Source organism: Erigeron canadensis, chromosome 2, assembly GCF_010389155.1.
Source record: "Erigeron canadensis isolate Cc75 chromosome 2, C_canadensis_v1, whole genome shotgun sequence".
Taxonomy (NCBI): Eukaryota; Viridiplantae; Streptophyta; class Magnoliopsida; order Asterales; family Asteraceae; genus Erigeron; species Erigeron canadensis.
The window spans coordinates 17,296,303-17,368,391 of NC_057762.1; the positions used below are offsets into that span (position 1 = coordinate 17,296,303).

The 72,089-nt window shown below is 37.0% G+C and overlaps 2 protein-coding genes across 3 annotated transcripts; one reads left to right on the top strand and one right to left on the bottom strand.

The window, feature by feature from the left end:
• Positions 1-26,343: 26,343 nt before the first annotated feature.
• On the bottom strand, positions 26,344-31,978 carry LOC122587792. The gene is made up of 3 exons (XM_043759958.1): positions 31,850-31,978; positions 26,395-28,330; positions 26,344-26,351 (listed from the first exon to the last, which is right to left on the bottom strand). Exons 1-3 carry the CDS (start codon positions 31,976-31,978, stop codon positions 26,344-26,346), a joined length of 2,073 nt encoding a protein of 690 aa, XP_043615893.1.
• A 1,041-nt stretch (positions 31,979-33,019) lies between these two features.
• Positions 33,020-54,916, top strand: LOC122588432 (switch 2). Of its 2 annotated transcripts, none has more exons than XM_043760542.1 (8): positions 33,020-33,356; positions 34,261-34,367; positions 35,820-36,747; positions 36,990-37,237; positions 37,811-37,937; positions 48,682-48,957; positions 49,642-49,915; positions 54,285-54,916. In XM_043760542.1, the coding sequence occupies exons 1-8, from the start codon at positions 33,081-33,083 to the stop codon at positions 54,596-54,598; spliced, it is 2,550 nt and encodes an 849-aa protein (XP_043616477.1). In that variant the 5' UTR covers positions 33,020-33,080; the 3' UTR covers positions 54,599-54,916. The 2 variants fall into 2 exon arrangements, with proteins under 2 accessions (XP_043616477.1, XP_043616478.1); XM_043760543.1 differs by having other exon boundaries at positions 33,125-33,356; positions 34,284-34,367.
• The last annotated feature ends 17,173 nt before the right edge of the window (positions 54,917-72,089 follow it).

Consider the following 72,089-nt stretch of genomic DNA (forward strand, 5'->3'; position numbering starts at 1 on the left):
GAACTCCGTCTCTCCTAAGACGACGAGTTCTATTCCTTGGCCTGGTGGGATTGGGTGGAATTTCAACAATATTCTCAGCATGCTGCTGAAGATCTGGGGCTATCTGGGAAATAGGTTGCACCCTTTCAGCAATAACAGCTTCAGAAATTTCCTCATTGTTATGAGGCTCACCAGCAACCTCCTCATCTGGTGATGATGCATTTGCCTCTTCTTAATTTCTAAATTGATATAACATCACCGATGGAATGTCGACCTCAATAGGAGATGAGGTCAACTGGTTGAGGTCCCTCAGATATTCACATAAAGAAAAATGAGTTGTATTTATAGAATACTCATTTTTCAAAGCCCTTCTGAATATGATGGACAGAAATCGAATAAATGGAATGAAGGCTTTCTTTCTCTTGACCTTCAATCTGTCCACCAGATCATTAAAGAAGATCTGGGCAAAGTCCACCCTGTACCCATGCCACAAGCAGTAAGCAATCTGGAGTTGTGTCTGGTTTATCTGATCTAAACCTCCACAACTGCCACCCAAACACTCAACAAGGTGAGTGAAGAAATATCTCCATGAATCTTTCAGCCTGCTCATATATACAGTGGCCTTCCTGAGCAGCTGACCATTCTCATCCACTATTTCCGTGTGCCCCATCAACCTACACACTTCCCTGGTGTTGACACCAGAGGAAATCTCAGCAGGCATTTCATTCTCATCAAAATAATTTATCCTCAGGGCATCTCTGAGGGAATCAACAGTAATTGTGAAGCTTTTGGTGCCTTGTTTTAATGTGTAGTGGATGGATTCATCGCTTCCCACATACACTGCAGTATACCAGAATTCACACAGATAATCGTGATATATTTTGCCCGGATTTAGGGTTAGGGCACCATAGAGTGGACTGCTCAAGAAGAAGGTGTTCAACCTTCCAATAATTGAAGTTGCAGAATGATTGGTTGAGAGTTTGGCCATCCAGTTATTCATGTTTATGTGGATGACATTGGCAGAAAGAGATATATGATTTGCCTTCTTGACATTTTCAGCAGGAGTATAATTTGCGGCTAGAAGATTTTTAGGAGATGGTTTAGGAGCCATTTGAGATATATGAAAATGAAAAGAATTGAAAATGAAAGTGAAGGAATTTAAGATTGATAACAGAAATTTAATAAGAGAGATGATGATGATTGGAGGGTAAATGAAGAAGGAAATAAATGAAGGAAATTGAAGATATGGGAGTAAATGATTTTCGAGATGAAACTAAAAGTGAAGGTAAATGTGGGTATTTATAGAGAAAAGAGAAAATGGAATTCAAAACGGTACTTTTGAAAAATTTCAAAACAATTTTGATCTGTTTTGTCATCCGCATTTAATGTTTCTCATCACACATAAATGTATGACGGTTGACAGCCCACAAAAATTACCAACTTGCACTTTTGGTCTTCCCAAGGGAACAAAACCATCATTTAAATTGAAAAAAGTCATGCCACGTAAGGTGAACAGTAACTGTCCAGATGAAAATTTTGTAAGGTTGGCATGCACTAGCCTCAAGTATTAAAAAAATGATTTGACACATAAAGACTCATTTTAATGCATCTGGAGGTTGACTGAACACTCCAGTTTCACTAGTGGATTAGGCTAGTAGAATATGCATTAATGGTACACTGGAGAGACACTCCAGTAAGTACCCAGATTTGACCATTCTGGTAATCCTCAAACACGCACATCAACTAATATAAACAAATGAGAGGGACACATTTACAAAGAAACTGAAGTCACTTCAAACATGCACATCAACTTATCCAGTATTAATGAGAGGGACACATTTACAAGGTACTAGAAACATTTTTCAGAAAAATTTGTCCAGTGAGAAAATAAATTAATAAATTCCCCTTGAAACTTAGATAAAAAAAAAATGCGGTCTGAGTCTTTCCCCCTGGAATGGTGATCCATAAATCTATCAGTGCAAAGATAGTATCACAAAGGTGTTCGATAGCTTTACTGCCAGTGTCACAAAGGCGTTCATAACAAGGTTCCAGATTAAGGGTTCAACATTCCCAACTCACTGACAAGATTTTGAAAAGTTTTCTCATCCAAAGATTTTGTAAATATATCAGCAAGTTGTTTGTTAGTGGGAATAAAGTGGATTTCAACATCATTTTTCATTACATGATCGCGAATAAAATGATACCTGACATCAATGTGTTTCGTCTTGGAGTGCATGACTGGATTGTTTGAGATAGCAATGGCACTGGTATTGTCACAAAAGATAGGAGTCTTTGAATATTTAATACCATAATCAAGCAACTGGTGTTTCATCCAGAGTATCTGAGCACAACAACTGGATGCAGACACATATTCTGCTTCAGCAATGGATAAAGAAACTGAAGTTTGCTTCTAACTGGTCCAGCTCACCAGTTTGCCACAAAGGAAATAACATCCACAAGTAGTGGATTTCCCGTCTATCTTACAACCTGCATGATCTGAATCTGAATAACCCATTAAATCTAAGTCTGAGCCTTTGGGATACCAAAGACCCAAACTGGGAGTACCCTTAAGGTACTTCAAAATGCGCTTTACAGCTGCCAGATGATATTCTTTTAGGTTAGACTGATATCTGGCACAAAGACATGTTGCAAACATTATATCTGGTCTACTGGCAGTTAAATACATTAGTGAACCAATCATGCCTCTATAGGCAGTGGTGTTCACTGGCTTCCCATCAGGATCTGAATTTATTGTTAAAGGTGCAGAAATTGGAGTTGATTTTGAAGGTAAAAATACCATCACTGGTTTGTTTAATCTGGAGTCCAAGAAAAAATGTTAATTCACCCATTAAACTCATTTCAAATTTTGAAGACATGATTTTTGAAAATTTCTTGCACAAAGATTCACCAGTAGAACCAAAAATAATATCATCAACATAAACTTGTACCAACAGAAGATTACCTCTTTCACGAAGAATAAATAAGGTATTGTCAATTGCACCTCTTTTGAAACCGTTTTCTAATAAGTGTGTGGTCAGAGTATCATACCAGGCTTGAGGGGCTTGTCTGAGGCCATACAGTGCCTTGTCCAGACGATATACCCAATGTGGATGCTTTACATCAATGATGCCTGGAGGTTGCTTGACATAAACTTCTTCTTCTAATTCTCCATTCAAAAATGCACTCTTTACGTCCATCTGGTAGACCTTGAACTTATGATGAGCAGCAAAGGCTAAAAACATTCTGATGGCTTCTAACCTTGCTACTGGTGCAAATGATTCTTCAAAGTCAAGGTCTGTCTGGACGTACACTTGTGCCACCAATCTGGCCTTATTTCTGATCACATGACCATCTTCATCAACCTTATTCCTGAAGACCCATCTGGTTCCAATTGGTTTTTTCTTGCCAACTGGAGGAGGAACCAGATTCCAAACTTTTTTTCGTTCGAACTGGTGAAGCTCTTCTTGCATAGCTATCACCCAGCTTGGGTCATTCATTGCCTCATCAATCTTCTTCGGTTCAATCAGTGATAAGAAGCTGACATATAAACATTGTTCACTGGAGGCACTTCTGGTCTGAACCCCTCTACTGGAGTTACCTATAATCTGGTTGATTGGGTGAGCTCTTGTCCATTTAGAGTATTGACCAAGATTGTTTCTTACAACAATATCAGTGCAAGAATTCAATTGATTTTTCTGGAATGGAATCTTGCCAGACAACTTCAACATCTTCATCAGAATCTGTAAGATCACGATTTGCATCATGAAATTCTTCATTTAAAGGCATTTCTTGGATTACTGGCTCAAAATCAATTGAATCTGATACTGGAGGAGTAGTACGAACATCTGATCCAATAACAAGTTCAGAGGGTAGTTTGAAACTTATTGAAGGATAGAATGAAGTATTACAGGGAGGTTTTTCAATTTGCACTGGTTCCAAGTCAGGATGACTGGAAACATCTTCAGATGAATCTTTATTGTAGTTGATAAGATTAGATTCACCAAAGATAATTGTTCTTTCTGGGGGAGAATTAAGGGTTGGCTTTTTGTTGATTGCTTCATTTGAATCATCAAATGTGACATGAATTGACTCATGGACCTTTTCCAGTCTTTTGTTATAGACTCTGAAGGCTTTGCGAATGGCTGAATATCCTAAGAAATATCCTTCATCAGCTTTGGCATCAAATTTGCCTAACTGACTGGAGTCGTTCAGAATGTATACTGGACATCCAAAAACGTGAAAATAATCAATATTTGGTTTTCTATTTCTTAATATTGCATAGGATGTCTTCTTGTGTCTCTTCACATATACTGAGCGATTTTGAGTGTGACAAGCAGTTGCAATTGCTTCAGCCCAGTACATTTTAGGAAGACCAGATTCAGCAAGCATACTCCTGGCAGCTTCTATCAGCATTCTGTTCTTTTTTTCTACAACTCCATTCTGCTCTGGAGTGTGTGCTGATGAGAAATTCTGGGAGATGCTAGTGTCAGTGCAGAATTTCTCCAGAGTTGCATTCTGGAATTCTATTCCATTATCACTTCTTAACTGACACACTTTTCGCTTGTATTTGAGTTCAATTTGCTTGATAAGAGCGATGACTTCAGCAGCAGTTTCATTCTTTGACTTAAGAAATATTACCCAACAATATCTGGAGTATTCATCAACAACTACCAGGGTATATTTCTTATCAGCATGAGTTTGAACATTCACTGGACCAAAGAGGTCCATATGAAGCATATGAAAAGGTTCAGATATGCTAAAATTCTGTTTTGTCTTGAAACTGGTGCGTTTCTGCTTCCCCATCTCACATCCTGGACATGGCCTTTCCTTTATAAAGGAGACAGAAGGTATCCCATCTGCAAGTTGTTTTCTGGACAACTTGTTGATATTTTTGAAATTTAAATGGGATAACCTTTTATGCCATAGCCAGTTTGTGTCTTCATCAGCCTTGGTATAGAAACACTGCTCTGAAGGAGAGCTTTCCATATCATCACGTACACATTCCCTTTTCAGGGAGCAATCAATACTACCTTCCAATCCTTATTAAATACGATGCCTTGAGAGATGTTAAATAACACCTGGTAGCCATCATCACACAACTGGCTCACACTTATGAGGTTATATTTCAACCCATTTACATAAGCCACTCGTCTGAATTTGACTTGACCATTATTCAGAACACCGTATCCCTCAGTCTTTCCAGAACCATCATTTCCAAAACTTCGAACTCCTCTAGCAAGGTCTTACATCTGGTCATTGTCCTGCCAGCAGATACCAAATGTATTTCTTTCGATCGCCCTGCACATCCACCAGATTATTAGTTTAAAGGTTTGCGAACCCATCGTCGATGGGTTCTCTGGATCCACAAGAATGGATCCCAGCTGGTATCTGGTTGATTTCACTTTCAAAAATAGTGGGTTTCTCAGTAAACACCACTGGAACTGGATAACATGTTTTTCTTTTTATAAAAGATTTTCCAGTTCTTCTTTTTCTTGGACCAGTTGTTCAGTAACCAAAACTTGTGCTTTGAAAGCGAATTCAATATCTTGCAATTCTTTTAACTTAGATTGTAAGTTTGTCATTTCGGAAAAATCTGTTTCAAAACTATTTGACATTTCTGAACGAACAGTATTTGACATTTCTGAACGAACAGTTTCCACAAACATTAAATCAGAATTTAAATCTTCAGCAATGTCCAATTTTAATTCAGGATCAGTTTCTTTGTCATAATCTATTACCTTTTTAATGACAATGTCCACCCATCTTCCAGATGTGACATCTTCTTTCACCAGATGCTCTTCATCAGCTAGAGCCATATAACAACATTCTCTTTCCTCTTCATCATCAACTGATGAGTCATCAGAGGGAACCCATTCTTCTTTAGCCACCATGCATTTATTATTATCTTTTTCTGCAGACATGAGAGCAATTTGAGCCTTAAGCTTTTTGTATTTTAATTTGTAGCTATCATCAGGCTTGTTATAAGAAGATGATGGACCCGATTGTGAGACAAACTGATTGGACTTGCACTCTTTCATGAAATGACCTTTTCTGCAACACTTAAAGCATGTCAGATTGGTCTTGTCAGTGGAAGAACTGGGTGCAGTGTGTCAAGTGGGTCTGTTAGCTCTGGCTTTGAAACGGTTAAACGTTTTAGCCATCATAGCCATCAGATCATCACTATCAGTTTCATCATAATCTGGAGAGATATTATCATGACTCCAGAATCCATTAATTCAAACATCATCTTCTTCATCGAAAATACATTCTCGGAAGACATTAATGCTGCACATGGTGGTTCAGTATGACTAACCACAAGGGAACTACTGGAAGCATGATTAATAGCATCTTTTTCTGCCTCAATTCTCTGGGCTTGATTCTCTTCAGTGAATCTGAAGGCTCCATACAAAGATGACAGAGTATGAGAATGCAAGGTTTTACCTTGTCTCAAGACCACGATCATATGAGACCATTTTGAAGGGAGAATATCACAAAAATTTTCAAGAAGTATGTCCTTTTCTTTTTCTACCCCAAGCCCTCTCAACTGATTTATGATGGACATAAATCTGGTGTAGGTACCAGTTAATGATTCATTGGGTAGGGCAAAAAATGACTCATACTTCTTATTCAAAGCCACTTTCCTGGTAACAATAGTATCATCACCACCTTCATACTGGATAACTAGTTCATCCCACATGCTTTTGGCACTGGGATAAAGCACTAGTGTGGGAATAAGAGCTTCAGGAACGGCCCCGAGGATCATGACTTTTAAGGTATTGTCAATATTGTCCAGTCTCCTTTCCTCTTCAGACCAGTGTTCCTCTCTCTTTTCCCTCCCAGATCTTGCTCTAGTGGATCAAGAAGTGGATTGAGAGTACTTCTAGGAATATAGGGTCCTTCATTTAAAATTTTAAGCATATTCCTCTCAATACCAGTAACATGTAATAACATCCTAGCTTTCCACATGCCATATTCATCACCATTCCCACTTAATTTGGGAACAGGAGTGTTTGAATAGTGCACATGCACGTGTGGAGAAGCAGGAATAGGAGGTGGTGGTGGATTATTGTTAGCATGGTCATTAGTTTGTTGAAATTCATTTATGGGAGGAGGTCCAGCGTTTAAAGGGTTTCCTTGTGTATTCTCTGGGTTGGCCATCGAGAAAATGCAAATCTAGGAAAGTATGTTAGCCTTCTGCTCTGATACCAATTGTGAAGTCCCTCACTCGATGGTTTAACCCACAAGTGTAGAATAACAAGTCAAGTAATCACTAGATAAGACTAGTATGAAACTTCAAGTAAGCACTAGATTGGACTAGTATTACGATAAATATAAATGCAAGAATATATATGACGTAATACGTACTTAAGCAATATAAAGATAAGCAAGTAAGTAAATGGTGAGACACAATGTAATTTTCAAGTGTATTTTATTTATTGATTTTAAATAAAATACAAGGTTGTTGCGGAACAAGATATTACAAAGTAAGTATCTAAACAACCTATGAATTACAAGTGATCTATTTTTGCTAAATAAACTCTTTGATCGAAATACTTAAAGTTGTGAAGTATAACTGTTTAGATCGAGAGTATTTGAGCAAAGGCACCACATTGCAAAAGTATGTTATTTGGACGAGGAAGTGACTTGGTATTTATAGGCAAAAAGAATAAATATAATATTCTTTTTGCCGTACAAATATGGTTACATGCATTTAAGGAAATTACTTTAATTCCTTAAATGCATTGATTAAAGTACAATAATAAAGTCACATGATACTGACTTATCTTCTAATTAACTAACCACCTTTACATGCGTGTAAGGCTTTTAACAAAAGACAAATGGATTGTCCGGTTAAAGGCATGTAAAGGCATAAAGTCAATTCCTCGTAATCAGTGTTCAGACTTGTAAGGTCTAGAACACTGACAAGGACTCCAGACAGGAGATCTGGTAAGTCTTCCAGTGAGCTCCGCTATTTGTCAGACTTCTTTCTTCAGACTTCAGTCTTCGACTTCAGTGAGAATGTTCTTCAGTAGAAAGATCTTGACTGGAGTGAAGTCTAGTGAACGAATCTGGTGGAATCCAGATTCCTGTACAAGTAAGTTGTTCACTGGTCTTCACATAATTTATGGACAAATCTTCAGAGAGCTCCAGTAATCACGTCTGGAGCGAGTCCAGTAAATCTGGACCTAACAAGCTTAATTGAAGGTTTAATGGTGGAATTAGGGTTATGTGTGTGTTTGAGTGTGTGAGGGTGATGGGAGGTGGAAGATGAAGTTAGAGAGAGAAAATAAGTTTAGAGAGAAGGATGTATGGAATTATGACTAAGGCTTCTTACAATTTGTGTTATGGAGGGGTATTTATACAAATCTTCTAATTAACACTAATACCCCTTCCATAGATAGAAATATTACAATTTAACACCATTTATATTTCTAACAATCTCCCCCTTGGTGTTAAATTGTAAATGTTGCATCGTCTTTAGTCTATAAATAAACATGATGAGCCCATTTGTTGAAAAATCTTCAATGTTGATTGAACTATGAAGCTTTCTCATTGTCTTCAACGTCTTGTATCAACCTTGACTTTGAATCTTCTCAACAAACATATATTCTTGACGATGACTTTCTAAAGTTTGATCTCCTCTTGCAACTTTGAATACTTTGTAGCATTTGAGCATTCACAACTTGAACTTTTTAATGTTGATTTCAACTTGATGTTGCTTGGAGAAGTAACTTGAATCTTTGAGTAGCATGCGGAAGCTTGGTTTAGATTTTGAATTCTTTGACTTCTTTTGAATTGTGGAAGCTTGGTTATCTTGAATTCTCTTGGCATTTCGGAAGCTAGTTATCTTGAATTCTCTTGGAATTGCGGAAGCTTGGTTTTACCTTTGAAACTTCATTTCTTGGTCTAACTTGTCTCTGAATCAACAATCATCTTGGAGCATTTGATCCTTTGATCAACTTATTCTAGCTCCCCCTCAAACAAACATTACTTTCTTGGAGCATTTCTATCAAATAAACGAATTATCTTCCAATTTCTTGCTCCCCACCTAACAAGCAATCATTTCGGAGCATATTTAACAATTCATGTGTAATAACACGATTTCTGCTCTGTATTCGATCTCAACAATGGCGGATGTAAGTGTGTGTGTTCTTGGTGTGTTTAGTGTGTGTATTGAGAGAGAGTATGTGTGTGTGTGTGTTTTTAGACGGACTGAGGTGTAAGGAAAATTATGAGGGGTTGTTATTGAAATAGTTATATGTACATGTATATATATGATGCCTAAGGAATGAGGAGTATTTATACTATAAGTCCTTACACATGCTAAACTTTATATTTAGCTCCTCATCCTTAGTTATCATATATCTATGATTTAACAACAAGTAAGTCCACAATCTTAATTACAACTTATCTTGTCTTATAGGAATGAAGTAGATGAGCCCGGTGGTGAAGACAATTGGTATGATGAAAGAAGACTTCAAAGCTTTCTCATTGTCTTTGGAGAGCTTGAATCAAACTTGGTCTTGGACTTCTTGAAGTTAAAACATAAGGTAATTCTCAATGTTCTTAATTGAACAGAGAATAAAGTGTGTCTTGAATCTTTGAAAATTGTTGAACCAAGAATCAAAGTTGTGTTTTGAAAATGCGGAAGGTATAAACTTGGCGTTTGTTCTTCAATCTTCGATTCTTGAGTGAAAATTGTTTTCTAGGAATAAAGTATCAAAAACTTGTACTCTCCCCCTTGATGTATGCATAGGAACATTCTTGAACAAGTGTAAATGAACAGCTTGAAGATCTTGAATGAAATCTGTTGATGAAGACTCTTTTGATGCTTTACTTCTTGGTCTTGAATCTTCCAATCAATTTTCAACTTTTCGTAGCTTTGATCTTTGTTATATTTAACTTGAACACTTTGGAGAGTAAATATTTGAATGAAATTTGGATAAATCTCTTATGAAATGATCATGCTCCCCCTCAATTCATGAGTATAAACATTTTGGAGCATCTTTGAACGTTTGTTCCATCTTGAGATAATATCCTCTCATTATTGGTCTCATTCTTATCTTTTTCTTTTTCAAGTCAAGAACTCAGTCAACTAAATGATTTAATCCAGTGAAAATCTGAACTCAATTGACTGAAATTCCATTAATTAATTGCAAGTTTTTCCATTAATCCCATACATCCTTAACTCCAAATATTCTCTCTTATCTTCATCCCTAACCTCCATACACTCACTACAGCCTTCCCACTATCTCCATGTTTGCACAAATCAAGCTCAAAATTTTTCTCTCAATCAATCATAATCTTTTTTCTTTCCCTCATAATGACAAAGTTGGGAACCAATGTCATTATGCAAACATTGATTGATTAAATACTAAAAAAAATATCACAAGTTAAAACGAGATTTGCATGGAGAAATATCAAGCATCAACTCATCAACCCAAACCATTAGCCCAACCCAAAGAATCCTAACGGTAACTAAAATGTAAGGTTGAAGTTGTTGGTACAAACGTTATAGAATGGTGTTGGTGGTTTTAGTGTTTGTGAGAAGAGAAATGGAAAAACCGGATAAGAATGATCCGTTAACATGTTCAAAAATCAAAAGGATTAATGAAATGACCGATAGAAATGTATAACATTTTTCGGATTTCCTATGTATCATTGAAATATGCACAAAGCAATGTTCTAACATAGTTCGGTCTTGCAGCTTTTCAACCACGAGATTGCTTCAAAGAATATAAATCATGGTTAGTGTCACCAAGGCGTTCGATAACCATAATCTATTATCCTTAAAGACTTGTAGGTAATAACCGAGGTCACTGATAGACTTCTCGTTCACTCGATAATCACATAAATGCAATTATGAGACCTACGTTCAATGTTGGAAAAGATGTTAGCATTAGTAGGATTTCCATTTGATCATCGTGGAATATCAATTAAGATATCACTACAAATGTTCCGACTATATCACATAGATAAGAAATAATATCACAAAGATATGACTCGAATGTGTCTTAAGAAAATGAAAATGATCAAATGAATGATCAAGTACGATAGCTCTAAACACAACGTGATCAAATGAAGTCGGGAACTGGAGTAGAATGTCTCCCTTTTTTAATATCAACACCTTCCAAATGAAGAGTCAATAGAAATGTGAAAATCTCCGTGAGAAATGAAACAAGTACTCCCTCCGTCCCAATTTAAATGTCCTATTTTGACTTGTCAAGTCTTTCTTTCATAACTTTGACTGTAAATAATTTTGTTTATGTTATATATTACTTGATGAAAATCATATCAATGTAAAATACATTTAAAACCCTATCCAATCATATATATTATATCAAATATTATATAACACAAACAAAAATATTGACGTTCAAAGTTAAGCACGAAAGACCCAAAATGTCAAACTATGACATTTAAATTGGGACGGAGGGAGTATTTGTTAAGAAACACTTGAGTGGTTTGGTAAAGATGTGCATCGCTTCACTAGGTCCATGAAGTCTTTATCAAGATATCATCAAATGACATCTGATAGAAATGTGTTTTACCCGGCGATTTGAGAAATTTAGGGAAGGGTATCAGTTCTTTTAACCCTTTTCTCACAACATATCACCATAACCTCTCACTTTTCGACTTTACTCCCTCCATCCTATTTGCACGAAACCATCATCACTAACAACAGAAGTGAATACTCCGAGGTTAGAACTCATCGGTGATGATGAAGTTCATGGAGTGAATGAATCGCTCATGTGCAAACTAATCACCGAACTTCAATTGATGAGAAGTCATTTGAAAATCATCAAACATGTGTATGAAAAGATTTGAAAACACATTTGAAGTTTTGAAAGTTTTGAAATCACAGACTCCCCCTTAATCTATGCAAAGATATATCAAAATGTTTTTCATAGAAAGGTAGAGCAAAAATTGGGTTTTGTGAGATCAAAAAAAACTTTGTTGTGATATATACAGAAAAATTTGAGAGTCTAACGTGAACAAGATTTTAAGAAACACAAAGTTTTTGCTTCAACAACATTGTTTATAGTAAGAATACTAGGGAGTACACAAAGGCGTTCGATCCTTCGCATCTTACATCAACAAGTTGGATGCAAAATAAAACATTTAATCACATTTATCTCAATCAATTGTTCAAGATGAGACAACTAGGGAGTACACAAAGGCGTTCAATCCTTTGTTTCTCATATCAACAATTGAGAGTTTTGGTAAAAAGATTTGTTTAACAATGGAGAGTAACAAAATCTTTTGATGGGAAAAATAGGGTTTTCAAAAGAAATCATGAAAGCATCTTTTGGAAATAAATAAAACAATGAAGCACGGGTTATACACAGAATATGTATAAGCCACTTTGAAATAAATAAATCTTTGAAGCACGGATTACATACATAGGATATGTAAACCTCTTTTTAAAAAAATCTTTGTTATTTTTCAAAATTTTATATTTTTGTATTTGATTTTTGTCTGTTCAAATTTTGTATTTTGTTATTTAAGAATGTATCAAGAACAAAATAAGTTCAGGTTCAAGATTTAACATGCCAAGCTTGGAGATAAGAAAATTAAACCTCTTTTCGTCCAATGGTTTGGTGAACAAATCTGCAAGCTGATAGTCAGTGCCCACAAAGTAGAGCTCGATGTCACCTTTCTCAATATGATCTTTGAGAAATGATATCTCACATCAATATGCTTTGATCGAGAACTGACTTGACTGCAATAGCAATGGCACTTTGAGAATCACAATAGATAGGGATATGATCATATATCAGACCATAATCAGTTAGTTGCGTCTTCATCCATAACACTTGAGCACAACAACTAGCCGCAGCCACATATTCAGCTTCAGTTGTTGATAGTGACACACAATTCTGTTTCTTGGAAGACCAACTCACAATTTTATCACCTAAATATTGTAAAGTACCGGAAGTGCTCTTGCGATCAAGCTTACAACCTGCATGATCTGCATCTGAATAGGCAGTTAGATTGAATCCAGTATCCCTTGGATACTAGTGACCTAAATTAGGTGTACTCTTCAGATAACGAAATATTCGTTTCACAGCTTGAAAATGTAAATCTGTTGGAGCAGCTTGATACCTAGCACACATACTTGTTGCAAACATTATATCTGGGCGAGATGCTGTAAGATACAACAACGAACCAATCATACTTCTATATCACTTTTGGTCAAATGGTTTCCCATTTTTATCAGCATTAATATTTGTTCGAGCAGCCATTGGGGTAGAAATTGAAGAACATGTAGTCATATCAAACTTTTTCAACATATCATTAATGTATTTACCTTGTGATATAAAAATACCATTTGGTAATTATTTGATTTGAAGACCCAAAAAGTAGTTCATTTCCCCAATCATGCTCATTTCAAAATGATTAACAATAGAGATGAAAAGTTTCGGCAAAATGTTTGACTGGTTAACCCAAAGATAATGTCATCAACATATATTTGAACAAGAAGAACATGTTTACCTTGTTTACGAATGAATAGGGTAGGGTCTATTGTGCCTTTGGTAAATCCACTTCTAATCAAGAAAGTAGTTAAGGAATCATACCATGCGCGGGGTGCTTGCTTAAGACCGTAGAGAGCCTTGTCTAACCTGTAGACATGGTTTAGCCTTTTAGAATCAACAAAACTTTCTGGTTGTTCAACGTAAACTTCTTCTTTGAGTTCACCATTCAAGAAAGCTGTCTTCACATCCATTTGAAACACAGTGAAGTTTCGGAAAGCGGCATAAGCTAAGAAAATCCGAATGGCTTCCATTCTTGCAACTGGAGCAAAAGTTTCGTCGAAGTCAACACCAGGTTGTTGGCAATAACCCTTCGCAATTAATCGAGCCTTGTTCCTTACTACCACTCCATTCTCATCCTTCTTGTTCTTGAAAATCCACTTTGTGCCAATAGGTTCATCTTTTCTTGGATTTGGAACTAATCTCCATACTTTCAGTCTTTCAAACTGAGCGAGTTCGTCTTGCATAGCTTTAACCTATTCTGGATCTCGAAGAGCTTCAGAAACAGTTTTGGGTTCAATGTTGCTAAGAGAAAGTGCAACAAGACACTCGTTTACTGAAGTACGAGTAGATACTCCGGCTGGTGGATCTCCAATAATTTGATCAGTAGGATGATTTTTCAGCATACGTGACCATTTGCGATCATGAGGAAGAGGATCTTGTTGTTGAACATCTACATCATCATCATTAAAACCTGAATTTTGTTGAGAGATGGAATCATAGCTTGGTAGAACAGCTTCCTCATAGGATTGATTATCGAAGTCAAGTGGCACATACACATTTGGAGAGTTTATCGGATTGGTAGTCTGAGTAAACTGGGTAGGTTGTTCTTGAACATTCACTTGAGGAGAAATATTAGGAGAGAGTGGTGAAGAAGAATCATTAGAAGAGGATGAAGAACTACTACTAGAAGATGTAGCACCTTGCTCAGAAGAACTTGATGATGATTCATGATTGTTGTCAGGAACTGAATTATTTGTCTGAATTGGTTCAACGATGACTCGAGGTTCTTCATCATGAATCGGTTTAGAATTGTAGAATTCTTCAAAAAGAATATCTAATTCATCACTTGTTGGAGTTGGAAACTTCTTGAATTTAGATGCTAAAGTAGAAGTCCTTGATGAAGTACTTGAAGCACTTGGATCATTACTTGTTGGTATCAAACTTTCTCGTTCAAAGATCATGCCCGACATCTCATCAAACCAAACATTCATTGTTTCTTGAATTGTATTGGTTCGGCGATTGTAGATTTGATATGCAATTGATGTCAAGGAATAACCAACAAAGTAACCTTCATCACCTTTCTTCTCGAACTTTCCAGGATTCTCCCGATCATTCAAAGTATAACAAACACACCCAAAGATATGAAAATAGTTGATGTTGGGTTTGCGTTTGTTAACAACCTCATAAGGAGTCTTCTCGAAATGCTGATTAACAATGGACCGATTCTGAGTGTGACAAGCAGTGTCAATAGCTTCAGCCCACATATTGGAAGGCAACTTGGAATAAGCAAGCATTGTTCTTGCAGCTTCCACTAGTGTTCGATTTCTCCTTTCAACGACACCGTTTTGTTGTGGGGTACGAACTGCAGAGAATTGGTGAGTAATGCCCTTGGATTTACAAAACTCATCAAATACGGCATTCTTGAACTCGGTACTGTTATCCGAACGGATGTAACGGACTGGAAGTTGAAGATTTACTTGAGTAGAAGTGATGAAATCGATCAAAATCTGAGTTGTTTCATCTTTGGAGGCAAGAAACTTGACCCAAGTATATCTTGAATAATCATCAACAATAACCAAGATGTATTTCTTCCCATTTCGACTTTTTACTTTCATCGGCCCACAAAGATCCATGTGAAGCAAATGAAGAGGTGCTAATGAATTTGGAGATTTCTTCGGTTTATGAGAAGCTCGTTTAATCTTCCCAACAGCACAAGAAGGACAAACATGTTCACTCTCATACTTATAGTCCGGCAAGCCTTCAACAAGATGCTTGTTGACCAAAGTATTGATGGTTGGAAAATTTAGGTGAGAAAGCCTTCTATACCACAACCAAGAATTCTTTGATGTAGCTTTCGAAATGAGACAAATATTGTCGGTTGGTTGGTTATCATCAAGATTGACGGTAAAAAGGTTATCATCGCGGTCGCCACACAGAATGTCAACTCCATCTAGAGTTTGGATTTTGCAAAGAGATTGTCGAAAAAGAACTTGGAGATTGTTGTCACAAAATTGTCCAACACTGAACAAGTTATGACTTAATCCTTCAACATAATGAACTTTCTTGATGACAATTCCATTACGTTCAATGTCTCCATAACCTAAGATAGGAGCGAAATTGTTGTTCCCAAATCGAACAGTTCCCATGAATCGTTCGATAAAGTTCTTGAGCAATGCTTTATTGCCAGTCATGTGTTTTGAACACCCGGAATCGAGTATCCAAACACAGATGGTTATTTCCTGCAATCAAAGAAATTTAAACGACTTTAGGTACCCACTTGAAGACGGGTCCTTTGTGGTTAGTTAACATAGGCAGGGTATATAACTTAGGAATTGCGTTCAAACATTCTTTAGAATCAACATGAGCATTAACAAGCACATTATCAATAAACACTTTTGAATAAAAAGTACGAACATTCACACATGAATTAAAAGTAACATGTCTACCAGCATTCAAACCATACACACGAGAACAAGAATTAACATTGTTTACAACATCACAAGGCCTAGCCTTGGCACCATTAACATTGTTTTTCACTGAGGACTTAGAAGATAAATTGTTTGACTTAATAGAAACATGCTTCTTCTTATTACCAGCTTTTCTCCTTTGTCTTTTCTTCTTTTTCTCAACATTAGTGAACTTAGGTACTAACAACTTAGCTACCCATTTAGTATCACTATTTATGCTCTTTCCACCTGTTGAATTGACACTAAGAAGATTAGAACGAGGGTATTGAAGCACTTTTATCTTTTAGACTCTTTTGGAGGTGCGGAAACTTCTTGTTTCTTAGGTTTATCATGAGAAAACCAGCCATATCTATCCCTATACCTAGTTGCACCATTAGAAGTATCCCTAGTCAGCAAAACTGATCTAGACTTAGACACTTTAGGTAATGAACTAGATTGAGAGTTAGACGAAGAAACATTTGGATTGATTTTCAAAAGTTTCACTTTGTTGTACTTGATTTTGGGAATGGTCTCAACTTGTTTGGTTTTGACATGCTTATCCGGGGTAGAACACTTTGTTTCTAACTTAATGGTTTTTCTGACGGTCTTTGGTTCAGTCTTGACAAGTTTGGAAATAACTCGTTTCTTTGAATAATATGAAGTTGGAACTTTAGAAAATGGTTTTTGAGATTCTTCTTTTGTTTCAACCTTGATTTTGGTAGATTCAATCTTTTTCTCAGTTTCAGAATCAAAAACATATTCTCCCTCCATGAATTTATCAAAATCATCTTTTGTGAAAAGTTTCACTGGAGAAAGTTTTGAAAAATCAGGAATCTTAGTTTCCAACTTCACATCATGGGTAGTCTCAGGAATTTGGTAGACTTGAACTGACACATCTTTGGTCTCACAAGAAATTTTAGTAGAAGTATCAACACCTATACTAGCACTAAGCTTAGGGTGAATAACTAACTCATCAAGAGTATCACAAGTGAAAAACTTATAGAAGTACCATATCAAAACTAAACTATGTGCAAGTTCGTCATTAGATAAAATCAGATTGCACATAATCATCAGCTATAATAGTAGCCGCATTTTGACATGAACATTCAAGAGAATCAGTCAAGGTCTGAGTGGAGGAATTTGTATATGAAACACAAGTAGTCTTGGTAGAATGGTCTACTGAAGCACTTAGGTTAGTTTGAGTAGAAACATTCACACAAACTTTCTTGGTATCTACAACAATCAATTTATCCTTTGAACTTTGATTTTGAGACTTGAGATGATCAATGACTTTTTGTTGAGAATCCACCTTTTGTTGTAAACCTTCTATTTATTTTTCCAAAATAGTGGATGGACATACATTTTAGTAGGTTTAGGTGAATTACCAATGGATTCTTGGTTTTGAAAATTCGATTCAATTTCTTCCAATTTAAAAATTGAAGACTCTTTTGTTTTGTAAGAAGCATTTAGAGCATCGTAATTAACCAAAAATTCATCTTTAGGTTTCTCAACTTCATCGGTCTCAAATTCGTTATCCAATAGACGAATAAATTGTTGTACCATACCCAGTCGAAGAAATTTTTCATCATACAAAGGTTCTATTTCATCCTTGGCTTTTTGCAATGGTGTTATATTCTCAAATCCCAACCCGAGAAGAAGATCATCTTTTGCAATTTTTGACTTGTTAAAATAGGCAGTGAAATCCAAGAGAGGGTTTTGTTCAACTTTATATAACTTCTCTTGATAGAAAAGTATATTCTTTTTAAATTCCTCAACTTGTTTTTCAAGATTTCCAATCTCAACGCCTTTTAGAAAACAAGTATGATTTAAGTCAGAAATCTTCCTTTCGAGTTCAACGTTGTTTGGTTTAGCTTCTTGAAGCTTCTTATTGAGAATATCAACATCCATTTGTCTAGCATTTGCCCGAAGCCATTCATTGGTCTTTTGAATTTCAAGATCTTGATTGGCTTTTTCAAGATCTTGAATGGTCTTTTCAAGATTAAGACATTTTTCTAATAACTTAGAATCAGGAGAGGCATTCAGCTCACATTCTTTAACCAACATCCTTTTTTTATATGATTGAAAGTCTTGTTTAATAGTATCATGATTAAAAAGTAATTTTGAATATTCTTCAAGAAGTTTTGAAAATTCACTTTTGAATAATGAAATACTATTTTGCAAATTTTTGTTTTTGTTGGCTAAAGTCTTAATATGAGTTGTCAAGTTAGATAGAGCTAAATTAAGTGACTCTTTATCTCTAACTAATGAAAGAGTAGAGTTAAGATTTACCTCATCATCAGGGTACTCATCATCAGTGCTTTCAGCCTCAAAAGCTTTATTCTTGGCCAACCTCACCATAAAGCAAACATTAGCAGAAAGATCTTCATCTTCATCATCTAAGAGTAATAGCCATTTGTCATCTTCAGCAAGTAATGCATGACCAGCTTCCACTTGCTTGGCTAATAACATCTTCTCCTTGTAGTACTCATAGTTCCGCTTACAAGGTTGTTTGCAATCAATAGCAAAATGACCAGGAATACCCAATTGTAGCACTTTTTGTCGGATGCTTTACCCTTCTCAACAACTTGTTTCTCATAGCCTTCTTTCTTTTCAACAATCTTTGATCCAGTTGAATCTCCTTGTTCATAATTCTTGTAATGATAGTGTCCCTTCTTAGGAAATGCACTTGTTGAAGAAGTGCGGAGATTGTTATTTGTAGGCCTTGCTTTGTAGAACTTTTCCTTGAAATGCTTAGTTACTGCGGCAAGAGCTTGATATAGTTCATCTGAGACACCTTCTCTTGTAGCCATCATATCATCTCCCTCCTCATCAGATGAAGAAACAACCACCATTTGCCTTTTAAGAGCTTCAGAAACCTTCTTTTCAACAATCAATGCCAAAGGATCAGAAGATACAACTTCTGGCATTTTGTTTGATAAAGCTTTGTTTAGAACTTGATGTTCATTGAGTTTGAAGGATTCATGAAGATTATGGATGGTGAACTTGGCTAGATTTTGATGTTGCTTAATCTGTGTTCCATAATCTTCCCATTCAGGACCAAGAGCTTTGATGAATTTGATGTTTAACTCAATCTCTGATTTCTTGACATTGTTCTTCCTGAGTTCATTTATGACATTGCAGAATCTACAGTAGACAGCCTCTAGAGATTCATTTGGCAATTTGCTGAAGTTGTCAAACTCAGTCAACACATTTGTCAATCTTATTGTTGAAGTCAGGTCAGATCCTTCCATTTGTCTTGCCACCTCATCCCATATCTCCTTGGTTGTATCATAAGAATCAACAGAACCATAGATGTCATCTGGTAGTGCTTTGTATAAGCATGATCTAGCTCTGTTATCTGCAGCTGTTCGATCTTTTTGTTCAGCATTCAAAAGATCAAGAGTGAGAATTACACCGGTAGTGGGATGGCGATGAACTGCAAGTCCATTAAGAATGGAATCTTTAAGTAGGTGACCATTCGGTTGACATTCCACATAGTCCATGAATCTTTTCTTCCATAGTCTATAAGAACCACGGTAGAGAACTGGAGGTCTTGTATCGGAACCCAATGCCAATGCTTCACAAGAAGCCATTTGAAAGAGATTTGTTTTGAAACTTGAAATGAGAGTTTGAAAAAAAATCAGGAAGTGAAACGATCTTGATGAAGATCGTTCTAGGTGAAGATTGTTTTTGGAAGATGGTTTTAGATTTGAGAATAAAAGCAAGATGATTGAATGGAAGATCGTCTTGGAAGAAATTCAGTGGAATTAGTCTAAGTATGAAATGAAATTGAAATTGAGATATGTTTTTGGATTTTTGAAAATGAGAATTGAAATTGAATTAAAGGAATTGAAAATGAAAAATTGAGAAATGAAAGACTTGGAAATGAAACGATCTTGTTTAAGATCGTTTTAGAAATTTTGAAGGAAAATGAGACGGTCTTGAGATGAAGATCGTCTTGGGTTACTGAGAAATTTTCTAAGTAATTTTTGAAAAATTTGACAGAGTTTCAGTATGATTTTGGAAGGAATGAATTTGAGCAAAACCAATTACGAATGATCAATTACCCAGGAAGTGTGTGATTCCCAATCACAACAACTTCAATTAAACAACCAAAACACACCAACTTTTAACAGACACTGAGACAATCTTGAGCAAGATCGTCCTAGAGTCAGGTAACTGAGACGATCTTGGCAAGATCGTCTTAGTTTTCTGCCTTAATTTTCAAAGTAAACCACTTTGAATTGACCAAAACCGATCCTTTCGGATTAGTTAGCCACAATCAATACTTCACACCACAACCACTTGCTAGAACGATCTTGTGAAGATCGTTCTACAAGCTACGACACACAAAGTATGAACGAATGAAAATTCAAGCACTGAGACGATCTGCAAAAGATCGTCCTAGTGAGAATCGTCCTGAGATCATCTTCTTCAACACATCAGTTTTCAAAAACTCCATTGATGACTTTTAAAACTTCAATAACTGTCAAATTACTTGGAGTTAGTACGTGAAATTGCTTGCAAAACGTTTGTTGTCACGTCCGCAACAAATCCTTAAACAAAATTCAGCTAAAAACACAACAGAATCTAAATCCGAAATTTGAGCGCCAAAATCTAAAAATTCAATCTCAAGTTCTAGATTGAATTGAAACTTGAAACTTAACAGGATTATGTTTTAAGCTATAAGAAATCTAAATTTGAACAAAAAATTGATGATTTTATGTGATTTAAAACGATGAAAAATGATGAAACAGGGGACGGTATGAAAAATAGTTTTTGAATTTGATTTTTTGATGAAATTGAGATCAAAAACAGTTATGGATCGATATCAAAGTGATGTTTCTCTCTGATACCACATGTAATAACACGATTTTTGCTCTGTATTCGATCTCAACAATGGCGGATGTAAGTGTGTGTGTGTGTTCTTGGTGTGTTTAGTGTGTGTATTGAGAGAGAGTATGTGTGTGTGTGTTTTTAGACGGACTGAGGTGTAAGGAAAATTATGAGGGGTTGCTATTGAAATAGTTATATGTACATGTATATATATGATGCCTAAGGAATGAGGAGTATTTATACTATAAGTCCTTACACATGCTAAACTTTATATTTAGCTCCTCATCCTTAGTTATCATATATCTATGATTTAACAACAAGTAAGTCCACAATCTTAATTACAATTTATCACTATTTTTGGATTTCTAACATCATGAGTTTACTCTTGCTCCCCCTGAAATGAACGATCTCTTCAAAGTATGAACGAACTTAACTATCTAAGTAACAACCATTCAATCTCAAACTCTTCTTATCAACAAACAATGGTCATTTATCCAACAAATCTTTCCATAATCGACCAAAAACTTTCAATAACTAAAATCTTGAATATTTTTGATCTAGAATCAATCCCTTAACTTTCTCAAAACAATCTCTCAACTTAGCACAATAATTATTCACTCTCTTCACCTAAACTAACGATCCTTTGAACATCCAAAACAACAATCATCCTCGAACAAATTCTACCAATCAAATTCTACCTATGTCCATGAACTCTATCTATCAATTATATAATCATTTGTCCCCCTTATGATGAAAATGAAAAACGGTTTCATCATATAATAATGATTGATAGCATAAACGGTAGATGACAACAAACAACAATCACACAGCTTATCCCAACCCAATTCCCAATTCCCAATGGACCTATTGGTGAACTAGAATGTGAGGTTGCGTTGTTGGAAAAAGAATTTTATATGGTGTTGGTGTTCTTTGTGTTTGTGTGAAAAGAAATGAAATCCGGATAAAAAAGATCCGTTGACACAACAAAAAAATCCAAAGGATTAATGGTGTGGCCTAAAATACGATTACTATTTTTCGGACTTCCCATTATCATTGAGAAATGCACAAAGCGTATCTCTAAATGGTTCGGTCTATGGCTTTTCAACCGATAGATTGCTTTAAAGAATGTAATTCATGGTCAGCGTCACAAAGGCGTTCGATAACCATATCTTACTATCCTCAAAGACTTTTGGGTAAATAAATCCAAGGTCACATAGACTTCTCGTTTACTCAATAAATTCATAAAATGAAAATATGAGACTTACGTTCAACATTGGAAAAGATGGTAACATTGGTAGGATTTCCATTCGATCATCGTGGAATATCAAAAAAAATATGATATCACTACGAATGTTCCGGCAATATCACAAAGATATGCAATGTCACAAAGACATATAAAGACTCTATGTGTCCTAGTCAAATGAAAGATATATCAAGTACGCTCTAGACTCGATAGTGATTAAATGAAGTCGGGGGCTGGAGCAAAGTGTCTCCCTTTTACAATATCAACGTCTTCCAAATGAAGAGTCGATAGAAAAGTGATAATCTTCATGAGAATAAAACAAGCATTTGTTAAGAAATACTTGAGTGGTTAAGAAAAGATGTGCATTGCTTCACTGGGTCCATGAGGTCTTCTTCAATATCGAGAAATCAACAAGTGAAATCCGATAGAAATGTGTTGACCCGGCTTTTTAAGAATTTTGGGGAGGGCTTTCATTTCTTTTAGCCCTTTCTCACATCATTTCACCGTAACCTCTCACTTTTCGACTACTCCCTCATGTCCTATTTGCACAAATATCATCACACTCATATACCCTTACAATCTAGAATTGAGAATTTAACTCCATGGTTAGATCTCATCGGCGATGACAAGATCATGGAGTTTATATGAGTGGCCTAGACTCTCGTGTGCAAATCTAACACCGAACTTCAATAGAGATGATCGAAAATGGTTTAAAAATCATCCAAAGTGTTTAATAATATGACAAAAGAGTTTGAACACTTAGAAGTTTTGGTTTTAGAAACAAACTCCTCGTAAATATATGCATGATTTGAACAAATTGTTTTGCATATAAAGGGTGAGTAAAATGATTGTAAGTTGCTCACAAACATTAAAAATGAGACTACGAAGACAGTACACAAAGGCGTTCGATGCCTAGCATCTCATCCCAATATTTTGTGAGAAACTCAAAGACAACGTAAATAAAACTGATGAAAAGAGAAAATCTTTTTGGATTTTTCAAAAATAAAAAAAACTTGTTGGATTTTTCAAAAAGTTAAAAAAATGAAAATATTTTTTGTATTTTCTAAAATTAAAGAAATTACAAAAACGGTTTTAGCACGGGTTATACACTGATATGTGCATAAGCCACTTTTCATCAAATCACTTCAAAATTACCTTTGGAACCCATTTGAGAATAGGTCCAATGGTTTTTAATTTGTTAAAAGACCAAATGTAAGTCTGATCGATTTGATGAATAGAAGTTGCATTCCACGATGAACTAAAACCCGGTGTTTTAGTTGAAAAGATTTTACACGGAAGAAATGGTGAAAAATCATTTGATTTCTTTGAGAAACGTGCAATCTTGAGAGATTGAGTTGAAAAATGATTTTTCGAACCAAAATCATTCACTTTTTGCACAACTGCTTTCACAGGTTTTGGTGCAAGATCAAAAAGTTCCGAAAAAGAATATTTGAATGATTTTGACTCAGTTGACTGATGTTTTAAAATAGGTTTCCATGTTGATTTTGTCAACTGAGATTTTGCTTTAGAAAGATGTTCACAATTGTCCTCGAATGACAGAAAAGACACTAAAGTAGATGTTCCATCAAAATTTGGTTTCTTAGCGTACTGCTTACCTTTTTGTAAGGAGTAATTAGTAATATGAGAGACTTTTCTTTGAAAAGGTTTTGAAGACTTACCCGTGTAAACCCTCTTTGGAACATCAACTTTAGTTTTGGATGGAAAAGATTTTGGAAAACTTTTGGACACCTCACTTTTGTCACATACAAAAACAGGATCCGTCTGAGTTGAGATATCAATGGTCTTAACAACATCACATTTAGTTTGTATAGGGGAATTCACAACCTCGCATAGAGGACAATCAGGTTGAGTGGAAACTTCAACAACTTCTTTAGGTGGGTTAGAAGAAACGGGACAAGGATTTTGAATTTGAAAAGATTTGGTTTGTGTTTGCAATTTAATCTCAAGGTCAAAAATTTTCTTTGTTAAAGATTTTTCGTTTGACTGAAGTTGCAAACACTTGTCTTCAAGACACTTGATTTGAGCACAAAAATTTGTTCTTTCTTCTTCGACTTTGCTCTAAAAAATGATGGACTTATTGCACTCATGGTTAAGCTCAGAAATCTTTTGTTGCAAAACAAGTTCTTTTGACTGATTGTCTAAAACAACTTTATTGAGCTCTTGAAGAGAATTGTCCAACTCATTTGTTAACTTGGAAATCTTTGAGTGCAAATGATCATTTTCTTTCTGAAGACTTTCCATGTTGGACAAAATGAGATCATTTACAGATTTGAGCTCTTTGTTTTCAGATTTGAGTTGATCAATTTCAAGTTGAAAAATTTTGTGTTCTCTCACAAAAGTTTTAAATGTATTCGCATCGACTTTCTTTTCCTCAAAACAAACCACTGCACATGGATACGAATTGATACACCAACAAATGTGATTATCATGACGACGTATTTCTTCCCAACTAGGCTCTTCACCCATTAAAAAATCTAACAACTAGTTAACAAACTCGTCTGTTATGTTAATATCCATTTTGAATCAAGACTTGTTATATCCCAACAAAAGAACAACCCAACTAAAGAACCTAAAAAGTTTAGCCCAACAAAAACAATGACAAGTCCAACAAACAAAATCAGTTTAAGCCCAAAAACAAAACAAAAAAGATCAATCCAAATTCAAATTTTGGCCCAAACAACCTTTTAGTCCAAATTAAAATTTACACCACCTACAAATGATACTAAAGAAAAAAAACGGACACAAAAAAATAAAATATAAACGAGTACATCACGTGAACAATGATTTTGACAATTCAATTTTTTTGAATGTATCATGCGTAGAAGCCAACTTATGCGCATTAAAAGTTTGACCACTCACAACTAGACAGCTCACATGCACGCGTACAAGTCTATCCTGACAAAACAATTTTGATATTGAAAATGTTGACTAAAAAAATTCAATTCGTGTGAATGAATATTAAAAAAGAAAAGGCTAGCACGCGGCACAATCACACACTCTTATATTGAAATGTGTATACAGCTGGATGTCAATATTTATAAGTCCAATACACATGATAACGTTATTCACTTCCCAAAAAACAACCCTTTTTAAAAACAAACACTTATTGAAGAAGTCCCACTGCATATATTAAGGGGAGAATACAAGTTCATGATACTTCATTTTAAGCCGTTGAATTTCACTTAAAAATTGAAGATTGAAGAATCAAAGACAAGTTCATACCTTCCACACTTCAAAAGACAACTCTGATTCATGATTCAACAATCTTCAAAGATTCAAGACACACACACATTTTATTCTCTGTTCAAAAAAGGAACATTGAGAATCAACACATGATTTAACTTCAAGAAGTCCAAGACCAAGAATGAAACAAGTTCTCCAAAGACAATGAGAAAGCTTTGAAGACTAGATTCATCACACCAATTGTCTGCTCCACCGGGCTCATCAAATTCATTCCTACAAGACAACATAACACGTACTTCATTTATTACAATATATCACTAAGGCGGAGAATGTTAGAAATTCAAAAATAGTGATAAATTGTAATTTAAATTAGTGGACTTACTTGTAGTTAGGTCATAGGTGAATGATTACTAAGGTTGAGGGGCTAATTGTGATAATTAGCATATTTGTGTATTTAGGTATAAATACTCTCATACCTTAGATAATCATAACCTTTTCCCATTCCATTTACACATTTAATCAAATCGGACTTTCAACACACACACTTTCTCTCTCAACTCACACACTTACACCAAGAACACACACACTACACACACTACACAAATCTACCATTGTTAAGCTCGAATTCAGGCGAGAAATCGTGTTATGACACTTCCTAGGATGATGTTGCAGCCTGGGAGGACGTCCACCACACAAAATTTTTGCATGGAGTTCAATCCTTCCACATATACTGGCATTTTAATTTCTCCCACAGTATATTTGGTTTCTCCACTGAAGCCAATTAATGGAGATATTTTGCCAATAATGTTGTCTTCAGAATTGTCCATTCTTCTTAGTGTCTCCAACTTGATTATATTCACAGAGCTTCCATTATCTATTAAAATCCTGCGATCATAGTAGTTAGCAATAAAGAGAGTAATGACCAAACCATCATGATGAGGTTCTATAACGTCATCAAAGTCATCATCTTCAAAGGAAATAGTATCTGAGTATGAGATAGAAGCCTTCTTCACACTCTTTTCTCTTTTTTCTGCTTTGTTTTGCTTTGCAAATCTTTTGGCTGCTGAATAGCTGCTTCCACAGACTTCTGATCCACCAGAAATGGTGTTGATTACTTTGGCATTTGCTGGTGGAGAATCTGCCTTTTGGGTAGGTTTTGGCTTGGTGAGATCCATGCCTTCGATATCTTTAGCTTTCTTTCTACCCATTAATTCTGTCAAATACCCTTTGGATAAGAGTATACATATTTCTCTTCTTAGCATTTTACAATCTTCAGTGACGTGACCAAAGTCTTCATGATAGGCACACCATTGGCTGGTATCCGTTTTCTTGAAATAGCCATCATTATTTTTCTTTTGTGGCCACCTAACCTTGTCTCCAAGGTTTCTCAATGCCATTATTAAGCCAGGTATGCCGACAGTGAAACGATATGTTGATAATGCAGGGTACTCAGTCCCTTCTTCTTCTTCAACAGCATTGATTTGGTTATGAACATGTCTTATATATGGCTTGTGCCTTTGTTTGAAGACTGGAGTTTCAGTCTTACGATTCAGTCGATCATAAGACAAGGCTTCCAATTTTGCTGTTGTCAATTCGTTTTCTTCGAGTCTGATGAACCTTGCTGCTCTTGCTTTTGCTTCATCCAAGTTTCTGTATGGCGTCATTATGAGATCTTTTTGGAACTTGGATCCCTGATGGAGACCTCTCTGCAAAGCTTGGATAGCTGTTAACATATCTAATTTAGGAATATTAAGAGATTCTTTAGTAAATCTAGTCATAAAGTCTCTAAGTGATTCATGCTGTTTTTGAGTAATTTTATATAAGTCATCAGTTAATTTTTCAAAAGTTCTACTACATGAAAATTGACTATAAAATAAATTAGTTAAATCAGCAAAAGACTTTATGGATCGAGGAGGCAAACTCTGCAGCCATTTTAAGGCTGAGCCAGATAATGTGGAACCAAAGCTTCTGCATAAGCAAGCTTCCTTCAGGTTGTGGGGAATGGGCACAGTCTCCATTTTCTCCAAATACAATGCGATGTGTTCTTGTGGATCAACAGTTCCATCATATGGCTTCATATTTGGCATTTGGAACTTCTTTGGAATTTCCACAGTTGCAATCCTATCTCCATATCTATTGATGAGATAAGAAGCAGGATTGACTTCTGGAATTGGATTGAAAAATCCAGGAACACTTGAGATCATTTCTTTAATTTTCTGAATTTCTCTTGCGATGTATTCATTTTCTCCTTGTTCCTGCAATGGGTTAGTAAATCCAAACGATCTAATAAAATCATTTGCATTAGGTAAACCTGATCCTGCATTAGCAGATGTGCCAGCAGCCTGCGTATTTTGTGGAATATTACTCCCAAAATTTCGGGATGCAATTGGGTCTGTTGTCGCAAAACCAGGAGGTGCAGATGTTGGTGGAGTTGAAAACAAATTTCTTGGAGTTATCGGTGGTCCATTTTCTATGATCCTTGACTCCAATATTTTGAATTGTGTCTTAGTATACTCTTGGTTTTCTTTGACAGTTTCTATGAGTTTCTGCAAAATTTCAAAAGAGTTAGGCATGTCTTTATCAATAATGTTTCTAGCAGCCTCTTCAGATCCAAGATTAAAAGGATCTGGGTTGCCATATTTGTCGTAGAAACTCGATCGCTCTGCTCGTTCTGTTTCAGTGTTTTGAGGTTCACTTCTTGTAGGGACTTCATTGAATTCATTCGTCTGATTAGCAGGTCCCTTGTTCTTACTTTGAGTAGGACGAGTTGTATTATTCTTATTTTTCTGATTGTAGTTGATTCTTGCAGCAGTATTAGTCACAGAGGAAGGAATAGCAGGAGCAGCTTGCGAAGAGTTAGTTGGCTGGGTCGACAGTATCGGAATTAATTTAGGAAAAATAGTTTTTCTAAATTGTAGATCTGAGATTTTAAATGATCGAAAGCACCTTTTGCCCCACGGTGGGCGCCAACTTGTTTTGGTCAAAAATCACCTAAGATAATCTACGTCGAAGACTTAGATCAATTAAGTAACCAAACTTTCGTTCGTGAGGTTGTGTGCTTGTAAAAATATGTTGAGTTACAAAGATGCATTGTTAAGAAAGACTTTTGATAAAGATTATGTCGACTAAACAGTAAAGAAGGTCAAGATATTCGCAAACTAATGTAAATAATGTAGAATATGTTAATATAAGCAAGATATTAAGCAAGAATCAAATAAATAATGCGTAAAATAAAGAGTAAAGAGCAAGAACACCGATATTTGTTGACGAGGAAAAGCCCTTAATCCTTAGAGGATTGCCGGCATAAAAACCCCGGGAGGAAACAATCGTTCCTGCCTTATTCTTTATTGATGAATGTTAAAATGATTACAACTGGTGGGAGTAGGTTGATCGATCTCTCTAAGTGTATGAACAACGAAGAGAATCGTATGTAGCGTGTGTGTGAATACAAGTGAGTAATGAATGATGAAAAGTAAGTGTCTAGGATCGATCAACCTCCTTCTATTTATAATGCAAATGATAAACAGATATCCGATATTGTAGGGATCTTCCACATTTTCAGTTCTTAAACGTTGTTGAAGATCTTGCCTGGTCAAGTGACCGTTAGTGTATTTCTCCTCATGCTGAATTCAACTTGAAGTCCGGTTATGTTGGAGGACTAAGTCTTCTTTGCGTGTTGAAGAGATTCTTTACGTGTGTCTTTGATTTTGTACCGTTAGAGGTATTTCCCATGTGTGATATTGATTATCATTGATCCTGCATGTTTAACTTACGAGAAAATAATAATAACATTTGCAACAATACGTTAGTCTATCTTCCGAATGACTGTGTCAAGATCCTGAGATGTCAAGATCTTGGGCTTTCAAGATATTGGTACTTGAAATTTCAAGCATAACAATGACCTCTTAAACGATCGTCAAGACAGAAAAGGAACACCAATAGCGAATTGGGAAACAATCTTCCATGCATGGTCACTTCTATCCCTTATACTTTTGATTATCATTTTGAACTTTGATTCGACATTGTTAAAGTTGTTCTCTGTAAAATTCTAACTCTGTTTAAGGAGCTAAACGTGAGTTAGAATTTTGGGGACAATTGTTATGCCTGAGATTTTCACCTCCAAAATCTTCGTGGTCCACGATCTTAGTGGTTCAAGATCTTGGGGCTCTAAGATATCTGACCGTTATTTTATTTTGACTTAGCTGTACAAGAACGATTAAAACGGAAGACTTGCCCCCAAAGTCAGAATTTATGGTTGAACACGTGTAGAAATGGCTCGACAACGTCCATTTACCAAGTAATCAAGTTAAAGAGAAAAATCTGCTCAAGATCCCTGATTTCCAGCTCCAAGATCTCAGATTTTTATGATAGTTAGTTGGTTATTTTCTCTATAAAAGGGGAAAGTGATTGCAGGCTTAGGCACTTCGTCTTAGATAAGAAAAAACACATATTTCTATCTGTTTTCTTCTGTAAACACATCACACTTAACACTTTTCATCATTGTAACACTTAGATTAAGCACTTGGGCTCTCGAATTGTAATTATCTTTGATTTATAATAATAAAAGAACAAAGGGATGGACGATTGCTTCCTCCCGGAGTTTTTATGCCGGTAATCCAGAAGGATTAAGGGCTTTTCCTCGTCAATAAATCACGGTGTTCTTACTCCTTTTATGCATTTTACTATATATATTTTTATATAACGTTTTCCTTACGATTATAGCTCATCTCTTTACGTTTTGCTTACTGTAGATCGATTTTTATAAAGTAATCTTTTTATTTACGTTCAAGTACTTTAATTAGTCATAATTTATGTTTTTATACTGTTTCTTAACGAATTCTTAATTATTATCACGTTTTAATGTTTTTTATTCAAGATCTTGACACTTTAAATGTTCATTTATTAGATTTTACAAGTAGATCTTTACTTTTACAGTCCTATCTTAATAAAAACATTCTTTTAAGCATGATTATTCAATATCTAGCAAATACGTTACATTTTCGCAATCATTTTGACACCTCAGTATACTGACCTTTTAAGATCTTTAAGCAGACAACCTCATAAACGAAAGTTTGGTTACATAATTAATCTAGCTCTTCAACGTAGATTATCTTATGTAACTTTTGACCAAAACACCCATGTGCGAATTTCTCTTCATGCCATTAGAGATATTTTCCATAGCTAGATATTGATTATTCTAGAATCTGCATATATAACTCATGTGGAAATAATAATAATAATAAGCATTTCATAACGTAGTAACATATCAATAAGTCGTTAAAATATCTATGGATATCAAGATTCTAACATGTGAAAATCTTGGGCTTTCAAGATATTGGTACTTGAAATTTCACCATAACAACATATATGACTCATATGATAAAATTTCAAAGGAAATTTACCTATATTACCTATAAATGACTTATGGAATTTGAGTTCTTAACAAAACTTGATCGAAACACCACAAAACGAGTAGAACTTGAAGGGAATTGTTTTGGAAGTGAGGGAAGGGTGGCTTGGGGTATCTCACGCACAAGAGAGCAGGAGAATGACAATTAGGGGAGCCTAATTATCTTTTAACCCTTGGCCATCACCTCCTTAAGTTTCATTTTAAGTCCCTTGACTTCTAAACATCGCATTCTAAGCTTAACTTTCTTAACTTTACTTTAATTACTTTCATTTAACAAGCACTTGACTTTCTTAACTTTACTTTAATTACTTTCATTTAGCATACTTTAATCAAATCATATTAAACACATAAGCATTTAATCACATAATCCCGTTTAGGGCACATAACTTAACGAAATTAAACGTTAATAGCCAACAACTCAAACATGAAAAAGTGTGGGATATTACAAGGTTGTCAGTTACTGTGGTGGGCGACGACTATGAGTTCTGGAAACTACAGAGGGTCGGATGTGGTTTAAAAAAAACTTTTTATTCTTTCTCTCTCTCACTCACATAATATTAGTAAACTCAAACCGAAATAGTTGATTGAAAAACTAAACCAACACCAGGTTGAATAGCTACAATTTACAATCCATCGTTGTTAATCTAAAAAAGAAAAAAAAATGGAAGAACGAAGAAGAGAGTTGCCGCAATGGCCACTGTGGTGGGCGACCACTATGAATTCTGGAAACCACAGAGGGTGGGATGTGTTTTTTTTTAAAAAAATTTTATTCTCTCTCTTTCTGTCACACACACACATAGATATTCCTGTTTATTGGTTTGATTTGTATTTTGGATATTTATTGGTACTTTGGGTTGTGTTTTTTTTTTTTCTGTAAAAAGGCCGTCACCATGTTTACAAGCAGAAAACAAAATACCAAAGTCCCTATCTAGACATTTTAACAAGAACATATAATGACTAGAAAAAATCAAACATCACAAGCTAGTCTAATAGGCAAATCCCATGCATCCAGGAATCGTTCCAGCCTTCTCGTCTTCTTATATGGAAACATTGAAAGCTTCAAACGCACTGTACTTACAATTTCCTTTACAAGTTGCTCCATAGTTCGTTTCCTTTTCCTGAACAACCTGTTATTGCTCTAATTCCAAATGAAGTAAACTGCAGCTGCTAACAATAATTTGAATGCAATACCATGCATTGATCTTTTCCTAGCAATTGGTTGCAATCCAGCCGTAATATCATTCCTAACAAGCGAAATAACATTAAAATCTCCTTTACTTGCAACTTGCCGCCACACTTGTGAAGAAAACATACATTCAAAGAACAAGTGAGAGTGAGAATCCGGTTCCTGCTCACAAAGAGTGCAGACCACCGGTTCATCTTGCATTCCTTGAACATCCCAACTATGAAGCAAATCCTGAGTTTTTAAACTTCTCTTGAAAACTAGCCACATAAGAAAGCATGATTGGGAATACAATGTGCAAACCAAACTATATGATACCAAGGAACAATAGCAGCTCTCGGTCTAATATCCTCCCATACAACACTTACTGAAAATTACCTATCCACACTGTTTCTATCCCACCGAGCCAATCTATCATGTTGCGCAGTTAATAAAGGGCACGCCACACTAGGGAATTTATCATTCCATGTAGTCCGCCATTTCCATTCGTTATTGGAGAAGCTTACGCCAACTCCAAGTACAGTTGCCACTAATTGGAACTTCCCAAAAAACTTCGACCTCTCAATTTATATGCATGAATCCATTTGATCTATATCGATCTGTAGAGGTCAAAATTCGTCATATATGAGTTGAGATACTTTGGGTTGTTTTAATTTGATTTTTGTAGAACACTGTCATATTGATTATAATTTCATATTTGTTGTTGGTTTGATCATTGTAGTTTAGGGTACAATTAAAGATGAAAAATAATGTTATTTGGGGTTAAAAACCCATCATGTGGCTCATGCTCACCACCAGCTCAGAGTTAACGATTGTTAGTTTTGGACTGAAATTGCCACTAAAACATCGCCATAAGGTGGACCATTCGTGTAAATTGGATGATAAGACAGGGACCAAAAATACAATTTGTTCTAATTATAATTTGTTCTAATTATAATGGCAAGGACACCGGAGATTGAATGAAAGGCGGTTCGCATTCCGTCCCTCCCTGTTATGATTTACTGGCAAATAACTAAATATAATGTCATTAAACAGCTTCAAGGAGATTATTCTCAGGCAATGTTGTGAATCATCAAAAACAGCAACGAAAACATCAAAGCAGCTGGTGCCTACAAGACCACCCCCAAAATCTCAACAAGACGATTATAATGATTCCGAGGAGGAACCTCCTCAATTTCACAAACACAACAACCAACAACAAAAAGAAAGTGGTATTTTTGATTATGATGATGATGATGATGATCATACTGGACCTTACCAACCCTTACTCCTTTCCAGATCCCCAAACGCTGTCCAGGTCAGTTTTATCCCCCCTTTTTATACATATAAATATATGTACGAGAACGGTACCCGCGCGTTGCGGTGGCCAGTGAGTTAGCGGTGGTGAGATGGTGGTGAGTTAGCGGTGGTGAGATGGTGGGGTGATAGGTTATAGAGTGTGATATGTCATATGAGGTGATAGGTCATAGAGTGTGATAGCAAAATGCCTTAGTTGTACGGGTTCTGCCCTTGGATTTAAAAATTCAACAGAAAGTATCGAATGACATCTTTAATGAAAAAGCATGAAATTTTAAGAACACCCATATAATTTGTATGATTTATCGATGTACAGTTTTTGAGATAAAAGATCTTGAATAAATTAAAGGAATAAAATGATTTATGGAGTTAGAGAAAAAAAAAAATGAATGATTGAGATTTGAGGAGAAAGATGAAAATGAAAGTTGAAAGTTGTGGGGCATTGATGTATGGTACATCATGCATTATCATGGGTACATTGTTGAAGTTGAAAGTTGAAACCTTATTTGCCCTTTATAATATAGTATAGATTTCCACCTCATTTCCTGTTTTATACTTGATGATCTGAATATTTTGTAACAATCACACAAATATGTTAGTGCATATGCTTTTGCTTTGACATAGAACCTATATGTGTGTTTATTCACTTTCACACCATCATATGCTCAAATTTACCCTTTCACATTGAAATTCGTTACTTCGATTTCCTTTTATCCATCGGAAACAATCTTTTTATTCGTTTCATGGCATTTTCATCTATGGGTATTAAACTTTTACACATATCACGCATATCCTTGATATATCTTGTATTCGCGTAAGTTGGTTTATATATTTCTTTAAGTAGACAGGGTCTAGTTCGTAGAAGGTAGGCAATTTCTTATCTGAGAGTTTCACATTCATCGTAGGTACCTGCCTCCATTAATTGCAGGCTTTTAGAACATCAAAGGGAAGGAGTTAAGTTCTTGTACAACTTGTACACCAAGAATTGCGGAGGTATTCTTGGAGATGACATGTAAGTGTTTCTTTTATATAAATATAAAAATATGCCATTCCTATCTATTAATCTATAAGAAAGTTAGATTGCAATGAGCCAGCAACTTACATGTACTGCCAATTTTTTTGATCAAGATGACATTATCCATTTCCAATACCAATCAAACGATGAAATAGACATGCCTAATTACTATACTACGATGGATGTTTGTGCTGATTTTGAAAGTTGTTTAAACACATATAGATATTTTCAAATATGAGCTACACAAATAAAAAAGAGACTAGTGTATGAATGTGTATTAAACAATTTTGTTATTGTGTGTATTGAATGGAGTTAAATTGTCACGATTAATGTACCCGGTCACCTAAATAATAAGTAACCTGTTATTTTCTAGAAAAGGATTCACACAATAGCAAAAGTAGACAAAGTTGGATACATGCAATAGCAAAAGCGGACAAAGTTGGCTACATACAGTAGCAAAAATGAAATAGTTAAACACATACAATAGCAAAATGGACAAAGTTAAGCAGTCCCACATAAAAGGTTCACATGTTCATTAGTCTGGATACATTAATCATTAAAAATTAAGAGTTTAATATGCACAATAGATGCTTTTAGAGTTGGGTACACACAATATTAAAACAGAGCACAAATTTATTACACTTTTATGCATCAATTCCTTAAAGAAGCGAATTCTTTCTTCCGATGGTATTGCTCTGTGATTGCTTAGACTTAACTAGGATATTAATCAAATACTATAAGTTTATTTTGAAAAAGTTTTTTGGTTTTTTATTTCGTTTTTTACGCTCCTAATCCTCCTATGATTCATTAACATGCCAGCATGTTTCTTATGTGATAAAAACTAATGTTTTCATGACCGGACCGGTCGGTTGAATCGAGAACCGTCAATAGGGGGGGGGGGTCTGGGCCCCTATTGACCCGATCTTGTTTTGACCCTGATCCGTTTTGACCCATCACCCAAACCAATCCGACCCGTAGATTTTGCCACCTCTAGCTGCGGCTATGCGTGGGCATATTCTCGTTTTATTTCTATTCGCATCCACGATGAATTTTGATGAGTTTTGTAGTTTTATGTCAGCTGTCCAAGTTATTTGCTGAAAATACGTCTAAATATATCAAAATAATTAGTGTAATTCACAAGAGTTTCGTTTACTTGGTTTGTCTATTGTGGATAAATATTTAAAAATGAGGTGCCTGGGAGTGGAGTTGGTGGCTGTAAAATCTTTGGGTATTGTCGCCTTGTCGGTAGGGGTTGTATGGTGGGATTGCATTATCTCCCTGTATTATGCATTTCATGCAGTGGTAATAATCTGAATTGACTGATTACCTATATTCCATAGAAGTTTTCAACTCAAAGTTAACAGTAATGGTTAAAATGTGTTATTTTCTGTATCCCGTTTCTTTTCTGGTATCTCATTTCCTTCATGTTTTAATTTACCAATTGATCAGGGGATTGGGGAAGACAATCCAAGCAATTGCATTTCTTTCTGCTGTATATGCAAAAGATGGAGAACATGATGAGACAATAAATCCAAAGGGGAATGAAACCGAGAAGAAAGGCCCCGTGCTAATAATTTGCCCGTCTTCTGTTATCCAAAACTGGGAGTCAGAATTCTCTAAGTGGTCAACATTCAACGTTGCAATATACCATGGCACCAACCGTGATATAATTTTTGAAAAAATAAAATCTCATGGCGTCGAAATACTAATAACCAGTTTTGATATTTATAGAATTCACGAAAATATCTTATCAGTAGTGAATTGGGAGATTGCAATCATTGATGAAGCACACCGTCTTAAAAATGAAAAATCAAAACTTTATGAAGCTTGTTTAGCGATTAAAACACGGAAACGGTATGGTCTAACCGGAACTGTAATGCAAAACAAAATTATGGAATTATTCAACCTCTTTGACTGGGTTGTACCTGGAGGGTTGGGGACACGTGAACATTTTCGGGATTATTATGATGAGCCGTTAAAGCATGGGCAGCGATCAAGTGCACCCCCTAGCTTTGTTCACATTGCTCAAGAACGAAAACAGCACTTGGTGTCGGTTTTGAACAAATTTTTATTGAGACGAACAAAAGAGGAGACGATTGGACATTTAATGCTGGGTAAGGAAGATAATGTTGTATTTTGTGCAATGAGTGAGGTTCAGAAGCGAGTTTACAAGAGGATGCTACAACTACCTGATATTCAATGTCTTATTAACAAGGATGTTCCGTGTAGCTGCGGGAGCCCTTTAAAGCAAGTGGAATGCTGTAAAAGAACGGTTCCAAATGGTGTTATTTGGCCCTTTCTTCATAAGGATAATCCAGATGGTTGTGACTCATGCCCGTTTTGTATTGTTCTTCCTTGCCTCACCAAGCTTCAGCAGGTCATTACTTTTTAATGATATAATTTGTTGCATAGATTTATTGAATCTGCTTTATTTAAAAATATATGTGATGGGCATACCACAAAGTAGTAGAGCACAAGTGGTACATTAAAAATATTTATTGCATAATTAAAAAGAATGCAGTCAATAAAATAAAGGTACACACTCCGAAACAATGTGTTAGGTTCAACCCAATTATGTATGCCACCTACGCTAATAAGAGTTTGAGTTGTGTTGTACAGATAAGCAATCATTTGGAGCTCATAAAACCTAACCCCAGAGATGACTCAGATAAACAGAAGAAAGACAAGGTTTTTGCCACAGCTGTGTTCGATAGTGATATCGATTTGGTGGGAGGTTATATTCAAAACGAGAGCTTTATGGGATTAAGTGATGTTCAGCATTGTGGGAAGATGAGAGCCTTAGAAAATTTGATGTCGTCTTGGATTTTACACGGAGATAAGATTCTTCTCTTCAGTTACTCTGTCAGGTAATGTCATCATTGTTACAAATTTGAAGGGTGTTTGGATGTGTGTTCTGAATCTAATTCTAGTGTCTTGAAGAGTTACAAGAATTTTTTATTGAAAGTGAGCTATAGCTATATTTTTTATAGGGAACCTTTTTTGGGTAAAGGGTTACCCGGATGAACTTTTATACAACAATGAAAAGGTTTAGTACAAGTAATGCGACATTGTTATCGCAATAGTTCACAAACATATCATGCCATGTTTATGTGGAACAAGCTAAATCTAGCACAGCCAAAACAAGAAACGAGTTACATATTATCTAATCTAAACAATATGTAATCCAAAAAACTGAATCCCTGACCCATATCGTTGTAAATAACTTGAGCCAATGGCATCCTCCACACATTAATCATTTGCGCAACTTGATCTGTTCTCGTCAATTTTATACAGAACCTAAAAGAACCATTATCATGCTTTTGGCATTTGGTGGTATCAGGTGTACCAACAATCAAATGGTTGTGGCTCTAAGCCTAATATGAGACATAAGGTCTACTAAATCTGTACTTCTTTTTCATTCTGCTGATACACTTTTGCAGGATGCTGGACATACTGGAAAAATTTCTTATACGTAAAGGATACAGTTTTTCAAGGCTTGATGGCTCTACCCCAACTGGCATGCGCCAATCTCTTGTTGATGACTTTAATTCGAGTCCAAGCAAACAGGTGGGTATTATGATACGATCTGGATTATTATTAGATACTATTAGTTATTATTATTATTATTATTATTATTATTATTATTATTATTATTATTATTATTATTATTATTATTAGGGAAGTATTATTATTGGAATAGATATTCTATGATATCTTTAATAATATTATTTAGTTAGCTTGCTAATCAAGCTATAGGTTTAGTATTTATATAGATCATTAGGGTTGTAATATTATTATGGATGAATTAAATTGAGGTCTTATGACTTTTAGGAGATCCTTGCTTCTCGAATTGCAAGAACCCTTTTATCGTTTTCTTTGTTTATCGATACGAATCTGATTCGTATCATATTACAAGGGAAATCATACTGGTTTTTTAGAGGTGGCAAAATCGATTGATTGGGTAAAAACGTGTATTTTTCTGGCAAGAGCTTTAAAGTCCAGGTCGGATTTGGTTGACCTTAAACACTATATGTCCCAGTTATGATCATTTTTGTAAATATGTAATGATAACGTACCATGGCCGGAACCCATTTAATCACTACGACCGCAGGATAACGTACTAGGCTGCGGAGTGACCTTTTGTCCTCGAGGATAAGACATAAATGACGATAGCCTGGACACTGCATCGGATCAGTTGTCTTGTCCTCCAAAGTCAACTTTCGTACACAAGTAAACGACGCACCGAATAACGGTCACTTACTACATGATGTCACTCCGTCAGGAACCTCTTACACGACTGATGTCATGGTTCGGGGACCAGGACTAGCTTCTTATGAGTCCCTATAAATACCAACTCTTGACTTCAGACATGGGACATGACAATTCACTCTCTAAAATACACACACAACACTTGGTGGCGTGAAGCTATTTCATTACTTCACACCTATTGGGAATCGCGAGCAAGTATCCATTTTCATTAATATAATCCCTACTTTACAAGACCTACTTAATATAATTCAAGGGTAACTTTATTCTTGAACAAGTGGCGCCATCCGCACGCAAAAAAAAAAAAACAAAAAACAAATAAAAATTAAGGTCTTGTGAAAATCTACCTCAAAGATGTCAGAGGCTGGCCCTCCCCCGGGTTTCGAACCACCTTCGGACCAAACAAATACACCTGTTGCGGCAGCACTTACGCCGAATGAACATGGAAAGTGTCCGAACTCGCTTAAATTACGACGAGGATAGTGATAACATAGAAGAAATAGAAGCGGACACACCGCCGGTGAGAAGCAACGGAAGGCGAACCGGAGCCAGAGTACATTTTAAGGAAACCGCACCAGAAAATAACGTAGCACAACAACCGTGCAAAGACAAGCACCAAACTTGCCACCTTTAGCCGCAGAATTCGTGCAGACTAAGGGTCAAACTTATAACCCATTCTACCACAGTTTCACTCATACAACCCCCTTAAACGAAAACCAGACACAACCAAACCCTATCACTCCCTAGAATAACCAAAGCGGAGGCTCCGGAAGAACAAGCCAATTTTATATTCCGCAAAACAACACATACTTTGGGACAAATAGCCAACCACAATTCCAACCACAAATTCCACCGCAATTTTCACAGCATTACCAACCACCTCCTTTTTACCAGCCGGCCGGAAGCATGCCGCAGAGTAGTTCCGGAATGCCAAACGCTTACGATATGATCGTGCAAACGGAGCCCGGACCCTTTGTAAAGTGGATTGAAGATTATCCGTTGCCGGAAGGCGGACTGCCCAAAGGCATGTGCATGTATGACGGTAAAGAGGACCCAGATAATCATTTGAATCATTTCAACGGAATGATACGGATGCAAAAATGGACAGTTCCCGTTGCATGCCATATGTTCGCCATGACACTTAAAGACGCAGCAAGAGCGTCGCTAGAAAGTTTACCAACCGGAAGTGTGAGCCTGAAAACAAAGTTCCGGTCATATTTCGGGCAACAACGGAAATATAAGAAGATGCATCTAGAGGCTCACAATATCAAAAGACGGGAAAATGAAAAGTGTCAGGCAATTCATGACAAGATATATAGATGAAACGACATTAATGAAGGGGCTCAATGAAAATAAAAAAATTTCGGGTTTCGTGCATGGGCTACGTTTCCAGCCTTTGATAGAATTTTTATCCAGAGATCTGCCGGAAGAATACACAACTCTCATGGATAAAACTCACATATGGCTGGTGGGAAAAGAAACGGCTGGAGGAGTAGGCGGACCAGTATATGGTTCCGGAAGAAAAGATATTGACAGGGGACGCAGAAACAGGAATTTTCCGCACCTTTTCAGCGAACACAAGACTCTCCCTCAAATTATCACGGCACGATTCATAATACCTCACGGCCGCCAAGAGACATTTTGGCCGCTGAAAAGGCTCCGGCAAAAAATCCAGGAAGATTCAAGGGTCCTGACATGACCAAATTCTGTGATTACCACAATCGACCAGGTCACGATACAAACGATTGCAAAGTACTCAAAAGCAAGGTGGAGGAAGCAATGAGGTCGGGAAGGTACTCGTCATTGGTCAAAGGTATGAAGGAGACAAGTTCAAGGCAAAATGTTGAGCGACAGGCTACACGAGAAAGAACGGAACCAAAAGTGGAGCCCCTAGAAGACCCGATCATGGCAATCGAAACGTACAAGGAAAAGAAAGAAATTCTTGCGGATGAGCCATGGAAAAATGTCGTGATCAGTTTCCCTCCAATAAAAGAAGAAAATGCCTCCGACGACCCGATCCTGATTAGCGCAGTCATTTGAAATCACCCTGTCCGAAGGGTTTACCTTGACACAGGCAACGGCTGTAAGGTTATGTACGAGCATTGCTTTTTAAAATTGAAGGCAGCATTAAGGAAAACCAGAAAAGACGTAACCAGCCCGCTAGTGGGATTTTCCATGGAGAGGTCTTGGTCGCTAGGGGAAATCACATTATGGGTAAGAGTAGGAGAATGGCCGAGGGTCCGAACGGAGCAACTAACATTCATAATTGTAAGAGGGGCATCCCCTTACAACGTAATCTTGGGAAGAACAGCTATGCGTAAGTTTGGAATGGTACCATCTCCAAGGCATGCGGCAGTCAAGTTCGCCACCCCTTACGGGATTGTCTGCATTAAAGCGGAACCAAGGCAAGAACACGTATGTGCGCAAGTTGATACACTCAAAGAAGAAGTAAAGCCGGAAGAGAAGGAGGTTGCGGAACCATCAACTGAAAGAATATTCATTAATGATGAACACCCTCAACAATACGTGTTAATCGGGAAACAACTTCCGGAAGATTGCAAAGAAAAGTTAAAGAAGCTTCTGCGGGTAAACAAAGATGTATTCGCATAGAAGCCTGCGGACATGATAGGTGTTCCTAGAAAATTGGAAATCAATGGCGAAATCCTAGACATACAACATCGTCTAAACACGCGGCCACACGTCGTACCCGTAAAACAAAAAAGAAGGAGCTTGGCTCCGGACAGAAGCAAGGCAACTAAGGATCAAGTTGACGATCTTGTTCGTGCCGGGATTTTAAGAGAGGTAAAGTATCAAAGCTGGATAGTAAATCCGGTGATGGTCAAGAAACACGATGGTGGCTGGAGAATGTGTGTGAACTTCACAGACGTCAACAAGGCGTGTCTAAAAGACTGCTATCCTCTTCCGGAAATCGACTGGAAAGTTGAATCGTTGGTAGGCTTTCGCCTCAAATGCTTCCTAGATGCATACAAAGGTTACCACCAAATACAAATGCACCCGAATGATGAATATAAGACGACCTTTTACACGGCAGAAGGGATCTTTTGCTACAAAAAGATGCCCTTTGGATTAAAAAATGCAGGAGCCACTTATGAGAGGCTAGTCGATAAAGCTTTTGGAAGTCAGATAGGTCGAAATTTGGAAGCCTACGTAGATGATATGGTAATTAAAAGTCTGGGAGAAGAAGAAATGTTGAAGGACATAGAAGAAACATTTAAAACCCTGAATCCTAAGAAATGTTCGTTTGGGGTGGAGGAAGGCCAGTTTTTAGGCCACACAGTAACAAATGAAGGTTTCGGAGCAAACCCGGAAGAGATCAAAGACATTCAAAAGATGAAGCCTCCGCAAACATTGAAAGAAATACGAAGCCTTAATGGGAAGCTAGCAGCACTACATCGTTTCCTCTCTAAATCCGCAGATAGGTCGCTGTCCTTCTTTAAAACCCTCAAAGGCTGCTTGGAAAGGAAACACTTCCGGTGGACAGAGGTGGCACAAAAGGCTTACGTAGAATTAAAAGGATATTTATGTTCACTCCCAACGGTCACGGCACCAGGCAGGAGAGACGCTACAAATGTATTTGGTAACTTCCGATGAAACAATAAGCGCAATACTCGCAGCCAACCGAAGTGAGGGACAAAAGCCAATATACTATGTGAGCAGGGTTCTACAAGGACCGGAGGTGAGGTATCCAGAAATCGAAAAATTGGCATTAGCACTCATCCATGTAGCTCGAAGGTTACGCCGATATTTTTAGGCACATCCAATAGAGGTGCTAACAGATAAGCCAATAAAACAAGTCTTAACGAAGCCCGAAGTATCGGAAAGATTAGCAAAATGGGCAATTGAACTGGGAGAGCATGAAGTGGAATTCAAACCAAGGAACTCAGTAAAAGGCCAAATTCTTGCGGATTTCTTGGCCGAGACTCCCTGTAAAGAGTGTGACAAAAAACGCAAAATCCCATCACAATAAGCCAAGGAAACGGCAAAAGAAGAAAAGCATCCAGATACCTGGAAGTTGTTCACAGACGGAGCTTCCAGTGCTGACGGTTCCGGAGTTGGCCTAATCTTAACAAACCCGGAGGGGCAAAAGTTCACATATGCCTTACGGTTTGAGTTCAAGGCTTCCAACAACGTTGCGGAGTATGAAGCATTGCTAGCTGGCCTCCGGATTGCTAAAGAAATGAAAGTTAAACATCTTCACGCCTGTGTCGATTCTCAAATCGTAGCTTTCCAAGTCGATGGAACGTACGATGCAAAGGAGCCAATCATGAAGAAATACCTGACAAAAGCTCAACAATTACTACAATTTTTTGAAAGTTTTCAAATTCAGAATATAAGCAGGAACCACAATAAAATCGCCGATGCTTTAAGCAAACTGGCCTCTACTTCATTTGCACACCTCACAAAAGAGGTACTGGTGGAAATACTAGCGAAGAGTTCAATAGAAACAGAAGATGTGGCCGCAACCATCGAAGAGGAAGGAAATACCTGGATGGCTCCCATTGTGGAATATTTAACAAGTGGAATACTCCCGGAAGACAGAGATGAAGCTAGAAAGATAAGAGTCAAGGCACCCCAATACGTGCTCAGAGAAGGTCTATATCGAAAATCTTACTTGGGCCCTTTGTTAATGTGTGTTGGCCCAAAACAAGCTGCGGAAGTGATTAGAGAAGTACACTATGGAGCTTGCGGCCTGCACTCCGGAGCAAGAATGGTTGTTGCCAAAATAGTCACGATGGGCTACTACTGGCCTTCCATGCACAGAGATACACTTGCAGAAATTCAAAATTGCGATTCTTGTCAAATACATGCAGCAGCCCCAAAAGCACCCAAAAGTGAACTTATTCCGGTAACGTCAGCGTGGCCTTTTTCGAAATGGGGGATCGATATTGTAGGACCCTTCCCGCCGGCTCCGGGAAAGGTTAAGTTCTTGGTAGTAGCAATTGATTACTTTACTAAATGGGTGGAAGCAAAACCCCTACCAACCATCTCAGGAAAACACATGGAGAAATTCGTATGGGAACAAATTGTGACAAGGTTTGGAATTCCTAAAACAATAATAAGTGACAATGGCAAACAGTTCTGCCAAGGTATTTTTCCAACTTTTTGCAGGAATTTGGAGATTCAGCAATGCTTCACATCTGTGGCTCATCCACAAGCCAACGGCCAGGTGGAAGTAACAAACAAACAAATTGTACAAGGAATCAAGTCAAGGTTAGGCCGGAGCCAAAATGGTTGGGTGGATGAGCTCCATCAAGTTTTGTGGGCTAGCAGGACTACGCCCAAAACAAGCAACGGGGTAACCCCTTTCGGTTTAGTCTACGGCTCAGAAGCAATGATTCCTCCATAAGTCAGTGTACCCACCACACGGAGGAACAACACTACACAAGACAATGAAAGACAACTCCGGATGAACCTCGATCTATTGGAAGAAAGGAGAGAAATAGCATCTACCAAAGAAGCAGCCTATAAAAGGATGATAAAAAAATACTATGATGGAAGAGTAAAGAAAGAAACCTTCATCCCAGGAGATTATGTATTTCGAAATAACGATGCTAGCAAGGCAGAAAAGCAGGGAAAGCTAGGACCTCAGTGGGAAGGTCCCTATGTAGCAACTGAAGCCTGCAGCAACGGAGCCTACAAACTGGCCACCTTGCAGGGAGAAAGCCTCCCGAGAACTTGGAACGGTTCCCAGCTCAAAAGATGTTGCATCTAATAGCTAACGAACATGTATTACTTATTTATTTTTGTAAGGCAAAATATGAGGCCACCAATTGAAACATTCTCAGTACATGTAAAGAATATGGTCATCAAGATTATTAAAGCCATACAAGGCTGATTTTGACCAAGCATAATGAGTGTAAAAACACTGAAGGCTGCGGCTGACACTCCTCACCGCAAGCAAGACGCGTAGGTTCGCAACCTTGCGTCAAGAAATTTACAACAAACACATGAAATACGTATGGGAACTAACTCCCTAGAAGCATCATGGAATAACGCTTGAAAGGCTACGGCCAAGTGCCTCAAAATAACGAAGCCCAAGGGATCCCCTTGGCACTTTGGAAAAGTATACGAAAATTCAAAGGTCTTAAATAAAAGTTAAACATCATGAGTTTCGTAACAATAATAGCATTTGTCAAGCTACCACCATGCGTATCATACTTCAAACATAAAAAACATAAAGAAAATATATTGTCTTGGCCAACAAAGGCCTTACATGCCAAATATCTGTTAATACAAACACACAGCTAGAAAGATAAACTTATTGTGCAACAGAGCTCGAAGGATTGCTAGAGGCTGCGGCTTTCGCTGCATCAGGCTCCGGATCAACTTTTGACAAATCGGGGAAAGAAAGATCTGCATTAGCTGCAAGTTTAGAAAGGAAAGGCCATTGCTTACCTTGGAACGCCTCACTTGCTTCCTTCAACTTAGCAAAGGCTTCCGGATTATATCCCGGAACCTTTGTGACGTCAAACCCCAAACTCTTTTTCTTCAACTTTTCCAACACTTTGTGACTCCCGTAAGCAGCAGACAACCCTTGCACCTTACCCATTTCCCGGTTATACTCAGCGGAATGATGTAGTTTATGGACAATCTCGGGAAGGAAACCAACAAGCTCTCTCTTTTCCTCCTTAGCCCTCGCAACCTCTTGCTCCAAACCCGCAACCTTTTCTCTCTCCCTTGCCAATTCAACATCAAATTGAATCTGCAAACTCGATTTCTCCAACTCCAAATCTTTAAATTTTTCTTGAAGGGTTGCCAATTGTTGCTCCGCTACCTCCTTTAGCTTTCTTTCCGTAGCCATCTCAGATTCCAGACGCTGCACTTTAGCATTCACAACTTGCGGATTGGAAGCATTGTCCAAGCCCATCACCTTGCGCCGCAACACAACATTATGACGATGATACCGACCTTTTTCTGCATCAAGTACTTCAACTCTCCTCCGGACGTCACGCTAAGAAAGCAAAGTAATGTTAGTAAAGTAATAATAATAATATATAGAATAAGTAAGGCTCATAAGGCAACGTAAATAGAAACCAACCGCAAGAGAAATAGAATCGATGGCATGACGAGCCAGGGAATCGTAGAATTGCCGATGGCTCATCAGAGCTGTGGCCCGGAGGCGAGCAGGAATCATCGCATGCTCGAGATACTCCGCTCTTTCCTCTTCCAGCTCCAACGAGCTACTGTAAGGAATGCCCGGGAACACAACGGAGAAAGGTTCATCACTATCTGGGACCATGGGGATATGAGGATCGGGCGAACCTTCACTTCGAGATGAGGTGGCACGATGAGAACCAGTCTGACTTTGACCATCGGAGTCTAAAGTCTCATACTCCTTATCAGGAATTCCAAGCTTCCGGCGGGCCATTGGTCCTTTACCGGCACCATGAGTGGGTGCCGTAGCCTGGAAGTTGTCATCCGGAACTCTGTACGTACCACCAGCAGGCTCTTGAAATTTGAGATATTTGGTTTTCTTTGATTGGTTGGACATCAGAATCTTCTACACTTGCTTTCTTTTTTTTCGAAGTTTTCTTTTTCTTCACAACGGACACTTCCTCAACCTTTTCACTACCTTCTCCTTCACCTTTCTTCTTTTTATTCCTTTTTAAACTCTCCTTATGGGCAGCCAACACCTCCGACTTCAGAACCGCAGCTTGCGGATCATCCGGGATAGTTTAAAAAGGAATAAAAAGGAATAAAAAGAAAACCAAAAGGCTCATCAAATGTCTGTCCCTCCGGAACGTTAGGGTGAATCTCAAAAGACTTCTTCTCCGTCTCGTCCGCTTCCATAAACCGAAAGAAACTCATAACTAAAAACAAAACAAAAAACAAGGACAAAAATATGATTAGAAAAAGGCTCCGGAAGGATTACAATATAAATGACAATCAATAATGACCAAAAGTAAAGTGCATAAAAAGCCAGGAAAGAGGGTCCGGAGAAGCCGTACCCCTCCCATCTTGACCAATGATCCTAGGCTGGGCTGGATGAAAAGCCCACAAAGGACTTATTTTAGCTAAATACAGGATGGCTTCTGGAAGGGTACGACATCGAGTAGGAGGCCTAGACATTAGACGAACATGCTCCGGGTTTACTATCCGAATGAGCTAAAGAGCCGCGAGCTTCACCTTTCATATTCAAAACGATTCGGTAATCATCGGGAATAATCCTATCACTCATATAAAGAAATCTAGACTTCCAACCTTTAACAGAATCTTTAACATCATATAAACACTCCGGAAGTTTTGACCCGGGACGTCTTTCAAATGTATACCAATCGCCTGCGGCACCTAGTCTAAAGAACTTACGAAATAAACCTACGGTAGGCTCGATATTACAAGCACGGCAAGCAACTTCGAAGGTAGCCACACGCATGGCCCCGAAAGGAGTAATCTAGGAGATATGACATTCGAAATGTTTCAACACTTCTAAAAAGAAAATGGTGAATGGAAGACGCACGTTTGCTATCTCGAACATGCTAAAGCACAAACTTATTTTACCTTCCGGCACACCTTTAATGGTCTCGGAGGGAGAAGGAACAGTATATTCGTATCCGGAAGGAAATCTATAACACGAGGGTAACGACCCTAAACTCTCTCTGCCTTCCGAACAGAAATGAATATGCAAGTCTTTTTTATTACCCATGACATAAGAGGGAAAATACGAGTAATATGACTAACTTGCGAAATAAAGAAGGATGCTACGGAAGAGAAGGGAAGGCTGCGGACCAAAGGTTTTGAGAGAAAAAGAGAGTTTTTACAAAGGAATAACAGTAAAATGAAAGGAAAATTTGCCCTATTTATAGGGAGAAGAAAACGACAAAAGGAAACGAAACGGCGTCCGATCATGACGCGTGGCAATCCAAACAACTCAATGGCGTTTAAAAACAATTCCCGAAACAACCCCCCCCCCCCCCCCCCCCCTCCCTTTTTTCAGAAACCTTTTGAACTAAAAAAAAAAAAAGAAAAAAAAGGGGTGGGGGGGTGAGGAAGGAAGGAACAAAATATAATAAGTAAGCCTCCGAAATAAAGTTCAAAAATCTCCGGAATGAATAATAAAGCCTCCGGAAAAATTGTAAAAGCCTTCCAAAATCCATTTTGTTACATCGCGACAAAAGAATTGCCAAACCTAACATTTTAATAAATACAATGCTAGGCTGGGGGGCTTGATAACGTACCATGGCCGGAACTGCATCGGATCAGTTGTCTTGTCCTCCAAAGTCCACAAGTAAACGACGCACCGAATAACGGTCATTTACTACATGATGTCACTCTGTCAGGAACCTCTTACACGACTGATGTCATGGTTCGGGGACAAGGACTAGCTTCTTATGAGTCCCTATAAATACCAACTCTTGACTTCAGACATGGGACATGACAATTCACTCTCTAAAATACACACACAACACTTGGTAGCGTGAAAGCTATTTCATTACTTCACACCTATTGGGAATAGCCAGTAAGTATCCATTTTCATTAATATACAAGACCTACAATATAATTCAAGGGTAACTTTATCCTTGAACATGTAATGTATGAAATATGATAATACCAATAGTTGTATCATATAAACAATAAGTACATCTTTGAATAAAATGATCTAGGAGCTTTATGCATTACTTTGTCCTTTCACCCATTTGACCCGTTTTATTCTTTCCTATCTTTTGGAATTTGGTTTCCGTATTGTTAGAGTTATGTTAATCTAATTTCAAGACACTTGGTGTGCATTAATTTATAATTATAATGATATATCTTTGTTAATAATCTAGAATAGAAATTTGATATGGATTAGGAATCGGATATGGTTCGAGAGTGGGTGTCTATGCTTACTTAGTTATCTCTTTTATTTGGTTATTAATTGAATTTTTCTCTCAAACATCTTATACTAACAATTTATCTCTTAGAAAGAATACATAACCCGAATCTACCCGTTCATAAGTAAATGAATTGTAACGACCACCTCTTCTTTTTCTGTCTCTTTTTTTTAGTAAATCCAGAGCGAACATTGATTATTATTTCATTTCAGGTTTTCCTTATATCGACCCGTGCTGGTGGGCTTGGACTGAATCTTGTCAGCGCCAATCGTGTAGTTATATTTGATCCAAATTGGAACCCCGCTCATGATTTGCAGGCCCAGGACAGGTCGTTTCGATTTGGACAAAAACGCCATGTTGTTGTTTTCCGGCTTTTAGCAGCTGGTTCGCTAGAAGAACTAGTTTACTCGCGTCAGGTTTACAAACAACAGCTCTCAAATATTGCTGTTTCTGGGAAACTGGAAAAACGTTATTTTGAAGGTGTCCAGGTATAGACCTGCACTCGCACATTCATAGAAAGAATCTCAAACAAGACTCAATTTCCTAAATTTGGCTTGATAAATATGATTCGAGCTTGACCTTAAATTATCTACATATATATGGAGCTCGAAATGTTGGTAGTTGGGTTCTTATTATTTATAAACTTAAACTTGAGTTTTATATGTAGAGGACATGTGGATTGGGTTATATCTATCTCAAAGGGGACCAGACGGGTAAAACATAAACACTATATGAAATGGATACACATTATCAGGTCAAAATTAGGGTGTATTTAAAGTTAATAAAATATTAAAATCTTTAAAATCACTTTATTGATTACAAAAAGAGGTATTCTATATGTTTGAACAGAAAAAAAGAGTGATTCTTGCGGTCATAATATAATCTTTGTAATCATATTTAACTCACCGTGTATATATAAAATTTAAAGTGTAAAGGAGAAGAATGTGTTCGCAGGTCAACCTGATCTAATCTGTTCATTTCCAGCATAACCAAACCTGACTGACACGGTGATTTTTCCACCTGTATATATGTTCTTAAAACATAGTTTAACTCGAATTCGATAAAGTTTGCCTCATTAGACTTCAAACTACTTGATCAAATTCGATATATGTTGGTTTCTTATTTTTTAGGAGATCTATAATTCACTCAAGTTAGCCACCCTTATTATCCAGGATTGCAAGGAGTTCCGAGGGGAGCTTTTCGGGATCAGTAATTTGTTCCGTGATTTGTCTGAGAAGCTTTTTACAAGCGAAATCATTCATAAGGAAGGGACAGAACAGAAAGATGAACCTGAACATGTTTGTGCTCAAAAACAAAGTTTGGAAGATTTTGGGATGTGTTATCTACCTCAACAAGCAAGGGACACATTATATCTAGCATCTGAAATTGGTGATTCTTTTGATAAAGAAAGCAATAAATGGACTGCCCCTGTCAACAAAGAGTTGGGTAAGATTTTTTCTCCTTGTTTCCACTAGTATACTTCTATACTCCCTCCTTATTATGCATCAATTATCGTACTAGGCACGTATTTGTAGAGAAGTGGTCTATGATTTGTAATAATGACAATATGGGAAAACCTTGAGGGTTGATTACAGGTAAAGAGTAAAGTTGGTAAAATCAGCTGGTCAAAACGAGTATCTGAAATAGTAGGTGGCATAGTAGGTAAACAAGAGACCATTCACTTTAAAACTTGTAATAATGAGAACTAATTAAAGGTATAGTAGGTAAACAAGTGATTAATAAGTGGTTATTTCATGATCGTGGACAATTGTTTTAGGACAAACTGAAATAGTAGGTGGCATAAAAAGGGGCATAGGGAGTATATATAGTTAGTGTGCCTAATATGATCACTAAACTTGTGTATTATCAATGATACCCATACTTTATTATTAAAAAAATTGTAACCATCTAAAAGTAGAGATTGGGTGATTTTCCACGTATTCATTTTTAAGCTATATATGTACTTTTTAGACCGTTAGAGCTTGGCATGACCTGAATCGACCTGTTCATACTGGAGTATGGTTGAAATCTTGAAATTTCCAAGAGTTAGTTTTCACTTCAAACTTTGTCTAAACTCTAAAGTATAACATCTTTGCTTTATTGTTGGACACCCTTAAATGAAAACTATTTCCCTTATTACTAGGGTTTGAAAATGTATACAGTGCGATGTTCTTGCATCCCCTGAGTAGTGAATACTTGACTTTTGTTGACGTACAATCTGTTTTTAGTTATGTTTCATATAGTGCTATTTCTGTTATCTTCATGTAATCTATAATTTGATGATTAAGAATGTCACTGTCATGTCTTCACATATATATAGATATCTATGGGGAGGTGAATATAAGGTTGTCTTATACCTAATGTTAGGTATGGAACCCCCCACATTCTAATATAATAATTCATCAAAAATATGGGGTCTATCTATCTATTTTATAAAACATATTAAAAAATTAGTATGTGTTGGGTTTCATACGTAAGTTTAGGTATGTGATGGCTTTATATTCACTTTTGCCATATATATATATATATAGATGGCTTTATATTCACTTTTGCCATATATATATATATATATATGGGGGACAATCACATAAGAAAAATTTTAAAATAAGAACGGTGAGAATACTTAAAAAACATCATTTTGATGCATTAAAAGTCCATAAAACTAACATAGTGCATAACTAATTATCATTATTTAAGTGTATAACAAGACATTGGCCTGTCAAAATCAAGAAAATCATGTTTTTGTTTTGTGCATCCATCTTGGATGCATATTCTTCAAAATGATGCATCCACCAAAAAACGTGTTTTTTTCGATTTTGACGGATCAATGTGTTGTTAAACACTTAAATAATGATAATTAGTTATGCACTATGTTAGTTTTATGGACTTTTAATGCATCAAAATGATATTTTTTAAGTGTTCTCACCGTTCTTATTTTAAGACTGTTCTCACCGGAGTGTTACCATATATATATATATATATATAGGGTAGGGTTAACGTGAGAACAACAAATATGGAGAGAACCGTGAGAACCACTAGTTTCCCTCCCTCTTTAATTTTTATTTTTCATTTTTTGAAACTTTTTTTTGTTTCTTATTTTCTTTTAACAAAATCCTATTCCAAAAGAAAAATAACTTTTTTTTTTTTTGTAAAAAATCATATGGTTATGTGTTAAGAAAACATATAGATATGGTACGGGCATTTCCCTCATCCGTTCTAAAGGGGTTGTCACCGGACGCATATGGGAATGGTATGGATTTGATGGGTGGCGATCCAAGAGTTGGTGACGGTTGTATACGGTACGGGCGTAGCCCTTCGCTTGCCCTTAGACATGGATTTTCAGTGGTTCTCACCATATATGTTGTTCACACTTGATCCCTTAACTATATATATATATATATATATATAGGGTAAGGTTCATGTGAGAACCATTCACATATGAACATAGTTTTATTAAGTATAATTTGATGTTCTATATGTGAACAAATTTGTTCACTTTATACATTCACATATGAACATCAAGTTATAATTTAAAGGTTTTCATGGTTCTTTTGATTCAAATTGTTCTCACATATAGAAGTAAAGTTAAGTAACACCCAATGCCGTCGTCCACGGGTTTTGGGTCCCAATATCGTATTCGGTGGTGTATGTGGGAGGTTGAGATGTAGACAACGTTACCTAGAGAGGCTACTTCCAGTTTTACTAAAGGTAGGATAGGACCTCCAACAAGGCTGGTATGAGAATCCAACCCTTTGACCTCTATCTCCAGAAGCAATGGTTGATCCAACTTAGTTGGTGCCATATATATATATATATATATATAGGGGTGGGTTATTTTGAGTGTAAGGGGAAAAAAGTACAAAAAGTACAACCTTCTTCTTTCTTCTCTGGCCACCTTCTTCTCCGGCGCACAACCACCGCCACCACCGACGACTTTCCGGCGAGAATCAGGTTCGTTTTTTGGTGGATACGGTACGGGATAGTGGCCTTCATCCGTTCTAAACTGGTTGTCAAGGGACGCATATGGGAATCGTATGGATTTGATGGGAGGCGATCCAAGAGATGGTGACAGTTTGGTACGGTTCGGGCGAAACCCTTGCTGCCGTCGTCGGCGCCGTGGTTGGGGTGGTCGGAGATGACGGTGGCTGGTGGTGGTTGTCTTGTCGGAGAAGGAGGTGGTGGCTGGTGGCGGCAGTCTCGCCGGAGAAGGAGGATGAAGGAGGAAGAAGGCTTGATCTGATCTGTCCAAAGCTTTGATCCAACGGCTGTGGAGTGTACTTTTATACTTTTTTTTCCATGTGTACTTAAATTAACTTTCCTATATATATATATAAATATTACATCATTAGATTGTATAATTTAGTAATAAACTAGAATTTTGCTCGTTCGTTGCAATGAGAATTAACAACTTAGATTATTTATAGGCTTTGACATGTCTTAAAGTTGGATTTATTTTATTACTAATTTGACATCCTCATTTATTCTTGAATTTAATAAGTTAATCTAATTCATATAAATAAATGTTTTATTTAAGACAATAAAGGCTAGACAAACTGGCTGTCCGGTTTTATCCCTGGTCACTGGTTTTGACTCTCCGGAGTGACGCGTCCTGGAGGTTTTTTTTTTGAATCACCTGTAACAACTTATGATCTACATTCTAATAGTCTACAGTGTGTAGGGCTTCTCTATTGTATGGTTAGTTGTCCCCCGATGTCGAATACGGATTGACTATTTAGCAAAAAGTATTTCATTTAATATGTGAAGAACGTATATTGTAACTTATGCATAGCAACTTGTAAAATACCTTTGAATTATCAGTAACCGCTCATGGTCTACATCTTGTAGTTTAGAGTACATGTAGGGCTTCACCATTGTGTGATGAGTTCTCGTCTGATGTCGAATACCGATTGAGTATTTAAAAGAAAGTATTTCATTTAATATGGGAAGAACGTACATTGTAACTTATGCATAGCAACTTGTAAATACATTTGAAGCACATGTAACGGATCATGGTGATGTAGTCTAGAGTACATGTAGGGCATCACCAATTCACCATTCTATGGTGAGTTGTCCCCTGATGGCGAGAATTGATTAACTATTTAGAAAAAAAGTATTTCATTTAATATGTGAAGAACTTATATTGTAACTTATTACTTATGCATAGCAATTTGTAAAATACAAGTTGCTTTTTAGTACATAGATAATAATGGTTTGTAGCTGTACGATTAGCATTGACCTGGCATTAGCTTAACCCTTAACAACTATTTTGGCTTGATGAATTGGTTAGAGCTTTATATCTTGTATTCAGTATGATAGATGGGTCCGAAAGAAATATTCCAAGAGAAAGTAAAACCCAAAAATATAAAGTTATTGTATTCTAGCTTTTTGAGGACTAATAACAATACTATTGTGGATCCTATTTAATTCATACAAGGATTAGAACAATACAAAGAAAATTGTGGAGCCTGATCTATGTTACTAGATTTGAGTTCTGATATGTGTCGGATTTCATACCCCAAAAACTGTCCAAAAATATAATTTGTTTATGAATGATTATTTTCTCAAATGTGATTCCATTAAATGATATTAATATGGTTTGATGAATAAAATGATACTCGGAGGTTAGGTTTTATGCATTAACATCTACATTTTAAGCAACCTCAACCCATTTCTTTATATGCTTATTTTGTATTGATTTGAACCGTCTGCCCTGTTAGTGATATAATATATTTTACTGAAGTGACCCATTCATAACTAAATGGTTTAAATTGCACCTCCACATATTGTTACAATATGTTTTCTGGTACATTTTCAGGCATTGTTTATGCTCATCGAAATGAAGACATCATTAGCCACAAGAAGGGATGTGATGTGAATCCAGAGGTGAGTACATCGACCCAAATTCCTGAATACGTTCCCCACATGCCAAAGAAGAAACCAACTACATTTGGTGAAATGGGAGTTGCTTCAGTGAGAGCAAATAAAATAAAGCAGTTCAGGCTCCTTGCCAGATTTAGAGGCATGGAAGTAGTTGAGTTCAGCAAGTGGCTTTTATCTGCAAGTGTTGGTGAGAGAGATTTAGTATTGAGAGACTACAAAAGGCGAAAAGAGAAAATGCCCTGTAGTTAAATATCACGCATGCATGCATACGTATTGTACATGTGTAAATCAAATCATTTAATGTATTTTGTTTGAGCTCTCTAACTTGTTAAAATGGGTTAGCAATTTAACCAAAATGTAGGCGTCTGATATAGGTGAAATAAAATGCCCTGTAGTTAAAGGTCACAAACTCGTGTTGCCAATAGAACATGTAGCATGGGAGATCTCGATCGGTAGTGGCCTCATTGCATTAACGCTTATGTATACAATCTACTGTGTATTATAAGCAACCGGATTCCTTTACACCATATGGTTTTAAATGAAGGTTTAATTCTGAGTTCCTTTTAATAATTCCTTTTGATGAAAAACTATGTGAACTCATTAACTAGACCGTTTTTAAATTGTTATGTTTTTCCGGTAATCCCTTGTAAGGCTGCAACTTAGAAGGGTATGTGGAAGCATTTTCAATTGTAGTTTCAACCTATATTTTCTATTTTGGAACCATGAACTGTAGCTGTAATTTATAATTCTTTTTAATTAATACTATTAATAGTTTTATCCATTACTGAATCATCAATTGCTCACTCGCCTAACATGCATCTCACCAGTTGGTCACTTGGGGTCCGTTAACTCTAGGTTCACCCAAAACTGACCTTATAATGGGGCTGGAAATTTGGTATAACCGATGTTCAATCCTTCCAAGATTTTGTAGTAGAGTCTTAGGACCCTAGGAAAAACAGAGAAAAGAGGCCTAGGAATTCTGGAAGCTTGCAAGGCTTTTAAGAACCAAGTTGTCAGTGGAGAATCTTGACATGTGTTATATAGGCTAGCGCACATGCCCCTACATCTAACGGGCCCGTGATTTTTAAAAATGATCAGTTATATGTTAGTATAAATAATTAAATATTATAAAATTGATACTTTAGAAATTTATGAATATTAAAAATATGATTTATTGCATAGAGTTCTTGACGATTCCGGGTAACTACGGTCGCAATGTTACGATTGAGGGTTAATGGATTGACAATGATAGAAATTAAGAATAATAGATAGTATTGATGATCAAATATTTTGCTTCAAAGACGGCAGGAAGAATGACAAATGAACAATTTTCAACAAATATTGAAAAAATGGTAAATATAACTACTTTCATGATAAGAACATTTTTTAAATGAATTTCTAAAATCAATTATAACATTTTTATCACACTTATACCAATTATCGTTAATCATTATATGGGGCCCTTTCTTTGAAATTTAATATTGCACACGGACTTTAAATTTCACTTGCCGGCCCTGCAAGTTGCTTCACTATCAAACAAGTTAAATGCGCCCCCCCTCATTATTTTTAAAATCAATTTTCAGCTTACACAACACTACCAACAATACCGCATCACTTTCTTGTTACTTTACATTTTTATTATTATACTATGCACCTCATCTTCGGCTAGTTGATTAACAAACAAAGCAAAGTGACACAAAGCAACAAGAGGTTGCCTGATGCGGAAATGACCCCAAGCCATTTCCACATAAAAACTTGGGTCGTGTATCTGTTAAATGAAGTTCAACAAACAACAAATAACACCTGGATATCCTTTATTGGCAATATAATACTGGTATATGTTGATTTTGATACTAAGTCAAGTATTGGAGTTTGGCAACCAAGACAAAAGTTGTTCGTCTTAAAATTCACGAGTAAAATCCTCCAGTTGCTTTCTCCAGTTGCATTCTCCAGTTGCATTCACCAGATTACTTCTCCAGTAAACAACCTCCAGATACGTTCTCCAGTTGACATCCTCCATATCCGTTCTCCAGATGACATCCTCCAGATCTGTTCTCCAGTTGGCATCCTCCAGATCCATTCTCTTGTGAAGATTCTTCATATTACTTCTCAATTAAGAATCCCCCAGATCCATTCTCCAGTGAAGATTCTCCAGATCACTTCTTTAGTGAAGATCCTCCAGATCACTTCTCCAGTGAAGATCCTCCATATCACTTCTCCAGTGAAGTTTCTCCAGATCATTTCTCCAGTGAAGATCCTCTAGAACACTTCTCCAGTGAAGATCCTCCAGATCACTTCTCCAGTGAAGTTTCTCCAGATCACTTCTCCAGTTGCCAGTCTCCAGTTGCATCAGAATAATGTCACCAGTTTAACTTATGTGTTTCTGTCATTATTTCACTTTGATTCTGGTCCAAATGAAGGATTCCTCATACGTAGTCTTCATGAGTGCATTTAAGAGTATTTCAAGGAGTTATGGATAAGAATGGACACATGTATGTTACACATTCCTTAAGGGTTGCATGTGCCAATTGTGGGGACCATTTCTAAGAGAATAATTCTAGAAGCTGCACATGCCCTTTTACTATTAGTTGTCTAAAGTAGTGGTGGTCCTTGTTATTTGTGACAGCCTTTTATTTCTTTTATTATTGTATTTCTTTAATTTAGAAAATAACATTAGTGACTGTAAATAGGGGTTGTATTTCTCATTGTAAGGCAGATTTTGTTGTTGAATGAAATTAATAGAGCAATCTCTATTTCTTATCCAAAATCTTCAGTTACCTTTATAGATCTTTGATCTTGGTGGTTTGGAGTGATCCCTTTATCTATATTTGTGGTGGTTCGTCCTTTATCAAATATAGTGGTGAGATCATAAATCTTCGATTCCTTTATCTGTGTTTGTGGTGGCTAGACCTTTATCAAACATAGTGGTGGGTTGAAGTGTTTCCTTTATCCTTGATTCCGGTGGCTTAGCCTTTACGAATCTTGGTGGTGGATTCTTTTATCTATCCTTGTATTTTATTGTCTTGTTTTTGTTGGTTTTGTTTCATAAAATCATAAAATACCGAAATTAGTAATTTGAGTTGTTGTAAAATTCCGCTGTGCTTGGCTATTGCATGCTTTACGCATCAAATTTGGTATCAGAGACGGTTTTGAAAAAGGTTTCTTAATCTTTTTATGCTGTTGGTGTTTGTTTCTTTGTTGAAAATCTGTTTGGGTAGAGTTGTCTCAAAATTTTACAGATCTGATTCTCTTTGAATATTGTTGTTTAGATCTTAATGTGTTTATTCATGAAGTTGTGGTTTCCAAGTTTAGATCTGATCGCGCTTGTCTAGATCTATTTTTGATTATCTTTTCATTTAGATAATAAAAATGGGTTATAATAGAAATCTTGTTTTAGAGAATATTCGAAGAGATAGGCAGCTTAAATCTCTCGAAAAACAAATGGGTGAAATCTTAGATGTGTTAGAAAATCATGTGAGGGAAACAAAAAAGAAAAATGCTCGTAAGAAACTCACTGATTTCAATCCAACTTTCATGGAGATTAGATCAGTCCGTAGTTCTTTTAAAAAGATAAAAGTTGCGGTTGATATTGAACAAGAGCCTCTTTATGATAAAGAAGAAATGTTTGATATTGATGATGACTTTTTGCTATTCAAGAGAACTGATCATTCACTTGAAATGAATGAAGATCAACAAGAAGATGATATTTTTCAGCCATGTGTTTATGATGATGATGGTGAAAAAGTAAAGGAAGTTGACCTTGATGATTTCTTGATGATTCGGAATGCTAATCGTCCTCATGAAGTTTTTGTTGATGAATCATGGCAAGAAAATATTTTATAGCCTTGTTTTTCTTATGCTACTGGTGAAGAAAAGTCTATAGAAGCTGCAACTGAAGCTCCAACTGAAGAGCTAACTGACGACTCAACTAAAGAGCCATGACGACTCAATTGAAGAGCCATCTGGCGACTCAACTGAAGATACAACTGATGATACAACTGACGAGTTAACTGAAGTATCAACTGAAGTTTCAACTGAAGTACCAACTAAAGTTCCAACTGAAGTCCCAACTGAAGTTTCATCTGAAGTTTCATCTGAAGTTCCGACTGAAGTGTCAACTGAAGATCCATCCGTTGAAATTCAACAAGCAATGTCTATATGCCTAATGAAGAACTTTGTGCCTACTCAGTCACTACCAGTTACAACTCAATGGCTTAAGGAAGGGATAGGGGTAACAACTACTAACCGAACACTTGTGTTTACTTTCAAATTCGATTATTATGGTATGGGTTTTTGTGTTATTCCTATGCATGCTCCTCTTTCGGTACATGATAATAATTGTCATGATGTTCACTTGAACACTAGTTCATTGCGTGTTCGAAAGAGGCAAGTCACTCTTAATCGTTTATGGCCTGATGAAATGATTAAGGCTGAAGTGATTACATTATTTGTTCATATTGATATGTATGATTATGATAAGGCCATCGTGTGGGATGAAACGTCGAGTTTGTTAAAAACTTGAAAGTCTGATTTTCAACAACAATTCATATTGAAGTTTAGAGTAGAACCGACAAATATAGTTATGGAAGGTGTGAAGAAAGATGTTTATGTGATAATTCATTTTGAGGGTAGAAAGAATGTTGAAAATTCCTACTTGGAGGCTGATTTGTTTGTTGATTTTAAAACCACTCAACAACACTTTTCATTCGATCTTGAAGCCAGTGAGAAGGTTAAATGTAAAATGAAGACCATGGTATAAGATAAATTATTTGTTAGTCTAGTTAGGTATAAAAAGGGTTTAGAAGATGGTATTCTTGTTTATTCTCATTTTATGAGAAGGTTTGTTGAAATGTTATACTCATTAAGGCATCGGAAATCTGATTTGTTGGCTAATCCTAAAGTCAAACAGCAACACTTATTTGATCTTGGAGCTGAACGGAAGGTTAAGGGCAAGGTGAAAATGAAGTTATATGTGTCTCGTTTTATAAGAACTAATGAGCAGCAGGTCGACAATGAGTATAGGGTTAATTGTAAGATCACTTGTAAGATGAAAAGCAATCTGGTTGTTATGTGTACTAGAAGTTATTTTAACTTTCCAATTCTTGTTTTTGTTACTTTGAGAAGGCGTGATTTGTATGTGTGGTTAGAGAAGTGTAATCTCATGGTAGACGTGCTCATCGTTACAACAAGTACTGAAGAGAATAATCTGGTCTTTTTTGATGTTTCAAAGGTTAATCAAGCTTCATATCTGTTGGTCCTTGAATCCATGATGAATTTCGAGGTTTCTCACTCACTATCAACAACCTTGGAAGTTGATGTGCTGGAATTTCTTTTAGTCAAGAAATCTGAAAATTCAAGCTTTATTGCCGGGAGGGTATTATCAGAATTCGTTTATGAACTGAAGATATTCAGAAATGAAAACTCGAAGCCTTACTTTAAGGACTTGAGGGAAAGTCCCAAAAAGGAGGGAGAGATTGATGCGGAAATGACCCCGAGCCATTTCCACATAAAAACTTGGTTCGTGTATTTGTTAAATGAAGTTCAGCAAACAACAAATAACACTTGGATATCCTTTATTGGCAATATAATACTGGTATATGTTGATTTTGATACTAAGTCAAGTATTGGAGTTTTGCAACCAAGACAAAAGTTGCTGGGCTTAAAGTTTACCAGTAAAATCCTCCAGTTGCAGTCACCAGATTACTTCTCCAGTAAACAACCTACAGATACGTTCTCCAGTTGACATCCTCCATATCCGTTCTCTAGATGACATCCTCCAGATGACATCTTCCAGATCTATTCTCCAGTTGGCATCCTCCAGATCCATTCTCCAGTGAAGATTCTTCATATTACTTCTCCTGTGAGATTCCTTCAGATTACTTCTCCAGTGAAGATCCCCCAGATCCAGTGAAGATTCTCCAGATCACTTCTTTAGTGAAGATCCTCCAGATCACTTCTCTAGTGAAGTTTTTCTAGATCACTTCTCCAGTGAAGATCCTCCAGATCATTTCTCTAGTGAAGTTTCTCCAGATCACTTCTCCAGTTGCCAGTCTCCAGTTGCATCAGAATAATGTCACCAGTTTAACTTAGGTGTTTCTGTCATTATTTCACTTAGATTCTGGTCCAAATGAAAGATTCCTCATACGTAGTCTTCATGAGTGCATTTAAGAATATTTCAAGGAGTGATGGATAAGAATGGACCCATGTATGTTACACATTCCTTAAGGGTTGCATGTGCCAATTGTGGGGACCATTTCTAAGAGAATAATTCTAGAAGCTGCACATGCCCTTTTACTATTGGTTGTCTAAAGTAGTGGTGGTCCTTGTTATTTGTGACAGCCTTTTATTTCTTTTATTATTGTATTTCTTTAATTCTAGAAAATAACATTAGTGACTTTAATAGGGATTGTATTTTTCATTGTAAGGCAGATTATGTTGTTGAATGAAATTAATAGAGCAGTGTCTATTTCTTATCCAAAATCTTCATTTACCTTTATAGATCTTTGATTTTGATGGTTTGGAGTGATCCCTTTATCTATATTTGTGGTAGTTCGTCCTTTATCAAATATAGTGGTGAGATCTTAAATCTTCGATTCCTTTATCTGTGTTTGTGGTGGCTAGACCTTTATCAAACATAGTGGTGGGTTGGAGTGTTTCCTTTATCCTTGATTCCGGTGGCTTAGCCTTTACGAATCTTGGTGGTGGATTCTTTTATCTATCCTTGTATTTTAATCTCTTGTTTTTGTTGGTTTTGTTTCATAAAATCAGAAAATACCAAATATAGTAATTTGAGTTGTTGTAAAATTCCGCTGTGCTTGGTTATTGTGTGCTTTACGCATCACTGCCAATGGTGTCACACAAGTGACGTGTGTTGATGAGAAACCGATGTGCTCCGTTGGGAGCCTTTTTTATTATCTCCTCACCGTTAATTTGATAACCTCCTCAATCTTACGATGTTACAAAGATGGGCATACGACTCATTCAAAGTCTTCCTCTCTATTTAGGAAGGAATTGTGCTCCACATCAGATTTGACCTCAGCCCTTAACCCATTAACAAATCAGCCTTGAATTTGGGAGTTGCGGAGGCAACCTATGAATTTTGGGGGTGAAGAAGTTAACCTACACAATCCGGAAGTGAGACATAAGACTAGTGGATGTTAGGTCTCCTCTCATGAGTGCGTTGATGTGTAAATCACACGACAAACAACATCGGAAGACTATTTTTGGTATTTCTTGTTTTATGAAAATAAGCAAACAACAACAAGACGATAAATTAAAGATAGACAAAGAATCCACTATCAAGATTCGTAATGGATGAGCCACCAGAATTAAGGATAAAGGAAACACTTCAACCCTCCATTATATTTGATAAAGGTCTAGCCACCACAAACACAGATAAAGGAATCGAAGATTTAAAGATCTCACCACTATAATTGATAAAGAACGAGTCACCACAATTATAGATAAAGAGGCTGCTCTATTTATTTCATTCAAAATTAACTAAGTTTACAATGAGAAAATGAGACTCTATTTATTAGCCACAAATGCTATTTTCTAAAATAAAGAAAGTACAAAAATATTATAAAATAATTAACGGTTGTCATGGGCTAAGGACAACCACTACTTTAATAGCCAATAGAAAAAGGACAGACAAAGCTTCTAGAAGGATTCCTTCTGCACAAGGACCCACAAAACATTAGGATTAACGTTGCCACACGCTCCTCTCTTATCCTCATCAACAACTGTCAAACACATTCCTTCTTTATTAGGCCCACAATCATGTAACTGAAAAAAACTTTATTTATTGAAACTAGTGACTTAAAACTGGAGCAACCATACTGGAGTCTAGACTGGAGCTCGTCACTGGAATTCTTTAGTAGGCATCTTCACTGATGGATCACTACTGGTTGTCATTGGAGCTTCTTGCCACTGGCTCCCAAATCTTCTCGCAGCAGAGATATAAATCTGCTCACTGTTGCATATAATCCATCTCCTCAAATCAAACATGATCATAGTGCCCCTGAGGCAAAATCAATTAAATTGAACCGTAATAATCCCATGGCTAGTTTGAAAGGGGTTCAAGCCGCCAATTCTCTCATCGGAAGAATCCAACAATTTCTTCTGGATTCTCCCATTGGCGAGTCTTTTTCTCTTAACCCACACAAGTTGTACCATGACTACTTGTGTGAACTCTGGTACACTGCAAAACTATCTGAAGACTGCTCATCCATCTCTTTCACTCTCAAGAATGGAACAGTTGAGTATATTGTACCATTACAGCCGATACTGTGGGAGATGCTCTGCATCTTAACTACTGGAGAGAATGTGAGACTCCAGTAGCCATCTCCCAAAACATAAACCTTCGCCAGGTGCTCCTCGACATGGGAAACAAGGAGTGTTTGGAAAATGGGGTGCTGAAGACAAAAGGTGCTATGACGTTGAAAGGCATCACACCCTCATGGAGATATTTGTTCATTCATCTGGTGGAAAACATGGGAGGAAGTTCTGATGGACTCGACCAGACCAACTCAATACAAGTAGAGATGGCTTACTGTTTGTGGAATGGACTTCGAGTGGACTTTGCTTAGATCTTGTATAGAAGCTTTGTACAGAAGCTGAAGGGTACCAAGGGTCTGTATATACCCTTCTCCAGATATTTGTCGCTTTGTTTTCTTCAGATCCTGGGCAGTGATGCATATCACAACACTCAGTCTCTTTACACTGTCCCAGATATGCTGAGGAATTTGGACCCTCTTGTCTCATCACCTAGAGAGGTCCAGATTCCAAACAGAATGTTACTGGCATTCTCTAAAGCTGATGCACCAATCCAAGGTGAGACAGAATGACAATTAGGCGGGCCTTAAAATAGTGAGGGATCCACCAGTTTGTCTGCTGGTACTGTGACAGTTGCCGAACTTGGGCAGCAGTCTGTTCCCACCAGCTGACCTAATTTGACTTTTAACCTGAATGACTTAACCTAAGTACTGAAAAGTAACTACTTCGTGCCGAAACACAAAGCAGGATCAAATTACACTACTAAACAAAGAATGTATCGCGTCCCCGGCAGGGGCGCCAAAAAGATTTGATGTGCGATTTTATTATTGATTCTAGCTTTTAAATTTATTATGTTGTACAAGTAAATTATCCTAAAACTAACACACTTACGAGCAGAGAACCCGGTCTGTGTAACATAGTCTAGTGGTAGATTACAGGATCGTTTGCAGGGACGCTTGCTCTACCTAATTTAATAATATGTGTAATTCTAGTTTTTTTTGGGGGTATGTCACTAACTCCTAATAAACTAATATTTAACAGTCACTATCCGATATTACCGGGGCATACTGCGTCAGAAGACACAACGTAGAATATTGAAAAAGCAAATAACAGTAATTAAATTAAAATACTTGTTTGGCATCTCCGATCTCATGGTACGACCAAATAGTATTCTACCCGTTTGTTAGACTGTTGGAAACTTAAACAAGGCTCAGATTCTCGTTAGATTCACTTTGCCTAATTACTAGTGCTGTCGCTAGACTCACACTACCCTATAAACAAATTATCGCTAGATTCATTGTAAGCATTAATGACCTAAAGTTTGTGTTACTAGTTCATCTTTTAGTTACCTGGCTCTTAAGCCAGGACCAGATAATAATTCTCTCCGGTGACCACAATGCTCGGTTACATGTCACTGGATCACGTCTGACATTGTTAAGTATCATGTTCAATTCATCCTAGTTACTATGGTTCTGGATCCCTTGGTTACAAGTGAATAATCTTTTACTCCTAGTTATAGACCGACTAGTGTTTTCCGTCCTAGCATATTAGTCCTAGTGTATGATCATAGACAACCATCAAAATTAAACTAATATATTCGGTTATAGAACCTATAGCATCATGAATTACTAATAAACATGGATCTACGATAAACAGTAAAACACACTACAAAATAGATTCCAACAAACAAAGTAAAACAACAAACGTCTACATAATTACATCGATCCAAACAAGTATTCAGCATACTAGCCTAGCATTATTAAAGGAATAACAAAGTTTGAAAAGATAAAGACATTGTTTGATAGTATAAAGTAAATAGAAAAGATAAATCTAGACCGCGGATGAAGATCGAAAGGTGCCATAAGCTCCAAAACCTTCTTGGAATATGCAACTACAAACTAGGGTTGATACTGGGCGGTTTAGGCTGCTGAATCGGCCCTCTCTTAGGGTTTTGAGGGTTAGTTCGGCTTAAATAGTGATTTAAGTTGGTTTCAGATCTGGGCCACCCAGTGGCGCTGGAACTGGGTTTCTTTAGGCCAGCGGTGCTGGTGACCTGGGAGCGGCGCTGGGACTTCCCCAGCGCCGCTGGTGACTCCTGTTGCAGCTTGTTCTTCTTCGTTCGGCTCCCGAATCACTTCCTTGTGTCTTGTAACTTCATAGGCTTCCTTCTTGAGTCACTTGATGCCATTTACCCTCTATCGCATCTTCCGCGAACCTGCATAAACATACGATTCCATTAAGTACCAATAGTTCAGGAATATTAACTCATTTATAGATTGAAATGAAGCATTTTGATAGGGTTTTTATCTTAAAATGGACGCTCATCATGCACCAAAAAGATTTATGTCCCTCGGTCGACTCTGCAATGGAAGGTTTCCACGGTATCTATAGCTATCGCTAAAGATACGGTTAGGAATCGTCGTCACCGATTCAGTAGGTGTGAGTCCACCTACACAAGATGTTAATCGAATACAAGATATAATAAAGGTATAACACTAAAGACAATTATATCAAGTAACCCGACTGACAAGTGATTCTAATCTAGATGAAGACTAGTTAAGAATCACGATCCAGATAATGGATATGAACAAATATGATAAGTAAGAACAATTGCTTGAAACTATATAAATACTAAATATAATCAAGTATTATGGCAATGAGTCGAGATGTATTTTTCCAAGTATTTTATTTATTGATATAAACAATATACAAAGGTTGTTGCGGAACAAAGATAATCACACTTGTGAAAATATCTAAACAACCTAGAAATACAAATGATCTAATCAACGAGGAATTACTCGTAAGAATACTTAGAGTAAATATCACACGTTGCAATGCCAAGGTTCCAAGCATTTTTGCAAGTGTGAGAAGTCTTATATTTATAGGCAAACATGTCTTGATGACATGGCAAATGTCGTACAAATATGGTAGGGTGCATTTATGGATTTGTAGGACAAATCCATAACATGTTTGTTTAAGGTAAAGTATATAAGTTTCTTGATGTGACTTGACATACTTTATTCCCAACCTTTTGCTAAAACTATCCCAATCCCAGGTATAAAGTTATTAACCGGGTAAAGGTAGTTTAAAGCCTGCAAAAAGAATTCCTCATAATCAGTGAAAAAGTGTTGTAAATACTTTTTCGCTGAGAGCCTTCAGATCTTCAATCAGATGGAATCTTCTCAGAGTTCTGCTCCTCAGAGGTTTCCCTTCTTCATTCTTCAGTCTTCGACTTCAGAATGAAAGTCTTCAGATGTGTTGATCTTGATCTGAGGTGAAGCTTCAGAAAACTAATTCTGAGGGACGTCTCAGAATTTCTGTACAAGTATCTTCTCTGAACTTCAATATTTCTGAACAAATTATACTTTGTCGATTTTCGACCTAACAAATTCCCCCTATTTGTTCTGAAATATTACATGCATTTTTAGACTGCTATCTATACATGTTTGTAAGTCTAAAATGCAAGTTTTGTTTAAGTTATATGAAAAATTTTCTAAGGACATCTTATAGATCATTGATGTCTTAGAATATTTACTTGTGTAAATTCTAACTTAAACCTACCATCTACTTGTAATGAGGGACTTGCAACATATATACAGTACAGAATCTCAAAATTTGTTACAAGTACATACAATTCAAAAATAATTACAAGTACATGAAAGTTTCAGAGTAAAAGACTACTTCTTTGCAGCCCTGGAGCCCTCAGGTGCATCAGCAGCTTTCCTTTTCAGTGAAGAGTCTTTCTCCCCAAATAATCTTGTCTCCATATCATTCTTGGCTTGCATCTTTTGTTGGATCCTCTGCATCCATGCGCTAATCAGACGAGACTTAGGCTTAGCCTTCAGAATGGGAATCATCTCTCTATGTTCAGAAATGCCAAACTCGTGAACTGAAACCTGGTTATATTCTGGTGGGGCTCTCCCTTCCCTTGTCACTACCAGATCAAACAATTTCAAACCATCTTCTTTCAGAATTTCCATATCAATGATCTTGGCAGGATGGGATATGTGCTTCAGATAATGTTCATACTGAGCCAACTCTTGTTTCTTTTGTGTTGCAGCAACATCCTTAGAAATTGGCTTGAAAATGGAGAGATCCGCATCACAAACATTTTTCCTTGAACTCCTTGGTCCAGTCACTTTTGGCACAGATGGGGGCTTCAACAATTGTTTCTCAACCTTCAGAACTTCAGCCAGAATATTCTTCTTTATATTTTCCATCTTCTTTGCTCTATTTTTTTTACCAAGTCCTCAATGGACATCTGAAAGGTGAGATGGTCCAATTTCTGTTCCAGAGTTGAGTAATTCACCCCATACTCATATTCAGTCATTTCAGCCAAAGCCTTCTGCACTCTTGCATCTCCTTTGATTTTATGATATATTTCAAATGAGAGACCAAGAGCTGCAGCATCAATATGATCAAGAGTCCCCATCTTCTGATGTTGTTCTCTTTCTCTAAGCTTGTTTTCCCTAAAGGCAATGAACTGATTTGATACTTGTTTCTGCAAGGTTTTTAACTTGTTTTCATCAGCTTTTGGATCAGTAAGCAGAAAACCTTACTCATCCACATTCTCACCGACAACTAAACTAGAACCCTTTGACTTCTTCTTGGGTTCTTCAACCAACTGAGATTTTCCTTTATCTTTCTTTGCAGGCTCAGAAGGTTGTGGTTCAGCTTGTTTCTTCTGAAGTTCCCCCTCAGCTTCAGAATGCTTATTGGTTGCTTCGATTAATTCTTGTGAGTTGGCAAACAAACCAATGGGCACTTCACTTCCCCCTTTGGGGATCTCTGCAGGCATCTTTGAGTATAATTCAATTGCCTTTTGCATGCGCTGCAGAGGTTCCCAACTTTGTTGTGTCATACTATCAGAAACCCCCTTTGTCATTGTTGAAAAATGAGCCCTTAACCTGAATAATGAGTTAAGGTTCAGCTTCTCATGCTCGAAAACTTCCTTTAGCATTTTTCTATCAGCTTCAGTAAAAGATGGGGGAGAAGGAGTGGGAAGAACAACAGCTGTAGGCTCCTTCCCGAGGATGGTCAGAATATCATCCAGTTTCTGAGACTGGTCTTGGACAGTTTTGTTGAGAGTGGACACATAATTTTTAATTTCTTCAACAGCCTTGTCCACTCTCTCATTTGATTTATTGGTGAAGTCCTCGACCATCTCTTTGACCTTATCCTCAAATTTAGATGCAATGGCAGTTGTTAGCTCAGTAACCAAATTCTGAGACAACTCCAAATGCACCTTGTTTATCACTTCATCAACACTTCGCTTCTTTACCAATTCAGTCCCCTCTTTCGCGACTGCCAGAACTTCCTCCTTCATAATTTCAACACTAGATGTCAGATTCGCAACAACTGAAGTCTGCACATCTCTTTTGATCAGTCTCTCTGATGGCTGAGCTGATACGATCACAAGCCATCACAAGTTCATTGAGCATCCCACCCACCAGTCCTTCATTACTAGCAACCTTGGTGAACTCAGTTCCAAGAAATACCTGAGCACTCTTCAAATCAGACAAGGACCTGGTGTTGGCAGTTAGAGATTTAGACAAGTCCTCTACCTTGAGAAGTAGGCTTTGGACTTCGGTATTATTCTTCTCTAACTGTGTTTCCACACTCAAAGGAGGAGGTGGTTGTGCAGAAGCAGAAGCAACAAAGGGCAATGTACGAAGGCCAGCAAGAGTTCTTTCCAATTGAACATCAGTTGGACCCTCAGATTCTGTTTCTGAGTCCAAGTCTTTATCTTGCTCTTCTGGCACATCGTAAGTCCTTTGGGGTGGAACATTGTGAATTTGTGGGTGTAAATGTTGAAGTTGTGGTTGGAAGGTTGGTGAAGTAATGTATGCAGGAGTTGAGCCTTCAGGAAACAAAGGGTGTTGATGTGAGATTGGTGGTCAGGTGTATGGTTGTTCAACAAAAACATTTGGATTTTCTGGGGGAGGTTGGACGTTTGCGAGGTTGAAGGTTGGCTCAGAACCAGATGACTGGTTCTCCTCCAATAGGTCCTCATCAAACTCAAAGTTAGCAAGGGAATCAAGATTCCCCTGAAGTGGCTCATCTTCATACCAGAATGAAGTCAAGACCTCACTCTGATCAGATATGCCCTAGACCTGACCACTGCTGCCAGTTCCAGATGCTGGTTCAACAACTACTTCAAGAGTAGATGCATCGTTACCAGTTATAGAGATAGGCTCCGCCGTAGCATCTTAGCCTACAATAGTCGATACCGGGGTTGCCTCAGTAATTCTTGTGCTATTTCCAAGAATCCCTTCATCGGCCGCGGAAGTTGAAACCTCAGTCTCTCTGGGTATCACCTGAGAAACATCAACAGTTTGTGCAATAGAAGAGTGTAAGATTTGTGAAGTTTCAGGGGGTGCAAGTGCAGACTCAACTTCTATTGTGTGTTGGGCTGACACACTTAAGTTTTCTTCACCATCTCCTCCTACAGAAATTTTGGAGATGGTTGCTTGTGGGTTTTCCCTTTGACTTGATTCTTTTGGTTCCTTTTGGGAGGTACCAGAAAAGTGTGCTTCGATGGTAGTGTCCTTGGGCTGTGAGGACTTCTTAAATTTTCGTCGTTTTAAAACGCCCTTGAGATCACGAGGGATCTTTTGGGAGATCCTCAGGTTGGTCATTGGATGAGGGCTGTGACTGGGTGGTTGAGGCTGGTTTGGGTTTAACCAACCTCAATAATTTGTCACCAGGTGCACCGGTGGGTCTCGCATTCTTTTGCGACCCGCCCAGTGACCTTTCTGAGCCAGTCGGTCGTGCTGTGTCAGTTTTAGTAAATACCTGAAGCATTGCAGCAGATTCTTGCAAATAATTTAGATGAAGGGCCTCTCTGAATGCATCCAAAGTGATGACACATTTCTTCGTGCTATCCTTGAGAGTGAAAGCAATGGATTTATGATCCTTGCTTACTTTGGCTGTGTACTAAAATTCTAAGAGATATCTATGGTAAAGAATCTCTGGATCTACAGTCAAGGCAAAAGAAAGAGGACATTCGTCAAGAAATTTATTTATTCGACCCATGAGAGTTTTATTTTTGGCATTGAGGGCGACTTTAAAATTGTTCATATTAAAACGAATGGCCTTGGCTTCAAACTTCTCTGGCCAATTTGAACTGGCCTTTACTGCAGGCTTTGGAGGATTATATTCGAAAGTAATGAGAGATTTGGCTTGGGATGGTTATTTTGCCATGATGATTTGATTTTGGAAAGATGAAGATGAAAAGAATGTGATTTAGGGTTTGAGTGTTTGAAGGAATAGAGAATGAGAGAGAATGAATGATTGGGGAGTAAATTAAAAATGAAGTAAATGTGAGAATGATTTTTGGAAAGAGTATTTATATTTTCGAAGGGAATACGAAGGATTTCCAAAGAAAATAAAATAAAAAGAATTTTGAAGTTCAAACCCAATTAAAAGAAATAATATTTTATTAAATGGTAATTTTGATCGGGTTTGAAGTCCGAAATAATTTTTGGTTACACGTCCGCTTTTAATGCAACAACGGCCATGACCCCACATTTTCCAAAAGTATTCATCCTTGTTTAATGCAAAAGCAATGATCATTTTTCTTTACGACGCAAGTAGTATGACACGTAAGCAAAAAGGTATCTTTATACAGTAAAACTTTGTGTCCATCTGCAAACCAGATATCACTTATAAAATAAAAGGTTCTGATTGACTTCAGATTTGATTTATTTAATTCCGAGAGAGGTTCAGTAAGTGCAATTTGAGCCATCTCATTTTCTAAAGTTCTGAAGTCTTCTCAGATTCTGAGCCATTTCAGACAAAACATTTTCTGAGGCAAAAATTCCTCCTTAGAAAAAAAATTCCTTTATTCGAAAAAATATTTTTGTCAATTCCCCCTGAAATGCTACACAGGATTTAGCATTCCTAACTAGCTGATGAGATGTTTAAAAGTTTTGACATCTAAAGATTTTGTAAACACATCAGCTAGTTGTTTATCAGTGGGAATGAAATGAATTTCAATATCACCTTTCATAATATGATCACGAATGAAATGATACCTGAGGTCGATATGCTTGGTTTTGGAATGCATGACAGGATTGTGAGATATTGCGATGGTACTTGTGTTATCACAAAATATTGGAGTTCTGGTATATTTAACACCATAATCAGTTAGTTGGTTCTTCATCCATAAAATCTGAGCACAACAACTTGCTGCAGAAATGTATTCAGCCGCAGCTGTGGATAATGAAACTGCAGTCTGCTTCTTGCTCGTCCAACTAACTAATTTGCCACCAAGAAAATGACAACCACCTATGGTACTTTTCCTATCTATCTTACAACCTGCATGATCAGAATCTGAATAACCCATGAGATCTAGACTTGAGCCTTTGGGATACCAAAGACCTAGTCTGGGAACACCTTTAAGGTATCGAAAAATTCTTTTTACCGCATTCTGGTGTGCTGCTCTGGGATCAGATTGAAATCGTGCACAAAGACATGTTGCAAACATTATGTCTGGTCTACTTGCAGTTAAGTACATTAATGATCCCACCATACCACGACATTTTATGGGATCGACAGGTTTTCCATGAGGATCTGAGTCCAAAGTTAATGGTGATGAAATTGGAGTATCTTTGGATGAAACTGAGTCAAATTGATATTTCTTTAATAAATCTCTGACATATTTTTCTTGATTTATAAAAATACCATCACTGGATTGTTTCACTTAAAGACCCAAGAAATATGTCAACTCACCCATCATACTCATTTCATACTCAGAAGACATTATTTTAGAAAACTTGTCACACAATTTTTCATTTGTAGAACCAAACACAATATCATCAACATATACTTGTACAAGCAAGATATCACTTTTCTCATGCAAGATGAATAAAGTATTATCTATTGCACCCCGTTTAAAACCATTATCTAAAAGATGTCGAGTTAGTGTATCATACCAGGCTCTAGGTGCTTGTCTCAGACCATATAAAGCTTTGTTCAGCCTATACACCCAGTGAGGTTTTTCTTTACTTTCAAATCCTGTTGGTTGATAAACGTACACGACTTCTTCCAATTCTCCATTCAAAAAGGCACTTTTAACATCCATCTGGTAGACCTTGAACTCATGATGAGCTGCAAATGCTAAGAATATTCTGATAGCTTCAAGTCTAGCAACTGGTGCAAAAGTCTCATCAAAATCAATTCCTTCTTCTTGTGCATAACCTTTTGCAACAAGTCTTGCCTTGTTTCTGATAACATGGCCATCTTCATCTACCTTGTTACGAAAGACCCATCTTGTCCCAATTGGTTCTTTTTTCAGATTGCTGGGACATGGAAAAAGCTCCCAAACATTGTTCCTTTCAAATTGGTTAAGCTCCTCTTGCATGGCTTCAACCTAACTTGGATCTTTCAAAGCCTCGTCAATCTTCTTCGGTTCAATCATTGATAAGAAGCTGACATATAAGCATTGATCGCTTATGGCTCTTCT

Excerpts from the sequence above, each read along its gene's own strand:
- LOC122587792 (XM_043759958.1), bottom strand. The coding sequence starts at position 31,978 with ATGGAGCAACTTGTAAAGGAAATTGTAAGTACAGTGCGTTTGAAGCTT. Across the intron at positions 28,331-31,849 it reads CTATTAGACTAGCTTGTGAT|CCAACTAACTCTTCGCAAGC; the intron begins GTTTGATTTTTT and ends CTGTCGACCCAG.
- LOC122588432 (XM_043760542.1), top strand. The coding sequence starts at position 33,081 with ATGTCATTAAACAGCTTCAAGGAGATTATTCTCAGGCAATGTTGTGAA. Across the intron at positions 37,938-48,681 it reads ATTCGAGTCCAAGCAAACAG|GTTTTCCTTATATCGACCCG; the intron begins GTGGGTATTATG and ends ATTTCATTTCAG. Across the intron at positions 49,916-54,284 it reads CCCTGTCAACAAAGAGTTGG|GCATTGTTTATGCTCATCGA; the intron begins GTAAGATTTTTT and ends GTACATTTTCAG.